The following is a 70,031-nucleotide window of genomic DNA, read 5'->3' on the forward strand; positions in this document are numbered from 1 at the left end:
GTCTGAGTACAATCCTCAGGCAGCGCATTCACACGGAGTCTTGGTAACACAAGTTGGAATGCTAACGAAGCACAGACACTTCTGCCAAAACCCCACCAGGTACAGCCATTCACCCAACAGAAGTATCAAAACCACTGGGTTTTTAAACAAAAATCCTTCACATCCACCTGTGTTCAAAAATAATAACTTATGATATGATGAGCTTCCTTAAACAAGCAATTACCACAAAAGAGTTAAATGGCAGTGTGGAAGACCCATTTTCCTATAAATGTAGTTCTTAGCAAGGGACAGAGACATAACATACATGAAAAATAAAGCCGTGATGTTTTGTGCTTTTAGCTGAAAGCTAAAGCTACCCCCTCAAAAACAGGTTCTAAACAAGTACTAAGCATTTCAGCTCACTTAGACCTGAGTGCAACAAACTCAGTAAAGACACGTCAAGTTTCTCCCCATTTAAGGAGCACATCTGGCCCCACGGTGAATAATGACGGCGATCGTGCTGGGCCGCTCAGGTCTGTGCGGGGCGTATCGCCCAGATGGGCTGGCCAAGTCGCCATTTCCGCTCCTAAGCAGAAAGAAAACCAGTAACTGGCGATGGAGCACATGGGGCAGACGTGGCCAGAGCCAGCCACACATCTACTTGCTTGACCATGTAACTTGTGAGGGGAGACGCTGCACGGGTCAGTTGAGTAGAACAGAACATCGGAGTCCCAGGGCAGTTGTGGATCAGGGGACGGGCCTTTCGGCCTCCAAGTGAGCCAAACCACGCCTCCCAAGCACGAGGCACGCACGAGCATACTCAAGCCAAGACTTGCTTTGCACAAAAATCGAGCACTAACATTTTTTTTTTCATTCTAGTATCATTAACACCTTGGAGAAAACAGAATCAATAATAGAAGCGTATCAAAGAGAATTACAATAGAAATTGCTAAAACTGCTCCGCCAGTAGTTCCATCACGGCCCACCGCGGGGGCTTCAGGCCGGTGACTTCATGGACGCACCCTGCGGTGCACTGCCGAAGGTCAGTTTCGAGTCTGTCGTGGTGACCCCAGTGTGATGCTGCCCGCCTTCCACTCACCACCTCCTACCCGTGAGATCCAAGGGTGCCTCGGGCGACACAGGCCCAGGACACACAGGTGTCGAAGCCAAAGAAGCTCCCTGAGAACTTCACCTTGGACTTGGGCAGGGAAACACCTCAGTGGGTGGAGTCTTGGCAGCAGCATCCACACTGGGGCTTAACCTCAGCAGCCGGCCTGCAGGATGCTCGCCCCGGAGCGCTTGGTCACCGACAGGGTCGTGAAGATCTGTGGGAGGAGAAAGCACGAGATTCTCAGACACACGGGTGGATGGGTTGCAGGAGTGGCTCAGATCGTGTCACACGTATGAAGGAGCTAGGTGACGACTTAAAATGAAAGAAACAGAGAAGTGATACGACAAAGGATATCCTCAACTTCTCTAGAGAATAAAAGCGAGAAACATTTTAAAACAAAGGCAAAAGAGAAAAATACTTAAGTTTTAATGACATAATTTATTAGCACAAGGCTGATTAAACAAGTTACCGAAGTCGCCTGTCTATTCTCTAAGGAAATGCACGTGAAATATTTAGATGCCATAGAAATATTCAAGGTGCATCGTTACAAACACCCGTGTGCCCGGCCAGCTCAGGGAGCTTTAGGAGTGTGGCTGGAGTCACCTCCTCCCTGCTTCTCCCTCAATCACTGCCGACCCTTCCTACCAATTTCTTCCTGTTTTCTTTTGTAAGTTTTGAAAACTACATGGAAATGACGAGACGGTGTATGTCTGCTACTGCTACCTGCTTTCTGGGCTAAACATGCTTCTGTAACTCACCCATATGGATGAGTCTTCACTGAAGAGTATTCAATTACTACAGTATGTGATACATGCTGCACACTACACATCCAAACCATGCAAGTGGTGCATCTGTTACGATTACACACCCAGGCTCCTTTGGGTGGCCATCCAAGCTATTGCCAACATTTGCAGCATGCTCTGTGGCATGGAGTCTCCTCACACCCAGAGCTGGAAGTACAATAACTGGGATTAAGGGGAGATGCGGTTCTGACTTGACTGGATTTCCAAGGTGTCCGACCAACTCACACTCTTATTTGCAGTGACCGATGAGTTCTCATGTCACATCCTTGCAAACAGGTGGCGCTGGTGGGCTCAGAGCTAATGAACATCTTTAGACAGCTTTAGCTGGCTACTTCACAGGATGGCCTACATGTAAAACAATGCTTCTCCAACTGTAGTGAACACAGCCTGTTTAGACTGATTGAAAGACACAGAAATTACACAGATTTTCATCCGGCAGAGCTAGGGGCGGGCCAGGAACCTCATTTTTAGCAGGAGGGCTAAGTGATTGGCTGTAACGCAGGTTGTCACATAGGAGGATTTCTGTGGAACACCTGTGTCTTTGGAACAAGGTTGCCCCCATAAACTTATTTTATGCTGGATTTTGCAGCATTTTCTTTTTTTTAAATATATTTTATTGAATTTACACAGAGAGGAATTGAGAGGGACAGAGAGTTAGAAACGTCGATGAGAGAGAAACATCGACCAGCTGCCTCTTGCACACCCCCAACTGGGGATGTGCCCACAACCAAGGTACATGCCCTTGACCGGAATCGAACCTGGGACCCTTCAGTCCTCAGGCCGACGCTCTATTCACTGAGCCAAACTGGTCCCAGCTGAATTTTGCAGCATTTTCATTAGAGCTCTTCAATTCAATGCTGAGGAGACTGTAAGTCAGTATGACTCTTTGGAAAAGCAATAAAGTTCCTTCATTTAAAAAATGTGTGACTGTGGAAGAGGGCAGAAAGACAATATTCAGTAATGAAAACAGCTGTTAGAATGACACATCATGGGCAACCGAAAATACCAACAAACACACTCTCTTTCCAATGAAAGAACAATAAAGAGCCAGGGAATGCATTCAAAAAAATTTCAGGCTTATGAATTTGCCAGCTTAAGTTTTCTTTATCAGGAATTTAGAAATAGAGCCTACAGATTTGAAAAGAAAATAAAACCCATCAAACATGCAAGCAGATAAGAAAAAGCTCTTATCTATTTTTTCTTATACAGATAACATACGTTAAAAACATGGGGGAAGCTGACATACTGCCACTGTTGATTAGTAGACATGAAAAAACTGATGGGGTCGATTTTTATTTGCATAGAACTGCTTTAGAAGCTTCATAACATTTCCAAAAATGAGCATGGCGGCTGCCCTTTCATGTTTTTCTAAGAACACTAACACAGGCTCAAACACTGCTTCAGGCTTCACCTCACACTTACATCTGGCCCCAACACCTCCCAGCCTCACAAGAGCCCCTCACTCTAGACTATGATTATGCTGACTATTAAAACAAGACATTTGCCGAAACCGGTTTGGCTCAGTGGTAGAGCGTCGGTCTGTGGACTGAAAGGGCCCAGGTTCGATTCCGGTCAAGGGCATGTACCTTGGTTGCAGGCACATCCCCGGTGGGGGTGTGTGCAAGAGGCAGCTGGTCGATGTTTCTCTCTCATCGACGTTTCTAGCTCTCTATCTCTCTCCCTTCCTCTCTGTAAAAAATCAATAAAATATATTTAAAACAAACACACACACACACACACACACACACACACACACACAAATAAGACGTTTGATGTTGGGCGCTGAAATTCATTTAGAGACATCTCACAGGGGCCTTTCTAATGCTCTTTCCACTTGAGCTAGTACATTTCCCCTACATTTATGCTTGACAAGTTGAAATTATGACTCCAAATGATGTACAACCAGTATCCCATTCAAGCATTGCTGCTCAGATGTCCAGAATAAATTATCACCATGCTATCTTCACACTGAATAATGCTAATATATCCCTGATGCTCCCGGGCTAAGATTCCCTCTCATATTGATACCAACGGGCTTCTGGTTAAAGCAATAGCAATTCCTGCTTTAGCCGGTTTGGCTAAGTGGATAGAGCATCAGCCTGGGTTATGGGCTCAATCCCCAGTAGGGGACATGCAGGAGACAGCCAACATCATTGATGTTTCTCTCTTTTTCTTCCTTGTCCTCTCTGAAATCAATAAAAATAAAAAATAAAATAAAATAAACCACACAAAAAAAAAACAAGAGCAATTCCAGAAGGAAACCTTTATAAGTGATTTTGCTCCAAAGATCAAAGTCTCAACTGAGGAATTTGTCCACTTTTCTAAGTAATTACTCTTCAAAAGCAAAGGTTGCTCAATTGCCTGGTTATTTTGTCCAAACCGTGTAACAGACATCATTTGATGATTCATTCGCCAACCGCCCACAGCTGGCCTGGGAGCCAGGACTAGTTCTGGGCACTTTAAAGCAGTGCTCAGGGGCAGTGTTTAGATTATTATTCCTAAGCCATTCAATGGACGGACGCTTGTGAAATGCAATAAAATGTATTAGGAAAATGAATTTTTAAAAGGCATATTACTTTTATTAAATCCAACACTGTCAAATTACTCTCCAAGTTTCTAAATCTTCATTTCCATCCTTAGCTAAGGACAGTAACCAACACTCTGTGGCCAGCACCCTCTACAGTATATAGCTTGATATGAAAAGCCAGGGAGGGGGTCCAGTAGCAAGTCCATGTCAGACCCCAGGATTTAGCACAGAGAATGGTCCCTAAGATCCCCTCCCAATCAAATTTCACTTTCCCTCAATCAAGTAACTTAAAAAGATTTCCATAGTCAGGGGTTAGAAGCTTTTGATTTTTCAAAATCTGATTTCTAAGCAAATAGTTCATAACCAGGGATTTAAAAAAAAAATCCAGAGGAGCTTTTTCAAAATACATATCCCTCCCCCACCCGCCCACGCCCTTCCCCTTAAAAATACTGTAGTGATGACCATTTAGTCAAGGCACATCTATAATGAAACGCCCTGGGGAAACCCAGCTATCAGATGTATCAAGTCACTGAGTAGCTATCCTATGCCAGGAACTGTCTGAGACACTTCCACTTTGCACATAGATTGCTCACCAACCCTATGAGTTAGATGTTATCTCTAATTTACTTAATGTGGAAACCAAGCCCCTGAAAAGCCAGGTGACATGCCAGGTTCACTGAGAAGAATTCGCTGAGTGAGATCACAACCCAGGTCTGTGTCTTCATTATGCTCATGTTGCCATCAATATCATTTCCATTTTTTAAATTCTATGTTAAATATAAGGTCTGTGGAAATGGACTATCATCTGTACTGCATGGTGCCTCGGGAGCCAGGTGGCTTTGATCTGAATCCCAGTTGTGCCACCTCCAAGCTGGTAACTGTGGGCAAGTTACTCAACCTCTGTTTTTATCTGTCGTGTGGAGACCTCCTGGGCTTCTTCCAAGGGCTGAGTCGATACATACAGAGCAGAGTGCTGGACACACACAGGAACCTCACGAGCATCAGTGCTATCATGGGAGTTCTCCCCTCGAACCTGCTTTCTATCGCTCCCTACTTCAGACACAAATGTGAATCATTCTTTCTTCCCTGTTCACATTTCCAACCAGCTGGCCAGTACCATCAACTCGCCCTTCTAATCCAATGGATCTCAATTTCCACTGCCACCATCCTAGTTCAGGCTGCCACTCTTGCCACTAAACATGTCTCCTCCAGCCCATTTCCCAGTGTAGCAAGAGTGATTTCTCTCAACAACGTATCTGATCATGTGATTCCCTTTTTAAGCGGAATCCCAGTGCCTCAGGATAAAGTAAAAATGCCCGGCACCTTGGTTTACAAAGCCATGACTTTCCACTTACTTCTCCAGTATGTGTGTATGTATGTACAGCCTATATAATAAAAGACCAATCAATGAGCGCTATGACACACACTGACCACCAGGGGGCAGACTATCAATACAGGAGTTGCCCTCTGGTGGTCAGTACACTCAGCCAGAAGCGGGGCTCACGGCTGGCAAGCCCAGCAATGGTGGCAGGAGCCTCTCCCACCTCCATGGCAGTGCTAAGGATGTCCCACTGTGCCCAAGCCGGCTCCCAGACTGCGAGAGGGCGCAGGCTGGGCTGAGGGACAGCTCCCCTCCTCCCCCCTGCACTGAGCCTCTAGTGTAGGGGTGTCGAACTCAATCAGAGAAGGGGCCAAAATCTAAAATCCAGCCTAAATCGCGGGCCGAATGGTTTACTGAACAGTCATAAACTGTCATTGTGATGGAAACGCAGCGGAGTGCAGTGATGACAGCGCGGTGCGGGCCACATTGCAAGGCCTGGCGGGACGGATTTGGCCCGCGGGCCTTGTGTTTGACACATGTGCTCTAGTGTATGTATAAGTGTGTATATACATATATATGGTTTTTTAAACCTATAAGCTCTTCAAGCTACAGCAGTTCTGAGGGTTTTCAGTTCCCTGAGTGAGCCATGCTTGCTCCCACAGAGGCCTTTAATTTGGTGCTCCTTCTGACTGGCTAACACAACACATTCTTCTAGTTTTAGGCAAGACTCCCTCCTCAGCCACCCTGCCCCGTATCCCTATTCCAAACACCACATGATACTATTACTGCGTCCTAGGGTTTGACACTGGACTGTAATTGGCACTTCACTCACCTGCCTCCCTGCTCTTAACTGTCTTACATCCCTGCTGTATCCTCAAGGGCCCAGCTCAGTGCTGTGCACATAGCTGCACAACAAATGTGCTCACAGAGTGACACTGCACCCAATTATTATCTCATAAATCAGCCAACAGCCCGGGGGGAAAAGTTGGGGGGGTGCCCTATCAAAGCAGTGGAATTAATTAGCTTCCGAGCTTCGTTGTCAATAGAGAACCAGGAGATGGAGATGCACAGCGGTAAATGCTTAGAAAGGGCTCTCAAACGCACCAGGCGTACCCGGAAACAGGCCTCTGGCTGGCCTCCCTGTGGGCGGGGCGTCAGGAAGATGCCCTGCCTCTTCACTGCAGCTCTCCGCCCAGCGGGCCGGGCCGCCACGGGACCCTTCAGTCCGCAGGCCGACGCTCTATCTACTGAGCCAAACCGGTTTCAGCCGGAGATTTGCCATTTTAACAATACAGTGTTCTCGTCTATAAATATGGGCTGATTTTTTTCTTTAAGTCTTTAATTTCTTTCAACAATATTTTGTAGTTTTAGTATATACAAACCTGCATAAGATCAACTCCACCACGGGGGCCAAGCCCTCAGCGTCTTCCTTCGAACCAGCCCAGTGAGCTGAATTCACATTAAAATATTAGACACACAGGTGTAAATCGGGAAGTTATCTTTTCACCCACGTTGGAGGTGATTGTGGTAGCTTTTAAGCCTCTTGGACTGGCATTAAGATTTTTAAATATACTCCCTGTTATGAGTTGAATTAAGCCCCTCCCAGAAAGATATGTCCAAGTCTGAGGCCCCAGCACCTGTAAATGTGACCTTATTTGGAAATCGTGTCTTTGCTGATGTAACCAAGTTAAGATGAGGTCACGGTGGATTAGACTGATGCCCCATGATAAAAAGGAAATCTGGACAAAGACATAGGAGATGAGGCCATGTGAAGGCAGCGGCGGACACTGGAGTGATGCACCTGTCAGTAAAGGGACACCAAGGACTGCCAGCAACCCTGGGAAGAGCAAGAGGATTCTTCCCCAGAGCATCTGGAGGGAGTGGGCCCTGCTGACACAGTGATGTCAGACTTCCGGCCTCCAGAGCTCTGAGAGAATACATTTGTTTTAAGCTGCCCCTTTGTGCTAAAATATATTATGTTATAATATAAAATATATTATCACAGCACATTGTTTAAGAGCACTAATCTAGACCAGTGTTTCCCAAAGTGCGGTAGGCGTACCCCCAGGGGTACGGGAAGAGTTTGGTGGGGGTACGCATTGCACCGGAGTTTGGCGGGGATATGCACTGCACCGTGCTTAGCTGCGCCTAATTCTACATTCTCATGAGTACAAGGGGTACTCAGTGTTACGAAAATTATAGAAGGGGTACACATATGTCAAAAGTTTGGGAAACACTGATCTAGACTATTTTCAATTTCTACATTATATTTTTGAAGCTTAGGTTTAGTTCGTAAGACAGCAGTTTTCTATGAAGAATGCCCTAATCTTGGACCATGTTAAACTTTCATGCTACTATCCCAGCCAGATGCATAATAAGTTACAGGAGGGCACTATCCCTAACACAGCAAAGCAAAGGAACAAAAACATTTCCCAGGCCTTGAAGCTGACATTTCCTACTCAGTAAAGAGTTCAATTGTACAAGGGCATGAAGAACAGACACCAGTCAGCAGACTGCTGAACGAAACCTGGCAGGAGTGTCTGTGTGTGTGTGTGCATGTGTGCGTGTGCATGTATGCACAAGCACAAGGTACACTGTGGAAACCACTGACTGGTGACCAGGCAACAGAGGTAATTTCAATTCCATACTTAAGCTAGTATGAGATACCTTCTCCCAATCTTCATCAACTTCTCCAACATAGACACATTTTGGGTTTACCATTTGTAGTTAATAGTAAGCATCACAACATTCAACTCCACAATAATCACTAACAAACGTGAAGAAAACTAACACCCAGAGGCCCAGAATGGTCAATTTCCAATTCTATTAGCATGTGCCTGATCTTTTAAAAACATCATTTTCAATCTCATTCTCTAACATCCAAAGCTAAGGAGGCACCCATTATCATTTATCCTCAAGGTTCATCTGAGGTAATAAGTATTTAAGCTGTATCTGGGTAGGAATGGCATTATTAACTGACTGCCATAAAAATAATTGAGAAGACATGACAAATGGAAGGTTTAAGGCACATCTCTAAAAATCACTCTATGGCCAAAACCGGTTTGGCTCAGTTGTAGAGCGTCGGTCTGCGGACTGAAAGGTCCCAGGTTCGATTCCGGTCAGGGGCATGTACGTTGGTTGTGGGCACATCCCCGGTAGGGGTTGTGCAGGAGGCAGCTGGTCGGTGTTTCTCTCTCATCGACATTTCTAGCTCTCTATCTCCCTCCCTTCCTCTCTGTAAAAAATCAATAAAAATATTTTTTTAAAAATCACTCTATGGCTTTTACCAATTGATAGCATGGCAGTCCTATCCAGTTCACACCAGGAACAAGAACCGTTTGGAAGAGGAAAATGTGGGTTCTAGAGACAAGGCCTCCTTTAGGTATTCTCACTCATCCATGAGCTGCAAGGAGGTACAGAAGCAGCTTGATACAGCAGGAAGAACTCTGACTCCAGACTGCCAGCTGTGCCATTGGTAAGCCAGAGCGTGTGCATTTTAGTAGAGCCATGTGGTGCGGTGACCCACCTCTGCGCAGACGGGGTGGATCCCGATGGTGCTGTCCAGCTGCTGCTTGGTCAGGCCACACTTGAGCGCGGCTGCAAAGCCTTGTGTGACTTCTCCAGCGTTTGGACCCAGTATGTGGAAGCCCACAACTCGTTCCTAAAATATAAAATAAAGTAATACAATTATGCCGATTTCTCACCCCCATGCCCTTAACAGCCTGCAGTATTTTCCCAGTCCATTCTAAAAACCCCTTTCAAAAGTGGCCACAGACATATTAATGCTTGCCGCTAAAAGCTGTTTAGGCTGAAGATAACTCCAACATGGGCCCATACAGAGTGTGGGGTCACATCAAGCAAGAAGGAAGAGAAGAGCACTAGCGATAAATGACGACGAGGGAAACACTGAAAGCAGAACCGTCGGCAACTCCAAAAGCTCAAAATGTTCTGGAAAATGTTTCCGAGGGGCAGCTGTGTCCTCGTCTCCTCCACGGGGCGGCCTCAAGCCCCAGATAACCTCTCTGTGACAGCTGAAACATTTCAGAGCACTCATTCACGTTAAAAACCATTTTAACCCAGGTTTTGGGGATAGATAGCATTTTTTAAAATAATAGAAAAATGTTTGGCAACTCTGAAATAACTGTGTAGGAATTATTTTGGATAGATTCTTTATCCCAAACTCAGGAGAACCTCTGCCAAAAGGAGAGAAATTTGATTCATTCCATTGTTCAGACTTTGAGAGCCAACTCTGACCGAGATAGATTGTCTAGTCCAATCTCATAACCACCGAGGCACCTCAGGCTGTGGGGCGCACATCCTAAGGCTCAGTCACTCTACGGAAAGCAATCAAAAAGTCATTCTCCTGCCAAAGTACTGTAATATATTCCATGATGGACTTACACCACTCATCCTGATAATGAGGGGGTCAGCATATGGATAAACAAAGCACAAAATATACTAGGTCTTAAAATACACTAGGAATAATGTAATAACGTGGATAGACCTCAAAAAGTGAGATTAAAAACAAGTTGCAGGCTCTAATTAGCTAAGGATACCATCAAATCAAACCACAATGTATAATGTTTACGGATACATCAGAAGTGGCAAACATAAAAATATGAACAGGTGAGACCCTCCAACTTCAAGATTGCTGCCTGTGGGGTAGGGAAGAAATGAGGGGTGCAGGATCAAGAAGGACTACAAAAGACTGTACAGGCACGGGATAATAGTTAATAGCATGGAATTGACCGTACCTGTGGCTGAATTCCAGCCCTTCCATTAACTAGTACATGCCCTGGCACAATCACTTAACTTGTATCTAATGCATGCTCACACAAATACCCTTTCCATAAAACGTGTCTGAAAAGAAAAAACTGCACCTAAAATTGTTCTTGACGCCAACTGTGTAGAGCTTGTTATGGTTAGCCTAGAATATTCGCTTATTAAATGTATCTATGATGATGTCTTTTTGCAAGGGATCCAGATTTTCCTAGAACCCTGGATTCTGCAAAAAGCAATCTGTCGAGAGCAGTAACTTCTAAACAAGATATATGGCTTAATTACATTCAATCCCACATAAAAAAATATATGAGTTTATTAGGCTTTTAATATATGGTTTCTTTAGCATCATTTGTGTTTTTTCTTAAAGTAAGGTCCCACCTAAGTTTAAAATATCAGTTCTCATAAGATTTAATTCATAATACTTATACAGTATGTGCACAACATATATGTGTCCTGGGTTATAATATAAAATGGGGGGAGCAGTCAGAAAAGTTTGAAAACCGATGATTTATTCACTAGCTTTGTAAGTATGGAGACAAACTGTGAGGTTAAAAACCTTGCCCATAGGCCTGTACATGTAGCAGCAAGCAATGAAATCTTAAATCAGAATCCAATTAAAAGGTCTTCCCGCCGAAACCGGTTTGGCTCAGTGGATAGAGCGTCAGCCTGAAAGGTCCCGGGTTCGATTCTGGTCAAGGGCGTGTACCTTGGTTGCAGGCACATCCTCAGTGGGGGGGAGGGAGGGGGAAGGGGGAGAATGCAGGAGGCAGCTGATCAATGTTTCTCTCTCATCGATGTTTCTGACTCTCTGCCCCTCTCCCTTCCTCTCTGTAAAAAAATCAATAAAACATTTTTTTTTTTAAAAAGAAAAGAGCTTTCTCACCGTGACAGCTACTTAGGATATAAACCTGCAGTACTCCTGTTCTTTTCTTTTTGCCATTTTTAGGTCACTGATGACTTATTTGGTTTCCTTTCATACACACAAACACAGAGTTCTCAAGGTGTCCCTAGGCTCCCTCACTCAGCAGTGTAGCCGCCTGCCTGCTGTGTGGGGCTCTGTGCCAGGGAAGCTGGGGAGAGCACTGTCACCGTGCTCCTTGCTCTCAGAGGTCTACGCAGCTGGGGACACCGATAGGTAAAATCGGAAAGAAGTGTAGTGTGAAACGTGATCAAAATAGAGCTACACATTAAAAACAAGATGAAATTAGTTGAAAGGATTAAACGAGAATTGCACTTACACTGTCCTTCATATTACAGACTATTTTTGCGTAGCATTTGTTGCTATCTCTTGATGGAACCGTCCATTCCAGTGGCCAAAAGTAGCTATGGTAAACCTAAGAAGATATAAACATAATTAGACTCATCATCTTAAGAAGCATGTTTGTCAAACTCTAGCTCTGGTAAAAGACAATGGAGGCTCGTTAGTATTAAGATTTTCTCTAAGCAACAGAATTCATCCAGACACAGACTCAGAGAACAAACTCATGGTTTCCAGAGGGCAGGGGGGCTAGGGGACTGGGTAAAAACAGAGATTGAGAAATAGATTGGTAGTTAGTTACAAAACAGTCACAGAGATATCAAAGTTCGGCATAGAAAATACAGTCAATAATATTCTAATAACTATGCATGGTGCCAGGTGGGTACTAGACTGATTGGGGGGATCACTTTATAAATCATATCATTATGCTGTACATTTGAAACTAATATAAGATTGAATGTCACCTGCAACTGAAAAATCCAAGTTAAGAAAACACATACAAAACACCCCCAATAAAATTCATGAAATAGAATCTGGTCAGAAAGCAAATGACTTTAAAAGTCCTTTTGCTCTACGCTCATCCCTTAATTATAACTCAGGCTCAACAGTAAACGTTAAATCATCATAACAACAAAGAGCCAGCAAGTGAGAGAAAGAAGCCGTGTCATTACGTGCTGTCTTGCATTAACATATGGATTTTAAAAAAAAACACACACAAAAAAACCTCTATTTTGTTACCTGAAAGGAAGGTCAACTTTGGGCATGAAACAAGTCAAATGCCAGCAACAATTATAGCAATTATCTAATTTTCTTGCTAGACATTCCCGCCGTTGAGTACGGAAGGGAAGCAGAGAAGGCGGAAGGGAAGAGGGCAAATGGAAGGGCACAGACATGCTTACTGATGTTTCATAAACTTAAGTCCTGGATGACTAGAGGGATTTATTTTCTCCTCTAACTACTAGCTTCAATTCAAAACATATATGATTAACTACCTTTTAAAAACATACTGATCTGGTAGACATTATAAGTGTTCTTTTATATTATAAAAATGATGAAAATTTTTCTTAAAATATGGGTTACCAAATTGAATGTATATCATCATAGTATGATAATAATTATATAGGAAAAAGATGATTAAAGAAATTACACCCAATTGCTAATAATTACTGTTAAAAAAAAAAAGAGTAATTGTTTTCTATTTCCTTTACATGTTCCAAAATTTCAACTCAAATGCATTATTCATATAATAAAAAATGCAAATTCTAATAAAACAAAATCCAAAGATGATCTGCCAAGAAATATGGAATGTATATTAAGAAACTTAAAATTTAAATACCTCTTTATAGGAATCTATTCTCAGAAAATAGTCAGAGAAACAGATAATAATGAAGAGGTTCATTATTCTATTAGTAGTGAAAAATTATAAACAGATTTTCACTATAAATAATGGCACAACAAATTACTGTATAGCAACCCTAAAAAAAAATATTATACAAGTCATTTTTAAAATGATGTTTTTAGGGGGAAATGCTCATGGCCTAATATTACTGCAAAGTAGGCCAGAATACTGCATATAACTTAATCACACTTTTAAAAAATTATATGTAGCTATACAAAATTAAACATGCATTCAATATATAGAAACTACAGGTAGTTTCTATATATTGAATATACTTAAATATACATAAATACTTAGAGACTAGAATATTCCAAAATATTAACAGCAGTTACCACTTCATGAATTAAAATTTCCTTTTTTATGTTTTCCAGCTTTCTATAAGGAGGATATACAAAAGCCTAAGCTACTGTTACTATGGAACAACCGGTTGCTATGTCATGCACTAACCACCAAGGGACAGATGCTCAACGCAGGAGCTTCCCCCAGCCCGCAGGCCCCAATCACCTGTTTGGGGCCAGACCCCCAGGCTGAGACGGGAAACCGGGGGTGGGTGGCAGTGGATGTTGAAGCCATGGAAGGAGTGGGGAGGCAGGAAGGTAGGGAACCTGATCAGTCCTGATTGCTGGCCAGGCCTAGGGACCATACCATGCATGAATTCATGCACCAGGCCTCTAGTTGTATTAATATTAAGTTTCTTAAATGTGATAACTACCCTATGATTTTATTAAAAAATGCTCTTATTCATTAAATATATACTGTAGTGTTTAGGAAAAAAGAGGCATTCAACTTACAAGTGGTTCAGGAAAGAAAATACAGACAGATACACAGAAATAGAGGAAGAGAGACTATGGGACATGAAAAGACAAATGGGCAAAATAACAATAATACGTGAATCTGGATAACTGTACAAAAGTTCTTTGTACAATTTTCCTACTTTACTGTGTGCTTGAAATTATTTTTAATTTTGAGAGAGCGCCGAATCCTAACCACTAGACCACCAGGGAGCAGCTATTTTTAATTTAGAAAAGAAAGCAGTAGAGTAGAACTTACCTCAATATTTTCTTCCCCAAATTTTTCCACAGCTTTTTCTTCAGAAAGACCACAAGCACCATATTCCAAAGGAGTAAATACAGTTGTTGGAACATTTTCATAGTCACACTATTTCAAAATGGAGAAGAGTTACAAGAGAAATTTTAAATCAAAAAAAGGGTATGCCTCAAAAGGTTAAAAATTAGGAGAGAAAAGCAGACTAGTAAATTTCTACCAAAAATATGGGAAGTCATAACAATCACAGGTATAAACCTATCACATGAGAACCATGAGCCAATGTGATGAAGTTTTGGCAGAGGTTTAATGTCTGGCAAGACTAGCCATGAGTAAGTGATTCATGGATGTTAACAACAAGGACAGACTTGTTCTACCTTTAATAAAGCAGCCAAAAACAATACAAGTGTACTTAAAGCTGATGGTCTCATTATCAGTGACAGAGAGACTAATAGACTTCTCTGGGAAAATAATTAGGTAATACATAGAGAGTCATAAAAATATTTTATACCTTTTGGCCCAATAAACCCATTCTTTTTTTTTCTTTTTTTATTGATTTTTTACAGAGAGGAAGGGAGAGAGATAGAGAGCTAGAAATGTCAATGAGAGAGAAACATCGACCAGCTGCCTCTTGCACACCTCCCACCGGGGATGTGCCCACAACCAATGTACATGCCCTTGACTGGAATCGAACCCGGGACCTTTCAGTCCGCAGACGGACGCTCTACCGCTGAGCCAAACTGATAAACCCATCCTTAGACATCTATAACAACATATATTATAGAAACAGCTGTGTGCATTAACTGGGCAATGCTGCAGCTCTCTTCAATAGTGGCAATATTGGAGCATCTTTAAAGTGCAAATAAGGAAGTGGTTCTTTGTACATACACCTCCAGTCAACATTATGTAGCAATTAAAGTGAAATGAAAACTACAGAAACAAAAAAAGTTAAGGATTCTATTTCCAAAGCATATTTTATGTTAATAGGCATAGATAACAAGCGAATTCTGAAGTCAAAGAAGTTGTAAAATGCTGTATTAAGCAAATAAAATAAGTTTCTCAATTACCAAATTCCTCAGTCTTTAATATGCTGATGTGAATTGTGAAAACTGTTATAATATAAATGCAAAATGTTTGTAAATGCTATTTGGTGGAAACCTACCCAGTCACATTTACCCAGAGAGGTGAGCCATTCTGTGTTTAAAATATGAGAAACTGAATTCTCACTCAATAAAACAGTAGGGTGAAATCTTTAAAATGTGCCTCCCTATTCTATTTGCAAACAGCAAATAGAATCCCTTTTCTCTAAGAAGAACATAAATCTTTGGAATTCTGATTCAACAGTAAAGGCAGATCTCCACTGACAGCCACAATGGTGTAGCCGGGACCACATCTACCTCCCTGCTTTACACAACTAGAAAACCAGACAAATACGCAGCAACATCTTTTAAGCATCTGCAGCAGCTGCAGGGCAGAGCCTGAAGCCGGTAGAGATGGACAAGAACGCCTGGGATCTGGGCTGCGTACTGATCTATAAACGCCTCAGAGGAAAGACCCGCTGGAAAGCAGGAGGCCTCAAAGTGACCAGAGCTCCAACAGGACCGGAAACAGTTCCCACAGCCAGAGCAGAGGAAACTCATCCTGTGAGAGGAATGGGGTCAACTGGTGCCCAAAGACATCAATTTAAAGATGAAACTAAGTTAGCCCTAGGTGAAAGGTTGCTATAGGTCAGACCCTAAAAAAGCTTAAAAGCAACTTACAAAAGGGATAAAACTAACGCTATGTAACTTAACCAACTGTCAGAACAAAGCCTAACACTGTATAAAAGAACGCAACAAAACCCAGGTCTGAACAATGTAAAATGTATAGTATCTGCATCCACTCAACAGAATCCAGACACGCAAAGGAGCAGGAGCATGTCAACAAAAAAATACCCTGAGAAAAATCAACCAATAGAAACAAACGCTGAAAAAATATGATGCAATTAGAAGGGGACTTTAAAAGAGCTGTTACAAATATGCGGTCTATTCAACCAGGTAAAGGAAAACATCAACCTGCTGAGAAGAAAAACAGAAAATTTATTTTAATAAAACTTGTGGAGATGAAAAAGACTATTTGGAGTGCAAACCACACAGATTGAGGTTAATAGCCCAAGAGAGCGCAGCAGAAAACAATCAGTGAAGTTGAAGACATGGCAATAGGTTTTCTAAGAAAATGGAGCACTGAGATGGGGTCGGGTGGGGAGGAAATAGTAATGATAAAGATAATGTCACTGATAATGATAAAGAGCATTAGAGACCATGGGATAATATTGAGTGAACCAGCATTTATAAATTGGAGTCTAAGGGAAAACAAAAACGGGGGAAGACAGGAAAAACTAACTGAAGCCCTGGCCAGTTGCTCAGTGCTTAAGAGCATTGGCCTGTGGACCCAAGAGTCTGGGGTTCAATTCCAAGTCAAGGGCATATACCCTGGTTGCAGGTTCCCCATCCCCAGTCACCATGTGTAGGAGACAACCAATGGATGGATGTGTCTCTCTCATTTCAATGTTTTTCTCTCTCTCCCCTCCTCCCTCCCTTCTACCCTCTGTAGAAATCAATGGAAAAAATACTCTCCGGTGAGGATTAAAAATAATAATAAAAAAATAACTGAATGGCTGAAATTTTTCCAAATGTGGTTGAAAACTATAAACAGATAAATCCAAGAATCTTGGACACATCACAAGCAGAAAGTTATAAAGAAAAGTATGGCAAGGCATGCAATGTTCAAACTGCTAAAAAAAACAAAAAAAAAACAAAGAAAATCTTAAGAGGAACAAATATAGAAATGATAGTGCATTTCTCTTTAGAATCTCTGCAGCCACAAGAATATGGAAAAATCATTGAAATATTTAAAGAAACACTGTAAATCTAGAACTCTATATACAGTAAAAATATCTTCCAGAAAACGAAGGCAAAATAAAACATTTTCTTTTTTAGCCTTGGGAGACCTCTTTTCCCCACCCCATTCCAAGTTTCTTTCTCACTTGGGTGTTGTTCTCTCTTAGTCCTAGTGTTTCCTTCCTCGCTTTCTTCCTTCCCTCCCTCCCTTACTTTTTTTTAACATTTGAAATAGAATTCTCATACCATAAAATTCACTTTTCCAAGTTTACAATTCAGTGGTTTTCAGTATAGTCACAAAGTATGCAACTAGTACCACAATCTAATCCAGATTTTATCACCAGAAAAAGAAATTTTATACCCATTAGCAGTCACTCTCCATTACCCCCCCTCTCTCCCTGCCCTCCAAGGAAAATCACCATGAGCAGACATAATCCTCACCAATACTGGTCCCATAAAACATACCTAAGAGTTTTCATTTCATTTCATTGATTTTAAAAACCACACTCAGTTATTAATAGGACACGTTCAACATCCTAAGCACAGAAGAGGTATTTTTAGGAGGACAGGGAAATAGAGCCTGCACACTGGTTTAAGCAGCTCTGCTCACTGGCATTATTCCCGAGATCCCCAAATCCTTCCTCATGCCCCAGATAGGCACCGCGACAAGATCCCTTACCTCGATAATAATAACATTGATATTAAATACAACTACTATGTGTATATGGAACATAACAGTGCTGAAACTTGATTAATCAAGCTCATTTTATTCTTAGAGTAATTCCAGGAGTGACAATTTTCTGAATAAAATCACAAAAGTGCAGCATTCTTAACAATGTCATTTGGAATTCAGTAATAAAGCACATCTTGGGATGCCATCATCAAAGTAACTAAATTATTCAAGACCCAGGAAACTTCCCAACTATCCCTACATGGAGAACGGGGCATATCATTAAAAACAGTGTCTCAGCGGGTAAAGTGTCGCTCACCTTGACTGTGGAGCCAGCGTAGAGCCTCTGAGCCAGCAGCCTTCCTGCCTGGATGGCTACAGGGGTGAGCTCCGGCTTCCCCTCCAGAACGTCGCCAATGGCGTAAATGTAAGGCACGTTGGTCTGCTCCTCATCCGTGACAGGTATTTTTCCATTCCTGCAAATTGATCCCGTTAAAAAACATCATTGAGTAGAACAAAATCCCGTTTATCCCACAGAAATCCAACATTATGAGTCCAGCTGAGGACAATGTTCTAATGTATTAACACACAGAACAACTTTATTTATTTCAGAGGAAATAAAAGCTTAGAGACCATTCTCGCTGCTATTCTGAAAAGTAAAGGAATAAGAAAATTGATAGAAAAAACCCTGGGAATGGAAAAAATGGAACACAGCGGCTAAGAATGAGAATTATAAACTGTAATAACCAGGTCTGTTAGTTATTACCTCTGTGATCTTGGGAGAGCTATTTACTATCTCTCAGCCTCATTCCCCCACCTATAAATGGGAATAATGATGATGGGGATAATGGTAGGAAGAAAAAGAATACCATCTCTATCTACCGTAAGGGTCTGTGAGGATTGAACGCGAATGTGAATAAAGCCTTCAGCACCCTAGTCCATGGCTCACAGTAAGTACAGAATAACTATTAACATTATATGAAATCTAAGCCTTAGACCCAATTGGAAACCAGCTAGCAGTTATGGGGAAAAAAAACAAGAAAAAATAATCTTCACAGTAAGATTAGAAATCTCTTCTTCTGAATGGATGTGATTCCTGCAAGGATTAAGAGCTCGCCATTACTCCGAGGGAGCTTCTGTTCACAGCAGGTGCTTTTCTAGTTGGACGTAAGAAAGGCGATATTGGGAAATACCCCATGCTGCTCCTCTGAGCAGACACCAGAGTCTCAATTATCTGGTGCAGGAGTATGGTCCAAAGGACTCTAACTTTTTTTCTTTAAGCCTTGTCAAACAAAGCCACCAAAAATTCTGGTTCCCCCCCACCCCCCCAAAAAAAATTGGGAGAAATGGAAGGACTTTAACTGTTAAAACCCTTGAAGAAATAAGTTTTCATACCTGCAGCTGTCACTAGAAATGTAGAGACCACCCTAGTCCTAGTGACCGTAAAACCTGGTACTTTAAACATAGTTTAAATCCACGTATTGAGTGAAGCTAAAGCATATTCCTACAATGAACTGGAGTCTGGATCTTTTTCTGCACACATATGCATTGAGGAAACAAAAAGCAAACCAATATAGCTCTCAATTAGATTTTGAGAAGAAAAAAGAAACAGAAAATACTATGAGTGGAGCTGAGAGACTTCTTCTGAACTTAAAAAAGGGAACTCTCCAACTATGATAAAAATTAACTTTAAAAATCCAAAACTCCAGCATTAATCAATATTCTAAATACTGAAATAGTATTCAATAAGATATAATAAAGATTTTTTTCTTACTTTTCGTTTATCTTTACACCCACAGTTTCTAAGCCAATATTTCTTGTGCAAGCATCTCTTCCTATTGCCAGCAATACCTGAAGAAAAAAGAAAAAAAAGGTTGACATATATGTAGTGAATATAACAAAAAGGCTCTGCATGAGTTATTTAATCATTATTTTTTCTGCTTATTAAGCTAACCTGACTTATCCAGACCTGGGAAGAAATTTCATTATGAAAATAATGCAAGAGTTAAAACAAATTACAATCTTAAAAAAAAAAAAAAAAAAAAAAAGCCTTCAAACATGATATAGCAGAAATCCTTATTCATTTCTTATTAAGAAAAAAGAAGTTGCCGAAACTGGTTTGGCTCAATGGATAGACTGTAGGGGTGTCGAACTCAATCAGAGAAGGGGCCAAACTCTAAAATCCAGCCTACATCGCGGGCCAAATGGTTTACTGAACAGTCATAAACTGTCATTGTGATGGAAACGCAGCGGAGTGCAGTGATGACAGCGCAGTGCGAGCCACATTGCAAGGCCTGGCGGGACGGATTTGGCCTGCGGGCCTTGTGTTTGACACATGTGGGATAGAGCGTCGGCTTGGGGACTGAAAGGTCCCGGGTTTGATTCCGGTCAAGGGCATGTACCTTGGTTGCGGGCATATCCCCAGTAGGGGGTGTGCAAGAGGCAGCTGATTGATGACTCTCTCTCATCGATGTTTCTAACTCTCTATCTCTCTCCCTTCCTCTCTGTACAAAATCAATAAAATATATTAAAAAAAAAAAAGTTAACAATCACTCAATTAATCTAGACAAGATTAAAGACAAAGACAGCATAGCCTATGACTGAATTCAGTTATTATAAACATTAAAAGCGGTGGGCTAGATCAACCAAAGGACTTGTATGCATGCATCTAAGCCTAACCTATGGACACCAGGGGGGTGAGGGCATGAGTGGGCTGGGGTGGGGGGAGAAATAGGGGGATGAGGACACATATGTAATACCTTAATCAATAAAGAAAAATAACATGGTTGACTGGGGAGTTGAAAGGGAAGAACATGGGACAGAGAAATTCTAGCTCATTTAAAAATGCTGATGCTCTTTTACAGCCACTTAGCAAATAGTATTTTATTAGTAAGTTACAGTGGAGAAATCTGAAATCTAAAATGGATTCATTCCTTACCGTATTGTACTCTCCTTCGATGGTTTGGTCACTATTGGTGGACTGAGCTACCACCTTGAGTAGGCCTGGTGTCCCAGCTTCAATTTGTTCAATCTATAAAAGTGATAAGGTTTTACTCAACAATAAAGACATGTATCAAGTAATTACTTTCTCCCTTTCTGTCTGGTTCACCCGACGTTGACACAAAATCTGGTTTGAAAGGTCTTTCGTGTCCCATCTCCCTCACCCTAACATCATGAGGATAATGTGATTCTCTTATTAATCCCTTTTCTTGCTGCTCAATGTTTGCTAGAGGGGTTTTCTGTCAAACAGTTCTTCTGCAGAATTCAGAGAGAAAAGAGAAAGGGAAAGCCCGAGAAAGCAGACCACAATCCCTAAAATCGAACCAATGACTAACTGTCTTGTAAGTCACCTAGAACCGCTAATCCCCTGGAAAGCCACTGCTGCGATATTCAGAGGTTCTTCTTTTGACTACAGATGCTCAGCTCTAACAAAGAATAGACATGAGTAAGCTGATCATGATACAGATAACCATGGTGGGCAAGGAGGTGTGTCTGTCTGTCATCACTAGGGGCTGCCTCCAGTGAAGGGTATAACAGGGAATGAGCAGTCCTAGTTCTTGTGCTATGATGAGATGGAACATACTAGCCTACTACACACAGATGTCAATGGCAACTTGGTGACAATGACTAAGAAACCCTACTCTCTGGAGACTTCTGCGAGTATGCAGTGAATTCTGTTGTCTCTGAATGACACCCAAATCTGTGAAATACTTACTGGGAGAAATCCATAAAAGTAAACTGCAAAGTCTACCCTCCCTCTAAAATGCAACTGCTCTGTGTGGGAAAACTGTCACGACTGGTTTTATTTTCAACATCTAGTAGGCAGTCAGGATTTCCTTCTTGAACTCCCTGCTTTCTTATACAGGTAAGAAATGTCTTTCCCATTTAACTTACGGTTTAATGTTCTAACCTTTGGAGAAAAGCTGAACTGGTCCACGGCTTAGATTTGCTTACAAATGATAAGGGCCTCAATCCACCTCTAATTCCTTCCTGCCTCACTCACTGTTCTGTTCCAGTCATGTGTTTTCTGTTTCTAGAACAATTTCTTTTTTTTTACAGAGAGGAGGATAGAGGGATAGAGAGCTAGAAATGTCGATGAGAGAGAAACATCAACAAGCTGCCTCTTGCACACCCCCTACTGGAGATGTGCCCGCAACCAATGTACATGCCCTAGACTGGAATCGAACCTGGGACCTTTCAGTCCGCAGACCGATGCTCTACCACTGAGCCAAACCGGTTTCGGCTAGAACAATTTCTGTATCTAGGACAATTTTATTCCCAATAGCATTTTTGCTCATACTTTGTTCTTTGCCCAAAATGCACTCTATCCCTCCTCTCTGCAGAGACTTCTTCCACTCAGTCGCTTTATAATGTAGCAAGCGGCACACTAGCCTCTGGGGAACCGGACACCTGGTAACCTCAGCAAGATGCTATGTATACAGACACAGGTTTATTTCACCAGGTAGGTCCTCAAAGGGGCCCACAACTCCCCAGATGTTAAGATGTTATTTAAAAAAAAACAAACAAACAAAAAAAACAAAGATGTTGCTTTCCTTATCAGTATGGCATTACTGATAGCTGTTGTTTTCTAATCATATACCTCCACTCCCTAAAAAACAGCTACAGCAATAAGTACTGAAAACCTTCAGGACATTTGTTACTTAATCCTCACTACAATATTATGAGATAAATTCATCTTAGACGTACTCTGAGCCAGAACTGTCTATCTAACTGTAAGCTAATGCGATCTTCACAAGAACTGAGATAGGTGCCATTATCATCCCAATTTTATAAAAAAAACTGAAGCTCTGAGAGGTTAATTAATTCCCCCAAAGTCATAAGGCAAGAAACGGGCAGAACGGTATCTAATCCACGCCATTCTGGCCTCAGTGCTCCGTGTGCCATCAGCACCATGAGATTCCTGGTCACACAATGAACCTATGGTAACCCACGAAGCAATTTTAAAAATAACAAATAAAACTCCTTAACTTTAACAAAACAGTTCCATCCTCACCTGCACTAAAGGAAACTATTAATCTGAGATACACAAAGTATGATCTGCCACTCTTACATATCAAGCATCTGTGGTAATGTTAACAAGCCCCAATAACTTGTCATATTGTTCAGCCTTTTTAAGAGAAGATGCAATGAGCAAAAAAGGCCACCCACTTAACCAAAATAGGTGATTGTATGCAGGAAAGCCAGAATAATACAGCACATCTATTGACTCCACTGTACATCTAGAAGAAATGTCTTAAAGGAAATTTTTTTTTAATCAGCCTAGTCTTGAACTCTTATTTAATCACGGGTATGTATGAAGGAACAAAGTATAACAGACCAAAGATGATAAAGTATTAAATAGAAGAGAACCAAAGATAAGAAAGCAGAGAAGGAAATGAAATTATTATTCTGCAAATAAGAACAAACCTATTTAGGTGGTAGGTAGGTACAAGTTTACAAACCACTACCACATAATTGAGGAATAGTGTCCATAATGGTTTATAATTCTGAAAGGATGCTTTTATCACCTATAGAAATCTATTTCCTAACTTTTAATATGTGTACAGAACCAACAAACTTACAGGCAACTCCACTTACCTTTATTGGTACAAACTGTTTTATAAACTTGACACCATGTTCCTCCATGTGTTCACCAATTTTGTTGGCCATGTCCTGGTCAAATCCTCTCAGGAGAATGGATCGTACCATAACAGTGACATCTAAACCAATGCCAGCAAGAAACCCAGCACATTCCAAAGCGACATAGGATGCTCCGACCACCAGGGTCTTCCCCGGGCAATAAGATAAGGAGAAAATATCATCACTGAAATGAGATTTGTAAAAAGAAAGGCAAAAATAAAAAAATGTTCATGGGAATAATGACTAAATCAAAGCAAATATTTTTACTTTCTTATGAGCGAGACACCTTTAAGATGTAAACATTTAGCCCTGACTGGTTTGGCTCAGTGGCTAGAGCATTGACCTGCAGTCTGAAGGGTCCCAGGTTTGATTCTGGTCAAGGGCATGTCCCTTGGTTGCGGGCACATCCCCAGTGGAGGGGTGTGCAGGAGACAGCTGATCAGTGTTTCTAACTATCTATCCCTCTCTCTTCCTCTCTGTATAAAATCAATTTAAAAAATGTGAACATTTAATTAGCTATATATATATAATATGAGAAGTTTTTATAAGGTCTTAGACTCTCCCTTTGTTGCCCTAGTGGCTTGGGGAGTAGCTCAATCTACCCTGGGGCCAAGCACAGCAAATTATGTAACTTCTGACCATAGTCCAACTCACGGTCAACAAACTGATTCTGAATTGCCTGGAACAATTCTTCACTACTGTGTTTCATATCCTACATTTGAAAATCTAAACCCTCATCCCACCACCCCACTCTCTCTGAGGTAGAAAGTCTGGTCCTTCTTATCTGGAATACCAATTATCAAGAGTGGGGAAAAACTCAACATACAGTTTTTATATATAAAAGCCAATTACAAAAAGTAAAATCTGCCGAAACCGGTTTGGCTCAGCGGTAGAGCAGCGGTCTGCGGACTGAAAGGTCCCAGGTTCGATTCCGGTCAAGGGCATGTACGTTGGTTGCGGGCACATCCCCAGTAGGGGGTGTGCAAGAGGCAGCTGGTCAATGTTTCTCTCTCATCGACATTTCTAGCTCTCTATCTCTCTCCCTTCCTCTCTGTGAAAAATCAATAAAATATATTTTTTTAAAAAAAGTAAAATCTTCTTGCTGAATGAAGAATATAGAATATATAAGTGAAATCACATAAGCATTAGAAAATGAATTTTTTAAATTTTGAGAAGAGAGCCTGTTTAAAACAACAAAGACAACAGGTGCCATCTGAGCTGCCCCTCTATGCAGCACAGAGGAAATGAATCATTACCCCCTCCCCACCAAAAAAAAAAAAAAGCCCTGCAAAATAGTAATCTATAACACAATAAGATACTCTGGAAAAAAGCAACCAAGAGGACATATTTATCAACCATCTATCTTAATGTCTTCATAATTTATAATAAAACATCTGAAAAACAATGTCACCAGTATTATCACTTGATAGACCAAAATAAATCACTTAGCAAAACCTCTTGCTTGACTCACTTATTTCGGAAGGTCCATCTACACTGACACTGCAAACATTTGAACAACAGAAACTAGGGACCAGGCTTTGATAAACCAAATGGTCTGCCATCCTCTCATTCTTTTCTTTTCTTTTTTTTTTAATATATTTTATTTTTTTTATACATATATATATATATATATATATATTTTTTTTTTTTATTTTTTTTTAATATATTTTATTGAGAGGAAGGGAGAGGGATAGAGAGTCAGAAACATCGATGAGAGAGAATCATCGATCAGCTGCCTCTTGCACACCCCCTACTGGGGATATGCGTGCAACCAAGGTACATGCCTTTGACCGGAATCGAACCTGGGATCCTTCAGTCTGCAGGCCGACGCTCTATCCACTGAGCCAAACCGGTTTCGGCTATCCTCTCATTCTTTCAGTGTCACATTGCAAGTGTTAAAGGGCAAGGTTAACAGATGATCCTATAAATATGCATATGTTATCATTTCACAAAATGTTTGTGACTGTCCATCTGGTTTTATAAAATACATTCATAAAATATATTCGCACATATATAAATTTCAATATAAGCATACATCTATGTGTTAGTGATGTAAACTCTGGGTGGTAAGATGACCAATGTTTATAGTTTTTAATTTTTTAAATATTTTCATATCTAAAATAATTTTCTTTTTCTCTTTTTCCCCAAACCCCTGCCTGCCTCTTTGGGCAAAAATATGGTAAAAAAAAAAAAAAAAAAAATCCGGTAAGTTCCAGGAAATGGACAAAATGGGTTTTAAGACAAAAGCATAAATCACAATGGGCTTTCTTTTCTCCCTGCGGATTTTCCTTACCTGCTGATGCAGTATTCTCTGTCACCAGGGATGCCCAAGTAACGTGGCCTTTCACCGGTAGCAATGAGAAATCTCTCTGCTGAGTAAATTTTCTCTTTGCCTTTGTTATTCGTTGCCTACAAAGGAACCAAAATGTCCGCTTTTAATAGTTCTCAGGACATAGAACTATCACTTCACCACATTGTCCAACTTGACCCTCATATAAATCTGGTAATATCTGAGTAATTAAAGGTCACAACGCCAATAAACAGCAGAGCCAGGACTCAAACCCAGATGGTGTGGCCCTGAATCTAGTTCTCTTACTCTACACACCACAGAAGAAAGCCCTAAAGGAGAGGTGACGGCAAAATCACCACACAGGACGCTCTGGGCCACAGTGGCCGTCACTTCCGTTACGATGATCCCCTTCTCCTTGCCTCCCATACCTCCAACCAAAGCTTCACACAAACCAAAAGAAGCTCCGAGGCTGTCACGCGGTTACCTTAATCCTATGAGGACCCACAAACCGCCCGTAGGCGTTCTCATAGGTGACCTTCTTCTCCCGCAGGGCCACGCGGTAGCCCCAGTTCAGAGAGCCGATGTGGTTCTGCACGGCTTCGGTCATCTTCCCCCAGTCGTGTCCCACTGCACAGGAAATAAGACAGACACTCAGCCTTCCGCCTGCCTGGCGGAGGTCGTTTCTCAGAAACTGTTCACATGGAATACAAAGAGCAGGGTTTTTAGTTGAAAAGGGCCAGTCCTTCATTTCGAGCCATAAGCCACCTTTTAGTCTTCAAATATTCTTTCCTTTTTAGAAAAGCTATCAGGATACTAAATAATGCAAGGCTTCCTGGCAATTCGTAAGACTAAAATAACTATTCTCAACATTTTTCTTCTTTATCTAGAAATGAATGGGAATCTTTTTTAAAAATATATATATATATATTTATAGATTTTAAAGAGGAAAGTAGAGAGAGAACAAGAGACAGAGAGATAGAAACATCAATGATGAGAGAGAATCATTGGTAGATAAGCTGCCCCTTGCAGGCCCTCTACTAGGACCAAGCCCACAAATCCAGGTATGTGCCCTGACTGCACCAAGATCTTCTGGTTCACCAGTCCATGCTCAACAACTGAGCAGCACTGGCCAGGCTACTTCTCTTTAAAAAATAAAATAAAATAAACAAAAAATAGAATATTTAAGCAAACCCCAGACACCATTTTATTGGTGGTGATTTTGGCTTAGTTATAGTGACTCAGGGATGCCCAAGGGCCAGTAATGCTAAATATCCTTCACTACAGTTCCTTACTGGCCCAATGTGCCAGTGTCATTAACACCCCCGAGAAGAAAAACTGGCCTAGATTAAAGGGAAGATTCACTTTGAAATTTTATAGTTGTAGAACTACTAAGTGAACTATAGTCTGCTAATCCTATAGGAGATACCACATTCTAAAAGAAGACATAGTTGAGATTAAATAACAGCACCAACAAGTTCAGTTATTTCAATGACAGAAATCCAAATTCAATTATTAGGCCTGACCCAATCTCAGTCAGCCTTCCTTTGTTGCCGTCAGATCCCCCGATTCCCAAACTCCTCAAACTCCCTTTTCTACCGAGTTCCTTCACCCTCTGACAAGGGGCTAGCCAACCATCATCCATCCCCAATCTCTATAGCGTGATTTCAATCAGGCAGAAGGATTTTAAAAGTTCCGCCCACCAGTTGGGATTCAGCATCAAGGCACTCTAGCTGCTCCTATGTCCTGACCTTGCATTCCAGTCTGGGAACTGAGTTTCTGGTCTTGTAAAACCCAAATTCCTACTCTACAAGCTGGTGGTGGTCACTGGATCCTTGTTGGACCATTGGTTATAACATTCCTTGAACCCCGGTTCTCCAGGGCTGTCCTGTCTTCTGATAATGCCTCAATCCACCACCTTCAATGGATAAAAATTTCTAAATGGTGTAATAAGGAACTAATGAATGCACTGCCTTCCCAAATATTACTTGGATACGCCACAACCCCACACTCACCCATCTGCTGGCATAGGCCAGCATTTCTCCAATTCCACTGGCCTGCTCTACCAGCTGTAACCCAATGAAGGACGAATGGCCTGCCCAAGGCCACACACTAACCCAGTGGCAAACGCAGACACAGTGTATGTGCAAAGACAGGTGTGTGGTAGGAGAATCTATCCCAAACTGCAAGCCCCGGATTGCAAACCAGAGCTTGCTTTCTTTGTATTGACAATGGGACTCTAAAGCTTCCCAAATATTTAATATTTTACAGATACACTTAATTCTTAAACGTAAGAGGATTCAAAGAGAGAAATCTTTAAAAATAGAAAGCCTATAAATCTTCCAGAAAGGACCAATTCATCGAATTTACATAACTGATTTCAAGTAATTTTTTTAAGGCCTTGGACGCTTTGTGCACAGTCTCCATTTGGAGCTTCAGGGAAACGGCAGATCACAGGCTGCGTCCTGCAGGTGTCACTCCCCTGTCACCAGGCAGATTCAGCTGTGCTGCCTGGCCAAGGTCCCTGTCCGTCACCACACTGGGAGCCATTTGCAGTGACAACAAAGGCCCTTCCCAGAAAACTGAGCCCTGTTCTTTGTTCAAGGACATGCGATTAGATGTGTTTCTATTCGAAAAAGGCAAAATGAGTCTTCTCGGTATCTGTTGGGAACATGACTCAGCAGTCTCTAGGGGATTCTCATCTGAAATGACACCTCCAAATTTCCTTCTTCCGCTAAGACCTAACGACATAAACATTTGTCTAAATCCACTAATTCTTCACAATCATTTTGAACACAAAAAGGAGGGGAGTAATTACTGCTCCCTCAGAGGAGGATCCTGACAGGCCACTGGGACAAAGCCCGTGCGCCTCTGGCTCTCACAGCGAGGCCTCAGCCAGCTTCAGAAGGGCCCAGGCTTAATGAGAAAAGCTGAAGATAACAATAAGCAACCTCCACACTTCCATTTAGAAACAGTGAAGGGATTTAACGACAAAGACGGGGATTGCTTTTGTGGCTGACAATACAAGCGGTAAATAGAAAACTGTACATTTCTACTTTAAAATATGGAAAGGGAGAAGAAACACAAAAGAGGTAAAACTTAAATTGGTTGGATAATTTTTGTAAGGATGACAAATAAGATAACCTTGAATTAAATTTTAACACCCCCCCCCATGAAATTCAGGGAGCTTTTGCTGTTCAGATGTGGGCTATGCTCGTGGTGGCTCTTACTTCCCCTGATGTAGAGCATTTATTAGTTCCTTATTATATCATTTAGAAATAAATTCAACATAAAAAAATAGCCAGTGCTTATTATTATAACAGAACGGTCACAGAGACATTCTTTTGCTGGAAAGAAGATTTATCAAATTTACCAGTTATATTTTCCCACCCACCTGATTAATGAATCTATTAAAATAATATTCAGTTGGCCCTATTAATAAAATTTACATTCAGCAGAGGCTGATACTTATCTCTTATCTTTTTAAGATCCCAAAGACCCAGGAAGCAGTCGCCTAAGAGTCTGAGGAAAGAGAGATGACCCCAGGAAAACTTTTAAAGTAACTGGTTTTCTAAGATTCCAGACTTGGAAAAAAAGCTGATTTTAAATGAAAAAGAAAAGCATCAATAAAGGAAGCATGACTAGTTTGAGTGGAAGCAAACATTTTCAAAGCATGCATGTAGGCTTTTTCAAAAAAAATAATCAACTATTAATTAAAACTAAAAAAAAAAAAAAAAAAAGCCACAGAATAATTTACCCTAGCTATTGGATGAAAGATTCCCTTCAAATGTCTCATAACCCATAGGTCTCAGAGCTACCGTGTTTCCCTGAAAATAAGACATCCTCCAAAAATAAGACCTAGCGCATGGAAAGATAAGACATCCCCTGAAAATAAGACCTAGCGCAACTTAGGGAGAAAAAATTAATAAAAGACACTGTCTTATTTTCGGAGAAACGGTAAAATCAGATAGGGGCTGGAGTTCACTCTCCACGGACACAGTGATATAGGTCATTAATTGCCATGAACTATGCCTGGCCTCATATTATTCTCCTACCAGATAAAGTCAACAAATTCCTCTTCAACTTTTCTAGGGTACTCTAAATACTTTTTTAAAAATAGGCTTTTACTGATTTTTAGAAACAAAGTGAGAGGCATAAAGAGATACAAACATCTATGAGAGAAACATCATCAATTGGCTGCCTCCTGCATGGCCCCTATTGGGGATCAGGCCAGCAACCCGGGCATGTGCCCTGACCAGGAATCAACCCAGTGACCTGACCTATTAGTTTATGGGTCAATGCTCAACCACTACGCCACACCAACCAGCTCCAAATACTTACAATCTGACAAAGACCAATCATCCTCTGCTCAACAAACAAGCCATCTCTCCATGCCCAAAATATCACCTCATGAAACAGACTTCTTTGAACCGAGAAAAATGTAACAGCTTCAAAGGCAAGTAAATGTAATTCGTACTCCTCTATGAAACTCTCTATCAGGATTTCTTTAAAAGAATTCTGGTTTTCTAGTAAAGAAATAAACTCCAAGTGCAACAGCTGTTCTTACCGTAATAGCTATGTCGCCACCTGACACAGGATAACAGCAGGAATTTTAAACATTAAAAATGTAAACAACAAAAACTTACAGGTTATTGCTAGTCTCATAAAAATGATGTTCTGCAAGATCACAGCTCAAACCCCCCAGAGCACTAAGGGAGCAACAGCTTTTCCCCCATACCGGTCTCCTCCACATTCCAGCCATAGTTCCGAGAGTCCCGCACGGCCTGTCCTAGCAAAGCTGCCTGGTGCATCAGCTTCTTCGGTATGCAGCCCACATTCACACATGTTCCTCCGAGACCTGCAACAACAGGGAGAGATCAGTTCACGACCTGCTTTACAATCCTTCAAAGAAAAAGATCCACAATTATTGCCAGTCTATGAACCACAATTTATTTGCTTAATGTAGCCAATACTGTGTATACAAATTTATTCCTCAGTCTTGTGACATTTCTAAGTTCAGGTAGCCTTATATACCAAACACAGACACATCAGAAAACGCAAAAATGAGCAAATATCCACAGGCTTCAAAGATTCAAAATTAATTGCCTACTAATAAAGATGTCAGAAATTGAAATTTTACTTTGTGTACAACCCACACTTGCCACGGAATCTATGAGCAGAACTACCTGATAAAGGGGTTGTGAAACTGAGCATAATTGAACTGAAGTGGTCTGGAACTACATAAAAAATTTGGTGTATATGAGCATTTTATAAACTGCATTTTTATTACTATTTTATCATTAAGGAATCCACCTCTATGACTATCACGAAGCCCATACTGGGTTAACAGCGACATGTTCCAGAGGTAACTATCCCCTACTTTGGACTTGCTAGTTATAACCACTATCTTCTTTCTCTATCTCAAACGAAAGCCCAGATTCCTGAGGCCTCAGTCCTTGCCCTCCTATTCCCGAAAACGCCAAAGCCGACTGTGAGAGGCTTTTTCAAAGGAGACCACTCAGTCCTCCCAGAAGACAAATCCTCTACTTTACTTTATGAGGCAGATAGCAACTCCAAACCACGGTCAGGTTGGGACCTGCGCAGGCCTCAATATTTGAGCAAGTTTTAAAGAAGATGGCGTGGTCTTTAGCTTTTGCTGATTCTCACAAAAGAATTCATTAAGTCCTGGCTGGTTTGGCTCAGTGGATAGAGCGTCGGCCTGAGGACTGAGGGTCCCAGGTTTGATTCCAGCCAAGGTCACATGCTGGGTTGCAGGCTCGATCCCCAGTAAGGGGCATGCAGGAGGCAGTCGATCAATGATTCTCTCTCATCTTTGATGTTTTTCTATCTACCTCTCCTTCTCTCTTCCTCTCTGAAATCAATAAAAATATATAAAAAAAAGAATTCATTAAAAAATATATATACATTAGCATGCTTGAGTTTAAAACATGGTGAAGGCTATTTGATGCATCAGCTATCTCCATGAGAGTAATATGTAGGTGGGTGGTGAGGTGAACAAAATGGTATGAGTTAGCTTTGAATCATCACACAAGCTGTGGACAAGGTTTTGTATAATCTTGACTTCCAAGGAATCTAAATTTTCAACATTTAACTGGAACCCATTTTAACACAGCATAAGTAAAAGGTATATGTTTTGGGGTTTGTATTTTTAATTGATTTGAGAGAAAGGAAGAGAGAGAGAAAAATATCGATGTGAAAGAAAAATATGGATTGGTTGCTCTCCACACACCCCGACCAGGGACTGAACCCACAATCTGAGTATGTGTCCTGACCAGGAATTGAACACTCCACCTTATGGTGTACAGAATAGATGATGCTCCAGCCAACTGAGCCACACTAGCCAGGGCTGGGTGTTTGTTTAATTTTTAATTTATAATTGGGTTTTAGGAGCCATTTAAACCAATACCAAGGAAAAACCTGCTCCTACAAATATTCATTTCTAAAATATTTTATATACTTACCCCATTTAGTTCCAAGAGGAGTTGGAGTGACAAAATCTAAGACCATCACCTTCTTGTTATATTTAGCTGCCTCCTAGAAAATAAAATTATTATAATGAGTTGGAAAAGTTAACATGATAGACTAGAAATGGGATGTTAAAAAATCCATCTATTTTTATTACACTGCAATGTCTAAAGCATAACCAGTTATTAATACCTTAGAATTTCATACTAGTATACCAAAATTAGTGCTACCTCAAGAAAAAAACTAAGCAATACTGCCAAAACCGGTTTGGCTCAGTGGTAGAGCGTCGGTCTGCGGACTGAAAGGTCCCAGGTTCGATTCCGGTCAGAGGCATGTACGTTGGTTGCGGGCACATCCCCAGTGGGGGGTGTGCAAGAGGCAGCTTGTCGATGTTTCTCTCTCATCGACATTTCTAGCTCTCTATCCTTCTCCCTTCCTCTATGTAAAAAATCAATAAAATATAAACAAACAAACCAACATATAAACAACAACAACTAAGCAATACTTAGATAATCCTAAGGGTGGCTTTAAGAACACACAAATTACAGTTATAAAATTGTCCATCAATTGGAAATCTTAGCATCCTCTTATATAATTCCACACAAACAATAACAAATTAAGGGATAATCTGAAAAACATATGACCATTTCAAAGCTATGTTGCCAATAAAACAGATTTACTGATAGTTTACAACTCTTGAACCAGTTTATATCCTATAAAAAATATATACTTTTAAAAATCTTTTTAAGTTTTACTTGTTTCTAGGCAGAATGTTGGAGAAGTTTTTCTTTTAAATTTGTCAGATTTACTTATGTGAGGACCAATGAATAAGGTGATCTATAAGACTTCCAAATCTATTTTAGGGGAGTGACAATTGTCAAAAGTTCATCTTGAAGAGCATCCTTTATCTCTGTCACAGAATAAGCTTTGTGTATTGGCAACTAGACATCCAAGGTTATTTGAAAGTACTGAGTCTATGTGTCCTCCAAAACTAACATCACTTCAGTAAAATACATATACACAATACTAGGTCTTAGTCATTTATAGCAAAGCACTGCTTAATACCAGATATTGGCCTATTCAAACATTGGACAGCTTCCTTTGAATCTACTTTTACTGATTCACCACAAGCTACAAGAAGTATAAGCACCCCATCTTTTAAAAGAACCTCTTCAGCAAGAATGATAGTTCCAAGGGCCCCTTCACACATGGCGAATGAATCTCAATTCAGGACTAGCGATCTCACACCAACCTCTCTTATTTGTAATCCTCTACCTACCACCCCCAGGCCAGTGTTAGTGGTTACTCTCTTAGCTCACAGTATATACACAAGAGGCAAATCATTTTTACTGAGTTTAAGAAATCTAACCACTCTCTCCATCTTTTTATAGTGGAAGAGGAGATGTGAATAGGAACATCAAAGTGAAAAAAAATTAATATTTATTAAGAATAAGAAATATATTTAATTTCAAACCATTTCCATACAACACCCTTATTATCTTTGAAAAAAATCAACCAAACTTAAAACGAATAAAAATGCATCCCAACAATACTAGGCCCAGTACTTTCATGTAAAGAACATATAGTTCAGCCCGGACCGCGTGGCTCAGTGGTTGAGCATCGGCCTATGAACCAGGAGGTCAAATCTAATTCCTGGTCAGCCCACATGCCAGTGTTGCGGGCTTGATGCCCAGTGTGGGGAGTGCAGGAAGCAGCCCATGAATGATTCTCTCTCATCATTGCCCCCACCCCCCTCTGAAATCAATACAAATATCTTTTTTTCTTTTTTTTTAAATAAAGAACATCTAGTTCAAGCTGGAAAAATGATTTACAAAGTTTCCCCTTAACAAGTTCTACCAAGTTAATGTGCAAAATGTTACAAAAGTGGCTCAAACCAATTCCACAGCGACTCTGGAGAACTGCAGTAACCCACATCACGCACACCAAGACTTGCCTTAGCAGCGGCCAGTCCTCCGGAGCCCCCTCCAATGATGATGAGATCATAGTCGTAGGACTCCGCAGGGTCCTTAGAGCCGTTCATGTTTAGTAGCTTTTGAAGTCTGCCCTCTTGATAAGCCTAAAGAACAAAAACAATGAAAGGGAAAATAGTTTAACTTACAGGCAGCAATGTCTGAAGGGTTTTTTGAAATTCCTTTCTTTAAAGAAAAGAAAAAGGAATTTTTCAAAGAAAAAATGTTGTTTGATTTATATCACAGCACACAAATGAAACTTTCAATCTTCTCGCATCACAGAGAGCTACTCAGAAGTGTCACGTAAGTAAGGTGCTGATGGCCCAACAAAATCGATTTAGACCTAAATTAAATTTGATCCGTCCTTTTGTCCTAGTTTTTTTTTTTTTTTTTTTTTTTTTTTTTTTTTTTTAATATTGAAGAAGCATCTTAGGATTGTTCTTTATATATTTTTTTTAATTATTTTAATTTTTTTATTTTATTGATTTCAGAGAGGGAAAGGGAGAGGCAGAAACAACAATGAGAATCATTGATTGGCTGCCTCCTGCATGTCCCCCAATGGAGATCCAGCCCACAACCTGGGTATGTGAAATTGACCAGAATCGAACCTGGGACCCTTCAGTCTGCAGGCTGATGCTCTACCCACTAAGCCAAACCAGCTAGGCCTAGGGCATATCCTAGAATTTTTAAACTAGGTTTTAAATTAGGTTTTGAAACATTTGTGCTGTATGTTTTTAATAGGGTCATCAATACAATTTGTCAATCATCTTTATTTTCAAGTCAAAGGTAGAATAGTGTGTGGGCTAGGGTTTCAGGTGAAGATAGGGGCCTGGTGATGAGCCATTGAAACAGATTAGCCAAATACTTAAGACTTTTCTATATTGTTTAGGTAAGGCATAAAATCTAGAAATTCAGAACTAAATCATCAGTTGGACAAATGGAAAAGTCCCTACTTCTGCTGGGCATTTTAAATAAAAAAAGGAGGAGGGGAATAAAAATACACAACTCTATAAAGCTCATTTCTTTAATCTACCTATACATGGAGCCCCCTGTACTGTATTCAGTATTTACATTCCATATACTTGGCACATAACAGGCTTTATAATATAACTGTCAGACTTTTAATATAAAAATATATTTCATTCCCCTGGTTTTTATACACATTATTTATCATTTCACATTAGCTTTGAATACAGTTTTGGTGATATACTTAATATTATCTTTCATTAAAATAAAAATCTGTGCTAATATGGGATAATAACTGGAAAAGTTAATAAGCATAAAAAAAGTTTTTTAAAAAACAAGTTTTAACCTTAATACAAAAAAAAGCCCCCAAACTTACCAGCCTAGACTTTACATTTTTCTCCTGCCTACCTCAGATGTTGGGGGTGAAAGGCTGAGCTTGGGGTCAGAAGAACAGGATGCTTGGGATGTGGAAGGGGGTGCAATAGAGGAAGATGGTGGTGGTGATGGTGGTGGTGGTGGTGGTGGTGGTGGTGGAGGAAGAGGAGGAGGAAGAAGAAGAGGTGGAAGAGGAGGCACGGCACTGGGGCTGCCCCATGGCAGCATGGCAGGCACACAGGATGGCCCAGGGACGCAAGGCAGAACACCTGGAACCCAGCACCAGTGGGGACAAGTCTGCGTGACCCTGATGGTCTGCACAAAAGGTCTAACATGAGAGGCTGGCAGACACAGCCAGTATTCCTCAACCGGCATTATGGCAGAGGCTCCTCCTTCAGCACAAGGCACTGTGGGGGGAAAACAATTTGGTAACAATAGCCACTCAGATCAAAGGATCCATATAATCTTCAGATAGCAAGCATTACTCTCGTTGGTATCAAAGAGCATAAAGCTAGAAAAAAATTTTTTAAAAAGAACATAAAGCTGACTTGCTGGTCTGAAAGAATTTGTAAATGCATTTAGATGTTCTTCTGGAAAATAATCATTTTTAATCTCAGCCCCATTTTATCTGCATCTACTCTACACAAAAATGCCAGATCACAATCACTGGCTGTCTAAAAGAAAACCACCCATTCTTGCAACCACCTTTCCCAACATAGCTATTAGAGCAAGGGAGGGGGAGGGGGAGAGAAGCAGCATTATCATGCCACATACTTCCTCCAACAATGTTTATAATCTGGTCTGTGCTGAAATTTTGTATCAGACCTGGGTTCTTATGGTCCAAGGTTAAAGTCAAATTATATCAGCCAGTGCACAGACTTTACAAAGCAAGCTCTGAGAGAGCCTGAACATTTTCAACTGTGTGAAATTAGAAAGACGGGCAACTGAAGCACTCAGCTACCCCAGAACTAAACATGATGTCTTCAAATTTTAATCTAGATTAAAAGCAACACTGCTGTCATTCAGCTCCAGGTAAGTGGTTCCCTCTCTGAAATATAAACAGAGAAGACAGCTCCGCCAGGCAATGTAAGAAAGGAGCATACAGACTGGGTAAGCAGACTAGAGAAAAATGCTCTCCCCTTTCACCTTAAATTACAACTGCTAGAAATAGTGGCTGCTAATCACAGCAGCTGATACAGAAGAGTTCTCCAACTTTTTAGTCTCAGAATCCCTTTACAATTTAAAATTTTTAGAACCCCAAAGAGCTTTGGTCAATGGGGTTTATTTATAATATTTATCAATATTAAAATTAAGAAAATATTTAAAATATTATAAGTTATTAAATATCTTAAATGTTAAACATAACTTATTTAAAACATTTTTAGTTGGCAACAGTGGCATTGTTTTCTATCTTGCTAATTTTCTTTAATGTCTGTCTTAATAAAAGGCAGCCCATATCTTTTCTGTGTCCACTCTATTGTCATGCATGTAGCCTCTGGAAAACTTTATGATAGTAGACTTGAAAGAAAATTAGAGTGAAAAGGACAAACAGTATCTTAGTATTACGAAGATATTTTTGACCTCAAGGACTTCCTGAGAGAGCCTCAGAGGCCCCTGAAGGAATCCAGACCTCACTGAGAGCCATGCTATCCTATAGCATAAAAGCCTAATATGCAAATTGTCCCCTCGGGAGTTCAACCGCTCACTATGACGTACACTGACCACCAGGGGGGTATCGGCCAGGCAGTGGACAGCAGTGGAGGCGCTGCCAACCCCGATGTGCCCCAACAAGAGCAGGACCATGGTGGGATGCTGGAGTAGCTGAGCGGGCAGTGCCAGGCCAAGGTGGGTTCGAGTGGAGGCAGCAGTGGGCGGGGCCACCACCCAGCTCCCAGGTGCTGAGGGAGCCAGGTGGGGGACCTGGCCCAAATCGATCGTCCCACAGGTGGAATGGTGGAGCAGATAAGGGGGTGGCACCAGGCCAAGGTGGGGTGCCAGGCAGGGCTGCAAGCACAAACTGGGGCCCGATCCCCGCAGGCTATCCAAAGACCCCACCTGTGCACGAATTCGAGCACTGGGCCTCTAGTAGGATATTAAGTGTAAATATGCAACACCCCACCTGCAGGTGTTTGCCAGGCTTACATATGTATTAGCTATTCTTTCCTCTCTTCCATCTGCCTCTCAGTAATGTTTTTCCCCCTCCCAGTATAACACTGCTCCAGATTCCCCTTAAAAAGGCCAAAAGCAATTCAAGTGTGCAAAAATAATACCGAAAGCAATTCAAGTGTGTAGAAACAATATTTTAGCCCAGAGAAACTTATTTTGGACTTCCAAACTCCAGAACTGTAAAAGATAATTGGTTTTAAACCACTAAATGGTAATCTGTTATAGAAGCAACTGGAAACTAATACACCCAGTAAAATACAAATTCCATGAGAGTTGGGTCATATTCTGTCCACCACTTTTCCCCTAGTGCCTAGAGCAGTGCTGGCACAGCGGGCACTCAAGTAGTTGCTACGTAAATCAACAAAGCCCCAATTCCAATCGCTTGGTAATGGATTTTCTAGAACAAAGGAAGACCTGTCTAAACTTTGAAAAGTGACTAAACCATGGCAGAGATGGTCCCCATGAGAGGAGGTGGCAGCATGGACTTTCTAACCCTGGTCTGGAGAATGAGGCACCAAGAGGAGTGCTCACGGTGAGCGATACGGTGCTGCAGGGGATGGGGTGGGGTCGGGGTGTGTGTGTGTGTGTGTGTGTGTGTGTGTGTATATAAACGTGCACACTTGTGCGTACGTGTATTCCAATTTAATTCTCACAACAGTCTTCCAAGAAGATGTCTTTCCCATTTAAGAAATGACAATATAGAAGCACTAGAGATTAAGATCCTTGACCATGAACTAAGAATGGAATTCAAGTCTGTATGATTACAAATCTCTTGCTTTTCTCACTATATACCCAGTTGTTCATATTTTAAAGTACCGGTCACATACATTTTCTAATTTTATCCTTACTGTAAACTTGAGATAGGTATTATTTTCACTTAGTAGTAAAAAACAAACCAAAACAACAACAACAACAAAAACAACTAAGGTTTACAGGTTCAATAATTTGCCCAAAGTCTCTCTAGAATGTTAGAGGATCAGGATCTAATCCCAGGTTATTCTATCAGAAAGTGGTTGTTACATAACAAAGTTCTAGTAAAAAAAAAAAAAATTGCCATAAGACCCCAAACCTTCACATTCTCTATTATTGCTTTTAGTCATCACTAAGTCTCAAATACTTCTAGTAAAGACACTAGGCATTTAACAGAGCAATCTGGTGGCAAGTAAAGAGCGCGCGCGTGCGCGCGCACACACACTTTTTTTTTTTTTTTTTGCTGTCATTTTAAGAGTATCTTTTCATCAAACAGCCAATCTCTGGAAACTAAGGCTCAACTGGTAGAAACAGGCTAAGGTGATGATAAGTGAAACCAAAAGATGCTTTCCTGACCTCTAAGTAAAAAGGTGGTAGACGACCAGGAAGGGTCAGCATTCCTTCAAAATTCTGTGTGAGAACTAATCTGTCTATATTATGAACTTGTGGGGAGATCATGACATGCAGAACCTCCATACAAACTAACTAGGAAATCTAACATTCATTTGTTAGGAAAATAATTGGACAAGTTTCATAAGAAATTTCTATTTCTGATAAAAAAAAGAAAAAAATCTTCACTATTATTTAAAAAAAACACAAAAACCTTACCCACACATATAAAAACCTCTCCTCTCAATCTTGATGTCATTCATTTAGTCTTTGGATTTTCCCTCTCCATACCACACTAGACTTAATAGAAAAATTTATCACTATTGCTATGCAAAATACGTATCCACCTGCCAAATAATGATTAATGGCAAAACCCACCAGTACCAAAGATTAAATTCCTACAGGGTTCAAGAAAAGAAGCTTACAGGCATGCTCACTGCACCTTCAAAACTATTTTCTTACAAACCCAAATTTTCAGAAATTACCTCCAAATAAGGCATTGATTTATATTTGAAAAAGAAAAAAGAGCATTTATGGCTTTATGAATAAATTAATCAATTATTTCAGTTGAAACAGGGGCAGTTCCAGGAATTGAAAGCCCTATTAAAAAATGCACAAAATGAACTGAGAACAGATATTCAAGGCTGTTACATAATAACACCTCACTGATTTCTGAAGGACACACAGTGTACCAGCAGAAATTACAAAGAGAAACTAGGAGCCGAAGAAGAAATTAACCAAGCAGATAAAGACTAGAACTAGATGTTGAAAGATTTTGTTTGAAATAATCTAACAAAAATACCTTCTACCTCTGAGAATACTAACAGAAAAGGTGATTCATTTTTGCCCAGCTTAACATTCAACTGGAATAGTTTTCAAAAAGATATTACGGCTCTCGAATGCCATACACCTCTCACAATTCCCTATATTTGGCCTCCATGTCAAGTATACCGTTCCTATCTGTGACCAATCCTATTCAACCTTTCACCACTTAGTTGATACCTCATCTACTACAGTAGATACTGTATTTCTTTTGATCTAATCATGGGAGAATTATTTAGAATGTGGGTACCCACTAAGTAATCTTACTGATTCTTCCTGGCAATGAAGCAAGGCACCTGTGTTTTTGTTTGTTTTTACAATGATAGCATTGCACATTCATTGCCCTTAGGCGGTGTTTCTTTAATTCAGCATTTTTTAACCCACTTTCCCCCCAACCTGATTAGGAGTCCCATATGGGATTCTCTTGGTTCCCTGGAACAGAGGGATACAATATCACACAGCATAACTGATGTTTTTTTTGCAAATTATAAAATACCTCTTAATTTGTGGAACTTGGAGCTGAATTTTATTAGTAAAGTCTTAAAGGACATTCAAAACAATTTCCATGAACATGCCAGTGATTGTTTTTAAATAACAGAAAAGATCATGACAACTTTATAATCGACCAAGAAAAATACACTGCACAGTAAGACAAATTCTGATCTTGAAAATATTTTCTCACTTTATAAGATACAATATGGGCTTCTATTTAGGTTTTACACTCTGAGATGATGCTTTAGAAAAGCCACAAAATGCATCCTATACTAAGACAAAAACATTCAGTAAGAGCTTGTGATCATAGCCTCTGAAATTTCAAAAGTCGCCACAATATTCTTCCAGTCCTGGAGACTCAAAGATATAACTCCTTGTTTCCTGCCATGGTAACTGGGGTCATTTTCCTCACCCGCTTGGTTAACATTAATTGGCTCTAATATCGGCAGCCTGTCTTGATCAAGCCTTATTCTCGCAAAGCCATCCCTTATAATGAAAGAGACGTAGAATATATTCTCCACGGTGCGAGAAAAAGAGTTTGGATCAATCACAAACTCAAAATAGGACACAGGAGTGTCAGGGTACTTTCGGAAATACGTCTGCAACAGCCCCAAGATTCTTTCCACTTCCTTTTCTGTCCCTTCTTGATTGCTGCTCAGGTCCAGCCTCCTGAGCTTGGTGGGCATATCCACATTTTCTTCCACCCTGAGGGCCTTTTTATGGGGCCCAGGTCGTCGCTTCGGGGCAGAAGACTCGGAGTTGAAAGAACCAAAGAGAAAGTGGAAGGTTTCGGCGCGCGATGTCCAGGCGGTGGCTTCCCGGTGCACCGTCTCCCAGAAGGAGAGGACTATGTTGTCATCACAGCCATTCAGCGCTTCGCGGTCGTCGTCTTCCATCCAGTTCAGACCCACAAAGATAAACAGAAAATCACAGAATGCTACCTGATTAAAGAAGCTCATATCCGAGTTGAGCTGCTTGGCCTTCTCTTTGCCCAGATCGGAGGCCAGGACGAGAAACTGGGCGTCGAGCGCCGCCTCCCTGGTGCGGCTCACGCCATCGAACAGGACGTTGGCCTCCTCCAGCGCCTCGGTCAGGGAGTCGCTGGACGTGTTCACGATGTCCTCCCGGTTCTGCTGGACGTTGTAGATGAGCTGCCGGTACTGCCTGCGGATGTTGCGGCATTTCTCCTCGTCGGCCACGAGCAGCAGGAGGTTGGGGTCGATGTGGGCGGCCGCGCAGCTCAGGTGGTCGGAGCAGTCCTCGGAGCAGCAGTCCGAGAAGCCCTCGGCCGCCAGCGCCGCCTCCAGCTTCAGGGGGTCCAGCTCCCCGGCCCGCGCCAGCGAGAACGCGCTCCTGGGGAGGAGGGCACACGCCACCGGCTCCTCTCCTTTCTCCTCATCCCCCCTCGGGGAATCCTGCTCATCAGACATGTCGGTGGCAGCGGAGCTCGGGCTGCGCTCGGCTAGCGGCCTGCGTGACGTTTCGCACAGACAACGGCGGCGGCAGCAGCAGTCAAAGGCCGGCGGCAGGCAGAGCGGAGACAGAGCAGAGGCGTCCGCCTCTGCGCAGGGGCGGCGGCGTCGCAGGAGGCCCCGCCCTCGCCCCTCGCCGGCCCCGCCCCTCGCCGGCCCCGCCCCGCAGAGCCAGGCGCAGGGCCTGCAGAAAGCCCACCTCGCGCAGTACCGCGCCGCGCACAGAACGCACACACGCAACAATGGGTCCCAACCGCGCACGGAAAGAACACCCGTTTGGGCGATGGGAATTGTGGTAGCGTTTACGGACAGTGTCAGCTAGCTTTCAAAGAAACACCTGGGTGATCTTTGATAAAACTGGGGGGGAACTCACGGTCCTGCGTTTTTAGATTGTTGTCACATGTTGCAGTTAGGTCGACCTCGGTTTTTCATGGTTACTATGGTTATTCTTTTATTTTTTTGAGAACTAAATCTGCCTGGATTATAAACTGCCCACGCCCCTAAGGAGCAAGAATGCAAAAACCCTATTACAAGCAGGCCTAACTCCCAGGGCACATTTGCATGATGGCTGTTTGTAACTCAATTATTTATTATACAAATGCAAATTGCGTCAATTACTGTGGTGGGCCCTCTTAAGCCCTCCAAAGACCAACCGCCTCCAACCTACCTCGGGATAGGGACAGGGGGCGGGGAGCAGTCACCTGTGTTCGAATTTCAGTGCTAGAGCAAGCTGGAAGATGGGGAGAGGGGTACTACTCAAGTGATCCTCAGTTCTCCACAACCCACGGGTGGAAGAATAAAGTGAGGGCAGTCTCTGCAAGAGCTGTTTATTTGAGAGCTTGCCAAAGGCTAAAGGCCACAGACCGAATGGATAGTAATCTGAACTCTAAAAGGGGAGCAAAGCTATGAAGATTTTAAACCCAGTCTGTTATAAGGATATGCAAGTGAATGCTGTAAATTGGGTGACTAATCTAAACTGGAAAGTTCACACTAGTTCACTGGAAATTCTGGTAGTTGGAGAAAGGGCTCAGCTCAGCAGTCACGTGACTGCAAATTATACAGAACACTGGAAAGGAGTAATTTTGTTTTTAAAGATAACATGCGCTCAGCCCACAAGATAAAAAGCGTTTTATCACTGCAACAGTATTCCTTTTAAAGGAGTACACACCACACTCCATCTACCAGCTCTGGTTTCAAGGCAACCAGGAAGTAAATTAGCCCTACCTTCCATCCTTTGCCCCTAGGCTGGTTCATTTGTCTTTTTCTTTCTTTCTTTTTTTCATTGAAAAGTTAACTTTATTGTTTGGGAAATGGGAGCTTTTAACACGATTGGGAAGTGGAAGATTATATGACTATCTGTTCAGAATCCCAAACTGGGATACATGTTTTAATGGTTCATTTTTCTTTGACATTAGCAGGAAGTTTCTTGCAAACCCATGAACAGCAAAACTTAGTAAGTTATTCCAAAATATAATACTACTACTCATTTTTTTTAGTAAAGGTCATTGAGGAAGAAGCATGCATTTTTAAAAAACACCATGTATTATGATTACTTGTGCATATATATTGTTCTGCCCTATCAGACCGTTAGCTTCTCTAAAGAAAAAATGTGTTAAGTCTTCTGAGCAAAGCTGTTTTCATATGGATGCATTTTAATATATAAATGGATAATAGATGAAAAACTTTCTTCCACGACCTATTGCAAGTTACTTAGCAGCAAGAGATTTAATTTCAAATAGGAAATGAAAGTTGATGCTTTTTAAAAAGTCAGGCTTGTCCCTTCTCTGAAATAAAGCAAGAGCAAGAGAAAAACAGTTGGGACCCCCGAGCAACAAAGGGCTATATTTTGCCTCCAAGTCAGCCAATTACTAACTAATATTTAAACTTGTTTTAAATCTTCAAAGAAAACACATAGCTAATTCCAAGTCCCAAGTCCCAGACCCAAAAATGTTTGCTCTTACAGTTAACCATACTCTTGGGAGCTCCTGATATTCACTTGCAAGTCAATAAAAATAAGACAACCTTCCCACTCTAGGGTGCCTATTTTCTCTGGACTCAGAAAAAATAGCTGACACCAATTTCTTCATACAGAGCCTTTCATCTAAGAATTTCAAAATGCTTTAGAAAAGCAAATCATTTCCCCTCACCTACTTATAAAGTATTACTAATACATTTCACAGGGATTTCTCAGGAGATAACAGCCCACACAATCTGCTTGAAGCAACAGAACACAATAAGACAAAGCACCATATTATTAAGTTGTGATTTCCAGTACTAAATCCACTCTATGATAGGTCCCTGTCCCTAAGAAACCCTAGTAATACATAACTTAAATCAGCCTCAGAAAGAAGACATACTTGCATTATATTCTGCCTTCTTCAATCTGCCTTTGGAGCACAAGGTTCAGATGTCACCTCAAAGTAAAAGTTCCTTGTCTAATGACTTTCCCTAATAATTTATAGAATGGGAATTTTTACACTTGTGAATCCTTAAATCACTAAACAGCAACTTTCTAACCTAAGGTCAAGTTATTGGTAATCCTATATAATACAAGCCTAATATGCAAATTGCCCCCTAAGGCAGTACTAGTTCCAATGGGAGTTCGACTGCTCGCTATGAAGTGTGCCAACCACCAAGGGGTGGTCTGGAACATGGCGGGTGTCCGTGATGCGGTGTTGGCAGCAGGTGGCAGTGGAGGCGCTGCCAGCCGCGATGAGAGCAGGACCACGGTAGGATGGTGGAGCAGGTGGCACTAGGCCAAGGCAGATGTGAACAGAGACCAGATCGCCTGGCGGACAGTGACCAGCCATGTGTGGGGGGGAGGAGGTGGGAAGGAGGCCACCACCTGGCTCCCAGGCCTTGAAGGAGCCAGGCGAGGGCCTGGCCCCAATCGATCACCCTGTAAGCCGGATGGTGGACCAAGTGAGGGGGCGGTGCCAGGCCAAGGCCGGGGGCAAGAGCTGGGGCCCGATCTCCGCAGGCCATCCCGAGGGACCCCACCCATGCATGAATTTGTGCACTGGGCCTCTAGTAATTATATAAATGACAGCAATACACAATTGCAGTTATACTGGTAAACTTCTTTATGACTTGTAAAAGAAAGCAAAAATTCATCAATATTAGTCCAGGCAACCAACCAATGACACAACTTGGCCTCCAAGATAAGTGAGCTCCTCTTCTCCCCTTTTTCTTCTTTCAGGAGTGGCTGCTGAGGGCTCAATACGGCCCTCCATTTTCTTTCTTCGGTTTTCCTTCCTGCGTTCTTTTTCAGTCCCTTTGCTAATAGTTCAGATTCACTCTTCCCAAGCATTCTTGAGGTCTGTCCCAAACCCCCAGCGCTCAACACCAACATGATGGGATGTATGTCACAGATCACAGGCCTCTTTCTGGCCAAATAGAAAAAGAACTCAGAGTGTCCACTACCCTTTCCAGTGGGATTTTATTTCAGGATTAATCTATAACAAATAGATGTTTAAGAGTCTGAGTCTTACACTCCATGAAATAATTTGTAGAGACCACGCCCCAAGATGTTCGGGAGAGAGTTTAGGGAGCATATAAAGCAGTTCAGGGTTTTAAAGACTGTGTGACAGCAGTGTTGTCCACCAGTCAGCACTGCTCAGCAGTCTATGCAGGTGTGTCCAGCTCAGTTGAGAAGAAACTCACATTATGTCTGTTTCACTGATTGAGCACCTGTGCTTTCATGGTTTAGCTACGTATACTCTATTACTTCTAACACAGGTTTGTAGGGCAGAGAAAATAATAAAATGATATTTTCAAATTATTCTGCCTCTAGCTACCTCCCTAATAATTGTTTCTTCTCCCACCAAAGCTTTTCTCTCCTCGTCCTGCCAGGGTATCTATTTGTGGTGAAGAGACGTGGTAAAAGTCCTACTTGACTTGGAGTAGCAGGATGCTAGGATACTAGGTATAGTTTCTTTTTCTTTTTAATTTCCTTTAAGGTTATGTTTCTGAGTGTATGTTTTTGCTTTGTTTGGTTCTTGAGTACTGAAGGTAAACTGTGCTATGATCAAGGCAGTTACGTGCTTTTCCAATGGGTTTCTGAAAAGACCATGAACAGTGGAAGAAGGCAAACCTGGGTTCCAAACTTGACCTACTGGCTGTTACTGTTATCTGAGGCAGGTTGCTTAACACATTAGGCGCCCTGTCAGTCACCTGCCTACATTCTTTTTTAGTCCCTTTGCTAATACTGTTTCCCCAAAAATAAGACAGTGTCTTATATTAATTTTTGCTCCCAAGGATGTGCTAGGTCTTATTTTCAGGGGATGTCTTATTTTTCCATGAAGAAGAATACGGTACACATTTATTGTTAAATGAAAAATAAAGAAAATTTATTACCTGTATACAGTACGGTAGTACGGTAGTTGTCAACACAAACCAGACAAACTGGATCCTACAGTATCAAGAATTTACTCATTTATTCAACAACAATCATGTCATCATCTATCTGGAACATCATCATAACAATCTAATTCCTGAATTTCCTGGTGAATTTCTTGTGACTCCATTTCTTTCAGAATCAGTGGACCAAATCTCTCATGTTTAGCCTAGGGGGGGGGCTTATTTTCGGGGGGATGCCTTATTTTTCACTCAGAAGGAAACCTGTAAGTAGGTCTTATTTTCGGAGGATGTCTTATTTTCGGGGAAACACAGTAGTTCAGATTCATTCTTTCCAAGCATTCTTGAGGTCTGTCCCACAACCCCCAGCGCTCAACACCAACATGATGGGATGTCACAGGCCTCTTTCTGGCCAAATAGAAAAAGAACTCACACGGCGCCCACTATCCTTTCTAGTGGAATTTTATACTTTCCAGTGGGATGGAAGGTATGATTGACACTATATTTTCCGTCCGGAAGACAAAACCAGCTGGGCGCTTAACGTGTTAACCTCTCGGGCTCCAGTTTCCTAATTTGGAAGATGGGAATACTACTTCTTACATCATAAAGTTACTATATGTATTGAGAATTATGGGACAGATTTGACAGTATTTTCAACTGTTAAGTATGTAATAAATCTTAAATTATCCCAAGGCAACATATGTTTAATAAACATTAGTTACCAAATAGAAAAAAAATACATACAAATCAATAGCTTCACTCCTTGATGTTGATTTAGGAAAAGAAAAATGTTTTACAGGTTAAATTCATAAGGAGGAATACAAAAATATATCCCATTATAACGAACATCACTGAAAAGAAATTTGACATAATAAAATTTTAAAATGTAAGGCTTCAATTAATGTGTGTTTAGTACTCTGAAAGGTAATCCTATCTATTAAATATTCTGACGCAGGTCCACAAAAAGTCTGAGACGATATGCAAAATTATGTGTGTGTTTTTCCCATGAATGGCCCATTCCTTTAGAAACACAATATCCAAAATAGGTATTGAATAATTATTCTATATTCAAATCATACTGTTTTATTGTTAATGAAATAAAAGATAAAATGACAGTTGAGTCCCCACAAAATAATTTGGAGCCATTCCCTGAAATATTTCACTGTGTATAAAACCTCCACCTTACTCTGTGGTAGAAGTCATACACTTCACTAACACTTAGGAAAACCCAGTGGCAACTGAATTGCCACTCCAGATGTAATGTAAACAAGGGTGTGACAGAGGAGAATACATCCTTTCAGGTTATAAGAGCAATTACCAGGTCTCTTGGGACACCTCAGGAGTTAGCAATGACCAGGAGCATAGCTTTCACAGACCAGAGCAGCAAAGCACTGGGTATGTGGCTTCCAGAGGAAGCGACCTAGAAGGAACTCTGCCCCAGAGGCCTGGGTTCAAGTCAAAACTAGTGCTTTGTTAGTTTCCACTTATTTTCTTCAGTTTCCTCCTCTGCCGTAGGGAGTGGTTGTGACTGTATGTAAAAAGTCATATACAAATATTAGTTGACAAATGAATTTTAAAGTACACACTCTGCCCTACAAACTTGTGTTAGAGGTAACAGAGTATACCTAGCTAAACCATGAAAGCACAGGTGCTCAATCAGTGAAATAGACATAATGTGAATTTCCTCTCAGTTGACCTGGACACACCTGCATAGACTGCGAGCAGTGTTGACTGGTGGAAAACACTGCTGTCACACAGCTCTTTAAAATCCTGAACTGCGCCGAAACCGGTTTGGCTCAGTAGTAGAGCGTCGGTCTGAGGACTGAAAGGTCCCAGGTTCGATTCCGGTCAGGGACATGTACGTTGATTGCGGGCACATCCCCGGTAGGAGATGTGCAAGAGGCAGCTGGTCGATTCTCTCTCATCGACGTTTCTGGCTCTCTATCTCTCTCCCCTCCTCTCTGTGAAAAATCAATAGAATATTAAAAAACAAACTAACAAACAAAAAAACCCTGAACTGCTTTATATGCTCCCTAGACCCTCTCCCTGACATCTTGGGGCGTGGTCTCTACAAAGACAGCCCAGCTTCACAAAATCAGACGCCTTGTCGCTAACACCTCGCTTACATGAGTCTCCCCGTACGTGATGAAGTGAGCCCTAACATCATCCATTCATTCACTCAACAAATATTAACTGAATGCACACTAGGTATAAAAACACAGAGCAAATACAACAATAAATCATTTTCACCCTAAAGGAAGCTACAATTTAGTAGGCACAGAGGAATGCGGTTCCACTCGGCAAGCATCTAATGAACGAATTCCAATCTGCCCGAGCTATGCTAGGAATACCAGGATCTGCATGGGCTCAGCCTTGAATCATGGCTGAGCAGGGAGACCAGGCGTGCATCCCGATAGCAGTAACACGCAGCCAAGTGCCAGAAGCGTGAGTACACCCCAGTGGACGTCACAGACAGGCTTGGGTTCCGTTCCTGGCTCTGCCACTTTAACCAGCTGTGTAATCTGGACATGCCCCTTACATTCTCAGGGCCTCCATCTTCCCGTCTGTAAAACTGGATGATAAACCATCTCCTTCCTAAGACTAATGGAAGTGGGTTTGAGCAGAAAGTCAGGAATTGAACCAAAGAACAAAACAAAACAAAAAAGGGACCTTTGGACACTACGGCTGTAACACTATTCCAGGAGCTTTCTGTAGGTGAGGGAGCAGAGCAGAAAATAACCAGGAAAACAGGTGGGACCCAGGGCCCTGAGGACACAGAATACCAAACTAAGGATTGTGCATATTATCACCGGTACAGACCTTGGGGCAGCAAAGAAGCAATCAGAAAGATGACTGAACACAGATGGACTGGACTGAGAGGGAGACGATCAGGAGTGGAAGGCAAGTTAGAGGCTGATGAGATGCTTTGGGCAAGAGGAAGTAAGTAGCTGAAATAGCCTGGGCAGAGTTCAGACAGACTGCAGGCACATAAATAGGAAGCAGGCAGGCCCTGGTAGGTGAACAGACAGGATAGGCCAGAGGAAACCTGAACCCTGGACCACCAGAAGAGTGAAATGTAGCAAAAAAAAAAAAAAAAAAAAAAAATTTGTGTTGTCACTGAGTCTCAACATGGATTTACAACTAGTAAAAGTTGTACTATATAACCACCACCAGATAAATTTCATTTGCAGTCCTAGTAATCTATCCTCCTTTAAAATCCTGTTCGTCCTTACCCTTTTCCTTATTCTTAAATCAGAGCCCGTTCACATTCCTCATCTTCAAAGTGGTCCTTCAATTCTCCTCAGGCCTCAACCCTTAACTAGACTAAAAGCAGGCTCCCTGCTCATCTCCCCGGATGGAACTGTCTCAGAGGAAAGAATAAAAAGAAATGTTTTCTGCCGGTTTGGATAGAATATTAGGAGAGAAAGGTAATGGTTGGAGAGTAACTAAATTACCCCTCATCTCCTGGTGTCTATCCAGTCAGGAGTCTGATTTCTGGTGACTGTGGAAATGAGGCTTGAAAGAAGACCTGCCTTTGTCTGTGTCTACCCGCCTCCACGGCTGGAACACGGGCTACGGAGCCTGACCACTGCCCGACCACATCTGAGCTCCTCTCACGGTTCACCTGGACTGTTAATCATGCACTGGTTTGTGTTTGTCACCTTTCTATTATTGCTTTGAAGAAATTACACTCCCATGCTGCCAGTGTAAGTTTTAGCTCCCAAAACTACTATTTCAAACTACTAGGACTACTAAAGTCTTAACTATGTCCAGCACTTAGTATTCCAATGAGCACTTTTTCATTCACTTTGCTGTTCCTCTCAATACCAACACAAGGCATTTATACAAGTGGTTTCAATGCTCTGGAATCCTAGAGACACTGATTTACATACCAAGTTCCCTATAAAGAATCCCTGCATTATGCCTTTAAGAACTCCAATGTTGCCGAAACCAGTTTGGCTCAGTGGATAGAGCGTCGGCCTGCGGACTGCACAGGCACATCCCCAGTAGGGGGCGTGCACGAGGCAGCTGATCGATGACTCTCATCGATGTTTCTAACTCCCTTCCTCTCTGTAAAAAATCAGTAAAATATATTTTAAAAAAAAGAACTCCAATGTTCATGAAAGCCAGATGACTTTGAGCAATAGGAACTCTATTTATAGTTCTCAGAATTTAGTAGCTCCCCATTCTAATGGACACATCTAAAGTCCTAGCCACAGACAGCATATTTCCCTATTTTTCTATTCACATATAAATTGTTACTCACCTGTTGAGTTACCATTACCTATCTTCTAACTAGTATATTTTGGGTATTAAAGAATAGTTCTTTGTTTCCTCACTTCTACTTATTTAGCAACCCATCCTGACTAAACTACCTTAACATTAAAGTTCCAAACTTGGCATTAATAATAATTACCTGAGGGGGACTTGTTTTAAAAAAAATAATAATAAAGGCAGATCCTGGGCCCTTCCAGAGGGCTTATTTAGCAAGACTCAGGCAAAGCCAGGAGTGCATGTTTAATAAGCTCTCCAGAGAATTCTGGGTAGGTGTTCCGTAGACTACAGTTTTTGAACCGCTTCTTTAAAACCTTCTTCTAGGTTAGGGGTGTCGAACTCAATCAGAGAAGGGGCCAAAATCTAAAATCCAGCCTAAATCGCGGGCCGAATGGTTTACTGAACAGTCATAAACTGTCATTGTGATGGAAACGCAGCGGAGTGCAGTGATGACAGCGCGGTGCGGGCCACATTGCAAGGCCTGGCCTGGCGGGACGGATTTGGCCCGCGGGCCTTGTGTTTGACACATGTGTTCTAGGTAGTCAGTCAACTGAGCTTATCAGTTTCTTGAAATGGGAATCTCGCTCCCTTTTCTTCTATAGTGCAATGAGAGCAAGGGGAGTTCTGCCGTGGCCACTGTTACTTACTGAGGAGGAAAGGAGGCAACGGCAAAAACTATTAAGCGAAGGGAGGAGCCGACATTTGTAAAAACCCCCTCTCCATTATTTATATTGCCATCAGAGTACGAAATCTTAACCTTTCTTTAAGGTGTGGACTTTAGGATTTTAACACTAATCCTACAAGCTCTCAATTCTCCACTAAATAAATGCCTTTCTTTACTCAAACCCAATGTTCCTTAAAGATTTTCAAAACCCACCGGTTAGCCCCAAATGTGGGCAACAATCGGGTGGAAATTCACAAACGTTTCAAACCAGTGGTCCTGATTTTGTGTCTCTTCCTCCACTCCCTAGTACTCATTAAAAACCCAAAACAAACCCAATGATACAGAGCTGAGTGGTAAGTTTACTTAAAAGAGATGTGCTCAATTATTTCATTGTGAGTTGGTAGTGTGCCTTTCATTCATGTTGCTACACTTCCCTAAATGTCTGAAATGACCTATGACCATATGGAATTGAAAACATCAGATTATATCAATAAAATGGGTCCAAAACGTATAAACACAGTGATTCTCTTTCCTCCCGTGGATGTTAAAAAACAAGGATCATCTGTGGAATTTATAGAAAGCGCAAACGCCCATATAACTTTTTAAGTGCAATTTTATGAACCAGGTGGAACAAAGAGGACAATCAGACACGAATATTAATAGACCTTTGTCTCATTTCCCCTGCAAACTCAAGGTCTGAGTAACACAATTTAGTTTAAATGAAGCCAAGAGCCTTTTTATCTCTTTATTGTCCATTAACTTGCTATTTGTCTTTGAAGTCCATCTGCATTTCCTATACCCGTTTTCCAAAAACGTAAATAAAATGTTTAGAAAAATAATAAAGATATAAATTAATTGCTAATACCTTCCTAAAGGCACACATAGCTAAGTAGATTTTACATTTATCTGTGCCACAGGTTTACTTTCTCGGGAGGCACCGTGTTCAAATATGAGTTCCGTTTCTTAAAAATCACATAGAGATAAACAGACAAGGACAAAGGGATAATTAGCAGAAATGTGTCAAGGTGGTGGGATTATAGGCCTTCTAACCTGGTAACCAACCCGATGTAGATCATCAATGCTACCCATGCCCCAGGCCAGCCTCCCAGCACTTTGCCAGTGCCATGGGGCATGACCTGTCCCTCCCTCAATGGACCTATGGTAGAGTGCCACCACGCTCGCCACCGGCCAGAGGGCAGACTTCTCTTTTCCTCCCTTACCAATGCTAACCCTGGGCTAGAAAAGAGCCACCTGAAGAAAACTCAAACCACGCGATGAGCTCCCGGTCGCTCTGCCCTGCACCGGACCGGGCTCTCTGGGGTCCCCTCCGAGAATTAACCCGGAGGATGGAGCCAAAAACGATATGCATTTCCTGGTCCCCTTTTCTCAGCAGTTCCCTGAACAAGCAAGTGTGCACTTCTCCTAGAAGGCCTTAAGTTATTCAGGTTTTCTGGGAAAGAGGAAGGGACAAAAGGAGGGAAGGGACACGTTAAAAAAAAAAAAAAAATGCAGTTTTAGCCCAAACCGGTTTGGCTCAGTGGATAGAGCGTTGGCCTGCGGACAGAAGGGTCTCGGGTTCGATTCCGGTCAAGGACATGTACCTTGGTTGCGGGCACATCCCCGGTGGGGGCTGTGCAGGGGGCAGCTGATCGATGTTTCTAACTCTCTCCCTTCCTCTCTGTAAAAAAAATCAGTAAAATATATATTGTTTAAATGCATGTTTAAAGGTGAGATGAGTTACATCTGCCCTTGGCCAGTTCGCTTTACACAGCGTCTCATCAACCTGGAATGACACGCGGGCCGGCCCGGCGGCGGCTTTGTCATTGCCCAGGACCCGCTCCTCGGCGTCGGCGCACGGCCCGGGGCCCCGGCTGCGGGCGGCGGCGGCGGCGGCGGCGGGCAACCACGCGGGGCCCGCGCCGGCGCGGCGGGCGGAAGGAACGTTAGCGCCGCTCACCTACCTTCAGGGTCGGACCATGGCCGCCTAGCTCTCTGCGCGTCACAAACACAACGGGAAGGTCGGGCTCCGCGGTCAGCTCGGCCAGCGCTCCCTCGAGGCGCGGCCCGTCCTCTGCGGCACAGAAGCGGAGAGGGCGCGGGTGAGGCGGGCGCCCGGGCCGCGGCGGGAAGTGCGCGCCGGGGGCGGGGCTTCCGCGAGCCCACGTGCGCGCCCCCGGGCGACCCGCGCCGCCGCCCGCGCAATAGCGCCACCTGCCGGCGACCTCGGCCCGCGCCCGCGCCCGCGCTCGGGCTGGGATCCCGGACCCAGGACCTCAGACCCCGGGCCCCCGAAGCTGGCAATGGCCTCGAGGCCAGCTACGAGCGCCAGCGCTCCGCTCAGACTCAACCAAGTCTCCCTAAACATCCTCGTGCTGCCTCCCCGGTGCATCCGGAATGCAGGAAAGCCTCCACAAGGAAGCTTGAGGCATGGAGAGGTCTGTAAAACACCTTCCAACTTATTAATCTTCCCTTTAAACTCTGCATCTCTATCGGACGCCAAACCCCAACTTCCAACGTTTCTGTGAAATGTGAATCCATTGGGCAGGTTAACGAACACTTTCCAGTGAGGGCGATTTATCCGCCCTGAGCAATGCAGCGACACCCTCCATGGCACACGGACCTAGTGGTCCAGCTTTACAGATGAACTCAGAGAGTGAGTCAGTGGCAGAATTAAAAAGACTCCAGTTACACTGATATCAGGCCCAATGCATGAGACAAAGACCACACCAACGCTTAGAAGTGTAGTTGTTTGGTAATGACAATAACAGCTTAACACACTTCTGTGCATATAGAACCACAATCTTCACAACCTTTTCGAAGTGAGACCCACCAGGTCCATTTCACAGAGAGGGATGAGGCACAGAACAGCTAACTTGCCCAAGGTCACAAAGCTGGTCAACAGCAGATCGAGGGCCCACCCCCGGGCAGTGTGGTGTGTGCTTTCATACACTATCATGTAATCGCCTGAAAAAAAGTCAGATCACAGCACTGGCTCCACGCGCAGCTGTCCCTGATTAATTGCCCTAGGGCGAGCCAAACAGCTCTGAGCCTTAAATATGTCAATACATATATAATTTGCCAACCTCTCCGGATTTCTGGGGACTCAATGGTGTGAACACCCTGGGAAAGCGTCCTTCAATCATTGCACCCTCTCAATGCTGTCGAGGGTCTATCAAGATCGTGCACTGAGCCCAAACCGGTTTGGCCTGCGGACTGAAAGGTCCCAGCCCAGGTTCGATTCCGGTCAAGGGCATGTACCTTGGTTGCGGGCACATCCCCCAGTGGGGAGTGTGCAGGAGGCAGCTGGTCGATGATTCTCTCTCATCGATGTTTCTAACTCTCTATCCCTCTCTCTTCCTCTATTTAAAAAAAAAAAAAATCAATGAAACATATATATTTTTTAAAAAAGATCGTGCATTGAGAAACGATACAAAAACCCATTTTCTCGGATATTGTGCAAGCCAGCTGTCTCCACCCAGAGGAGCAAGAGAAAGGGAACCACCAGGGGGCCGGTACCACAGGCTAAGCTTTCACTACCCGGGACTAAGCCGAGAACGCCCGCCGAGCAGCTCGCGGCCCCGAGAAAAGCCTCTCCCTCGCGCAGACACGCCCGCAGCACCCGCTCCCCTCCCCGCGTTCCCAGGCACCCCGCAGGGCAGGCGGGGTTCGGTCCCCGGGTCCCCGGTGCTCGGGCCGCTCGCTCGGAGCGGGGTGGCTGCCGGCGAACCCCAGGCTTACATGAACAGCGCTCCAAGGCCCCGGCCTCTCCGGTGCACTGCGATGCGGGACCGCAGCGATCAGTGAGTGGGGCCGGCGGCCGGGCCCGGCGGCTCCGGGAAGCCACGCCCTGCCCCGCCGCGGGTGGGCCGGCAGCCAGAGTCAGGATGACACAGCAGAAATCCGCCGCCCGTGCAGCCCCGCCACCTACGTGCAGCCCTGGCTCAGCTAGCGAGGATCCCCCATTGGGGTGACGCCACATCCTCTTCTTGCCGATAGCGCCCCCAACCCAGGAAAAGGACAGAAACAGTTTAAGGACTGTTTGGAACCAGATTTCTAAGTAAGAGTGGGTTTTAAATGAAGAAAAACTGGACTATGCCCTAAGGCGGTGAGTCCAGAACTTTGCTGCCCAGTGTTATCGCGGGAGGATCTTATAAAAAACAAATGCTGGCACCTGGTTTCCAGCCTCGGGTTGGCATGGGGATGGGGTGCCACCTGGGCATGAGGTTTTGTTTTGTTTTGTTTTGTTTTGTTTTGTTTTAACTCCTGGGTATTCTATAGAGTGTACAGCAAAGTGAGGGACCCATTGCCCTCAGGTAATGGATTAGTCAGCCTGGCAATTCCCTAAAGGAAGTTACTAGTTGAGTCTACCCTGACTAATCCTCAGAGAAGTGACAAATTCCACCAGCACACAACTTCCCCTTATAGTTCTTCTTCCTTGTCCCACTCAGGTTTAGACTTGTCATGGATGTTTTAAGAAAACTAAAGAGTACACAACTCCAGCCATGCCAAGCCACCTGTAGCCACCCAAGTGGCCATGCTCTCTCATCCATCCATACTGTCATATGTTTACACTTGCACTAGTAGCCAGCTAGGTATGGTTGCTGAATAAATAAATAAGTGAATGTCTTCCCACCTCTTTGTCTGGATACCGCCAGACTGAAGCAGCTTAGGTGAGAGGGCTGCTGGTTTCTTAAGGCTGTGAGAAACCACATTTACCACCTGGCAGACAAATACAACCCACATTTTTTTTTTTTTTACAATCCACATTTTTGAGCCCCTTCCAATTCTCTCAGCTTCTGAACGCGCACACATACACACACACACACACACACACGCGCGCGTGTGTATACTAACCTGACACTTTTCCTACATAATAACCATTATGAGTTTCCCCCAGAGCATGCCTCACCTGATTCTGGGGTCCTGAGAACAGACGATGGTCAGAGTACAATGTTTTAAAAAGCAAAGAATGAAAATTGTGTCAGAGAGAAAGCTGGGACTAAAGGGAAAACAGACTCTGTACTGACCATTTTATAGGCCTTGGCTCATTTAATCTCCACAATAACAGCCATGAATCAGGGTCATAAACTCCTTCTTAAAAACATATAGAAACTACACCTTATTCAAAAGTCTTAGGAGAGGGACTTTAAAATCATTTAACTTGAAATAAAGTACTAAAAGCAAGTGATAAAGACTGATTTCTAAGAACCCTGTATGACAGACAGGTCAGTGTTACCATAGTTAATATTTTCTTTTTTCTTTTTTAATATATTTTATTGATTTTTCACAGAGAGGAAGGGAGAGAGATAGAGAGCTAGAAATGTCGATGAGAGAGAAACATCGACCAGCTGCCTCTTGCACACCCCCTACCGGGGATGAGCCCGCAACCAATGTACATGCCCTTGACCGGAATCGAACCTGGGACCCTTCAGTCCGCAGACCGACGCTCTACCACTGAGCCAAACCGGCTTCGGCCATAGTTAATATTTTCTAATGGCATACCAGAAAAGGCTAGTAAAGCATCTTAAGTTCACATTATTCCTAAATGAGCAAATTATAGTACAAATATCTATAATACTGCAGGTAGTGTTGTTTTTTAAGTTAAAAAAAAATCACCATTTTTAAAAACCTTCACTTTCTTTAAGCCTTTTTTGCTACTGTTAGGGAGCAGATGCCTTACCCTTGTCACAAAATAGAGAATCCCTCAGTGCTGGTTAATGGAAGAAGTGCCCCGTCTCACATTTTCCATGATGCAGCATTTGTTCTAGTTATACATTTTATGTTATTCCCTTTGCCTGACTTCTTTTCCCTCCCTAAGGGCCTACTCTCTCAAAGCTCATCTGAAATGTCACTTCCTCTGGGAGGGCTTCCCTGATTCTAACCCAGTGTTTACCGATCCTCCCCTTTTCAGTGTCCCCAAATAACTAAAAACAATCACAAGTCATCTAAATCCAAGAGAGCTTTGGGAAGGCAAACCCCTGTTTGATTTATCTTGTCACCCCAGAACCTACTACATATAGTAAGTACTCAAAAAATTCTTGAGAAGGCCTTATATGTTCCTGAGCTAACATCTGAGCCCTCTACAAACAGATCTCTGCAGGTTTTGATGAAGGGTCTTATTGCATTGAACCACTATTCCTCCTACAAATAAGCCTCTCTCATCCCACTGAGCTAGAACACCTTTCTGATCGATTCTAGTCAGAAATCAATAAAAATATATATTTTTTAAAAAGACTTTATATGGTGTAGGAGCACAGCTGCTCCTCCAACCTGCACACCCTCCTGACCCTGCTCCACTACGCTAACTGTTGGGTCCGAGTCCCTCTGCCAGGGACTGGACCGCCTTGGATGCTGGGTCTTTAAGAGTTTGCTCTATCCCAGAGGGTAGATGGCATAATAAATGAGAACACACTGGGTGGTCTGAGTGAACTAACAATTGTAATATGCCTGTGACGTCATGGCCCACCAACTGCACAGACGGGAAGCAAATAACAGTATGGGAAAACTGGGGAAGGCCTTAAAAAAGCAAGTGATATCTATAAGGGAACCATATCTTGAGGAACAATGGGAGTAGAAGTAACCGCTAAGAATCTTTCACTACTTATGTGCCAGGGGTCTCTACATGACTCATTTAATCCTCACAACGATCCAATGAGTGAGATACTATTATTTTTCCCCATTTTACGGCTAAAAAAAAAACACCACTGAAGGATAGTGAGGATAATTATCTTGCCCATGATCACTGAGCTAATAATTGACAGAGCTGAGACTGCCACCCAGCTCTTAGCTCTTACCACAGTACTGTTCCACCTCTTGAACAGATTTTCTTCTGGGGAACAGCAGTAGGAAAGATACTGTGTGTTATTGCATGGTATACGGAAGCATAAGGGAAGACGAGACTATAAATATGTTAGATTCATCTTGGGGTTCACAAAGCAGCTAGGGACTTAGCTCTTTTCCCTACACCCTCAAAACCATCCATGCAGTACACCCATACTACAACATCACAAACCGAAGTGCCAGGAAATGAAGACTCTTGCCAAAGGTCACAAAGCAGGTGTGTTAGATTCGCCATGTAAATCCAGGGGTGTCTATCGTTAAATCCACTGTTTGTCTTTCGATTCAAAAGTGTATTCAGAGGTACAGACTTAAAAAGGAGTAAAAGCAACATGACTTAAGGACAAAAAGAAGCATTAACTTTCTGACAATGACCAGGGAAGACTTCATGCGTGAAACAGCCACCCTGAAAACTGCTTGGGGGACCGTGATTTCTGTGACGCCTCTGAGCAAACATAGGACTAGTCGTCCTCTGATTTCTTACAGCAGCGATGCGGTCTGTGTACACGCCTGCCAGCCTCAGTGCTGCCACTCACGGAGTGCCGAGTGCCAGGAGCTTCACATGTCCTCATGAATCACCTCAACGAGCCTTTGGGATATGTATTACCATCTCCACTTGCCGATGAGTAAACTCAAGGTCTGACAGCTAGCCCGGGATTCACGCCCTCGTTCTCTTCTCTCTCCACCACACTATTTTTCACGTGAAGGGCTGCTGTTTGAATCCCTAGTAGCTGGCACAGTGCCTTTCCAATAGTAGGCAACCACTCAAGATTTCGGTTATAAAGGAAAGAAAGCGTTTTTAATGTAGAAAACCTCTGGCCAGCACAACTTCAGACGGTACAGGCTCTATTGCTGTAAGCTTTTAGATATCTCATCTTATAAAACAAAATCGGCCACCCTCACCACCAACCAAGAAGGTGTGTATTCATTAATAGTGGTAAGCAGATGAAAGAAGTCACACAGCTTATTATTAACCTCTAAATTCTTAAACCCTATTTGAGTTGATATTGAGAGGAACATCCCCTCTCATTTCTCTTATTGATTCCCACAACTTCAAACCTCATCTATAGAGTAAGCCTCCCCACTCATCCAGACCTGTGTACCCACTAGTCTATAGATCCACACTGGACAAGCATGTGTCCAAAACCAGGTTCATGACCTTCCTAGTCTAAATCCTGTGTCCTCTCTAAATGATGATTCCACCATCATCTTTCTTCACGGCAGAAATCAATGCCCCGTGCTTGACTCTTCCTCTGCTTCATCCTGCACGCGACTGTGATCCTCTATCTCTGCATTAAAAGTTCCCTTAGCCCAGGTCAGTTTTCTCAGTGGTTAGAGCGTTGGCCCTAGGACTGAAGGGTTATGGATTCGATTCCCAGTCAAGGACATGCACCTCAGTTGCAGGTTTGATCCCCCTGCCCCAGTCAGGGGCACGTGCAGGAGGCAACCAATCTCTCTCTCTCTCTCTCTCTCTCTCTCTCTCTCTCTCTCTCTCTCTCTCTCTCTCTCTCTCTTTCTCTCTCTCTCTCTCTCTCCCTACCTCTTTCTCTCTCTCTCTCCCCCCCCTGGCCCCCATTCTTTCTCCCTCTCTTCCACTTTCTCTAATGGAAAAAATATCTTTAGGTGAGGATTAAAAAAAAACAACTTCCTCCTAAAGAAGAACCACATCTTATTCACCTGTGTTACCTCAGAACCTATTGCACTGGCAAGACAGATGCACAGATATTTGAGTGATTATTCATTTTTATGTATTTCTTTCCAATCCTTACTTTTGCTTTTTTAAAGCAAGATGTGACTATTCTACAAAAACTATTTTATGCTTTGTTTTTATACATAATTTTTGAAATATTGCTTTTATTTTTATTTGATAAGCTCTTTGTTTTTTAATTAAAATTTATTATAGAAATTTTCTATTGCTATTAAAAATTCTATGTGAATCATTTTTAATGGTAGCTAATAGCACATGAGTTAGTAGCTACTACTGAGCAATGACTATGTTCCAGGAACAGCACCAGGCACTTTTTTAGTACATTGGGAAGAGGACATTAATTAAACACTATGGTAGATGCATTGCAAACATTATCTTATTTAATCCTAACAACTCAAACAGAGAAGTAACACTATCTTACCTGGTATTGATTTGAACCCAGGTCTGCATGGTACAAAACCATATTTTTTACCTTTTATAAAAATGTGTGAGCTATTTTCTTTTTGTTGTTGTTAATCCTCACTGAAAGATTTTTTTCCCCATTAATTTTTAGAGAGAATGGGAGGGAGGGAGATGGAGAAAGAGAGAGAGAGAAACATTGATGTGAGAGACACCCATCGGCTACCTCCTGCAGGTGCCCAAATAGGACCGGTATCAAACCTGCAAACCAGGTACATGCCCTTGGCCAGGGATTGAACCCAGATCCTAAGGACCTTGGGCCAAAACCCCAACCACTTAGCAACACAAGCCAAGGCTGTAAGTTTTTTTCTTAAATGGATAAACAACTTCCTTATCCTCCTGGCATTCATTCCAAACAGACATTTACTTGAACAGTGGTATATACCCTGTTTCCCCAAAAATAAGACAGTGTCTTATATTAATTTTTGCTCCCAAAGATGCGCTAGGTCTTATTTTCAGGGGATAATTCCATGAAGAAGAATACGGTACACATTTATTGTTAAATGAAAATAAAGGAAATTCATTACCTGTATATGGTACAGTAGTACGGTAGTTGTCAACACAAACCAGACAAACTGTGAATCCTACAGTATCAAGAATTTACTCATTTATTCAATGACAATCATGTCATCATCTTCTGGGACATCATCATAACAATCCAATTCCTGAATTTCCTGGTGAATTTCTTGTGACTCCCATTTCTTTCAGAATCAGTGGACCAAATCTCTCATGTTGAGCCTGGGGGGGGGGGTGCGCTTATTTTTTGGGGGGATGCCTTATATTTCACTCAGAAGGAAACCTATAAGTAGGTCTTATTTTTGGAGGATGTCTTATTTTCGGGGAAACACGGTATGCATGGATCCTTAGGTGATTGCTACATAACTACTGGTCTCCATCCTCTCAACTCATTTACATAAGAGCAAAGCACATAGAATGGGTCCAATCAGTCCAGGCCTTATTTCCATAAGCAGCACTGATACAGGTATAAAAAGCAGCCTGGTGGGGTGTGTCTGTTTCTGTGTCTAGGACGTGGAGGGGAGCACCATAAGCAACGAGGTGCTAAGTACAGGTTAGGTCAGAGAACAAGTCAGCACGGAGAGCCTGGCCTTTGGAGCCAGATGCCCTAGTTTCTAGCTCCAGCCCTGTCAGTTACAGGTTGTACAACGTTGAGCAAGTTATCTAACCTCTTTATGCCTCATTTCCTCATCTGCGAACCTAATCTCCCAGAACATGATTAAGTTGGTTAGCACGTGCAGTGCTTAGGGCAGTGGCTCACAGCAATCGCCATATCAGGGCTTCCTGTCATTATTATTCTTCCATGAGGAACATGAACAGACAATTCAGATAATGAATTACAATAAATAAGATACAATTCAGATAATGTAATACAACATATAGAAAAAATTTGCCTCATTAATAATCAAAGAAATACAAATTAAAATACAGACTCTTTTACCTCTCAAATTGACAAACAATAACTTTTGAAAACCGATTATTATTTAACATTTCATTGAGCTTGTGGGGTTATCAATAAGTATACATCACTTAAAAGGCTCTAGAACTTGAGAAGTGTTCATACTGTAACCCAGAAATTCATTCCAGTAATCTATTCTAAGGAAAAATTCTAAATACAGCAAAAACTTTATGTACAAAGAAAAATACTTCTAACCTCTATTCTATAATAGCAAAAAGATTATTTGTCCAATTATAGTGAAGTAGCCAAGTAAATATATGGAATATTTCATAATAACTGGGTAAATTATTAAGAACTGTAAGCCCTAGCTGGTTTCTCAGTGGTGAGCATCGATCTGCAGACTGAAAGACCTGGTTCAATTCTGGTCAAGGGCACATGCCTGGGTTGTAGGCTTGATCCCCAGTGTGGGGCATGCCGGAGACAGCCAATCAATTCTCTCCCATCATTGATGTTTCCATTTCTCTCCCCCTCTCCCTTCTTCTCAGAAGTCAATAAAAATATTTTTAAAAGAACTTTAATAAAATGCAAAATATTTATTAAATAAATCAGAATATTATTTATAGAATATTCTGACATTATGTAGAATATTAATAGTGGTTATCTATGAATGTAACTATGTGTGATTTTTAAATTTGATTGTATTGCAGTCTCCAAATTTTCTAAAATGAACATTTTTACAGATAAAACTAAAATGTTTAATATTTTAAGCCTTATTCTATATAATAAAGAGGTAATATGCGAATTGGACATCACACCCTCGTACAAGATGATCACCCCATGTGGTCACAAGATGGCCACCACAAGATAACTGGCAGGGGAAGGCAGTTGTGAGCAATCAGGCCAGCAGGGGAGGACAGTTGGGGGAAATTGGGCCGGCAGGGGAGCAGTTAGTGTCAATCAGGCTGGCAGCAGAGTGGTTGGGGGTGATCAGGCTGACAGGCAGAAGCAGTTAGGGGGAATCAGGCAGGCAGGCAAATGAGCGGTTGGGAGCCAGCAGTCCCGGATTATGAGAGGGATGTCCAACTGCTGGTTTAGGCCTCATCCCCCTAGGGGTCCCACATTAGAGAGGGTGCAGGCTGGGCTGAGGGACAGCCTCCCCTTGCAGTGCATGAATTTCATGCACTGGGCCTCTAGTTCATAAAATAAATAGAATGATATCCCATGGATCCCTATTTCCTACAGGAAAAGACTCTCCTTGTCCACTTTTATCTCTCATTATCTCTCTGCCACACACTCTTTACTAGGTTCACTCTAAGTGAACAAGCCATGATGTTTTCTTATTTGTTTTTGTTTACAGCCATGAATTCCTTGTTTTTTTACACCAAGAAAACAACTACCCAATATCCTGTCACAGCTAATCTGTAATCTGACAGCCTTTCTAGACACCTGATTACATAGATGCAAATAAGTAGAGTGCCCTTAAAGAATGAGACTGTGCCTTATTCCTCTTTTCTCTCCGGCCAGGGCTTGGTAAATAAATAGGTGTCCAAAACACATCTGTTGAATGAATAAGCATCAATATCAAAGCGGTGAAATCTGAGCCAGCCTGGGATACCTCTGCATGCAAGGGGCTTTTATTTGTTTAAGGAAAGGGCACTGAGAACCAGACAGGCCTGGGCTTGACACAGCCACACTGAGCAAGTTACTAAAATGTGGAGCATTTGCTTGTAAAACAGAATTAAATCCAGCAACTCACAAGATTATTGTGAGGATTAAGAGAGACAGAAGTGTCAGGCTTTTAGAGCACCAGTCATATTGTAAAAAGGGGAGGGGGGGGAGAGAGAGAGATGGAATACTGGCATAAAAACAGAAATTCAAATGTTAGATTCCCTCCCTCTTGCTTACGTCATTAAAGCCATGCTATGTATAAGCAGCCAAGGAACAAAGATGATACACATCAGAATCCCCAAATTAGTGACATATGGCATCCAGATATACAATTCTGGCAAACTGTCACATAAATCCTCTCAAACCTTACACTGCTTTCCAGATTGACCGCTGAAGAATGGCAGCAGCTGCCAGCCAAAATTAAGATGACTGCACTGATGTTGTCTGTTACTCAGATCAAAGCCACTGGGCAGATACCTGAGGCCAAGCTACAAGGCTTCATCTATCAAGGAGCTCAGTGAGTGGCAGCTCGCCCACGGGGATAGGCACGGTGCAGCTGGCATGGTGGCAGGGCACACCACCTCTGGTGACCACAGCCGCCGTCACATCCAGGAACACCTACCATAGCATCCATACCATGCACATCACACATAAGGCAGGTGGGGTGAGGCATGAAAAGGTTCTGAGGAGGGAAGTGGGAGGAAGCACAGGGAGGGACTGGGAATTACCGATGGGTTTACTAGCAAGCCAGCTATCCTCCATGTTAATACTTTTCTGTAGTTTGTTTCCTCATCATAAGAAGGTGATATCACTACCCACCTCACTGATGTTCTTTGAAGACTGAGGAGGAGAACATGCCCTTCGGTGCACACAGCATTTATGACTATCACCACGGCCCACACATGCACGCTAATCCCTTGTCTTCCTGTGCTAAGCTCCGCCCTCCAATACCAAACTCAATAGGCCTGAGTTGATCTCTCTGGTTGTTCTCAAGTAATAACTTCAATGTATAGAGACTGGTCCAAAACACAGCCCAAAAGAGGAAAATGTCAGGGTGGTGGGGAAGGGTCCCTGGTAGCACAGTTTTCCATCTTGATTTTCTTTAAGAGGTGATACTATTGCAAATGCAGGAGTCACTGCAGAGTCACTCCATTAGCAATTCAGTGAGATGCTACACTGCCCTGGTTGCCACAGGCCCCCAACTCCAAGGGAAAATAAAGGGGGTTTCCTCGGGGGGAAAAAACTAACTCCATAAGAGTAGGAAGCACGTCTGCCTAGCTCCTGACTCTCCATATAACAGGCACTCAGTAAACATGCTGGATGAATAAATGCATCCACCAGATTCTATACCAGATACCTCTACCAACTGACTGTCTGGCTCTTTGAGAATCTACTGTGATCTAGGCACTAGAGAGATTAGGTAGCCAAGGCCAGTGTGAAAACCAAATCATGGAGCCAAGCAGAAACAGAAGAGAAGCTGTTTTTTCATGAAATCAGAACTTAGAGAACACATCAGCAATTCCAGTTCCAAAATTAAAACCTTCTAGGAAACATGAACCAGATCATACATCTCTCCTGTGTAAGGCCCTACACATGTTTGTCAGTGTTCCTCCTATAATGGGGCAAGAAAATTTTCCAGAATCCAAAGTGCTGGGATTAATAAAACACTTCTTACTTGCCCTAGAACATGAGATATCAAACTTTTATACTAGTACCCCTTTATACTCTTAAATAATTATTGAGGGCCCCAAAGAACTTTCATTGATAGGGGTCACAGTTATTAATATCATATTAGAAATTAAAACTACAAAATTTAATCGTATTTATTCTCTTTAAATTAACAACATAGTTTAATTTAAATAACTATATTTTCAAAAATATATAGTGAGAAGGTTGGCATTATTTTTACAAGATTTTTAGTGTCTGGTTTAATAAAAGATAGCAAGATTCTCATATTTGCTTCTTCATTCAATTTATTGTGATATATATTGTTTTGGTACAAATACATGCCAAAAACCCTGAGTCACAAAGACAATGGTCGGAAAAGGAGAAATATTTAATAGATTTTTCAGATGCTGTGGATATTCTCCATTGATATGACACCAAAATTCAATCAGTAGTAGCTGATTAAAGGTTAGCTGCAATGTGGATTCTGAAACCATGTGGATGAGTTTTTTTACACTCAATCACATTAAAATCCACTGCTCTGCCTTACACTTTGAATGGCTCTCTTACCCATGAATGACTTTGTAAGATCATACATTGGTCATTCAGAAAATACCCATTCACTACAAATAATGTCGGTGGTTTCCTTTGAAGCGATAGATTCACTTTATACCTTTTGGGGGAAATGTGTGCCAAATACCCAAGTCTGAATAACCGGAGTTTGACTCTCATCCCTTCAAGTATATATGGTGTCCATGAAAAAAGCAGTTTGTTCAGTTGGCAACTCAGACTACTAATCGCACAAGTGCCTTTCCTTGAAATACCATCATACTTCATACGCTTTTCATCACACAGATACTAAAAATATGTACACTCAGAGGGTTGAGATTTAGTAAAGTTAATAATTTGTGCTACATTAATGAGAATAGTCGTAAGGGAAGTTGACATTTTCTTTTACTGTGATTGTGCGGTAGTGAAGACTATAATATAAACTAGTATAGTTGGATGCCCCCACTTAGATTCATGCTAAGACACCAGCAGTTTCACCCACCCTTGCTTTTGCACTATCGATGAAGGGGTCAATAGAGTAAAGTGGTAAATAACATCTTAACATTATCATAAAACAGTTTTGACGTTGAGAGCCCCTGAGAGGTCTTAGGCACTGCAGGAGTCTGCAGACCACCTTTTTGAGAATGGCTGCCTTACTCTGTAAATCCTGATCTGTCCCTGCAAGCCGCCCACGTCCCAGACTGTAAGTGAGCGTGAGAAGGATGATAGCTTCTTATGTGCAGTGAAGCAACCAGTGAGGACACAGAGGGCCATCAGCTCCTCACCTAGCCAGAGACTCCCATCCTTCAACTACAGAGATGGTCTAATCCAGTGGTCGGCAAACTCGTTAGTCAACAGAGCCAAATATCAACAGTACAACAATTGAAATTTCTTATGAGAGCCAAATTTTTTTTAATATATATTTTTTATTTTTTTTAGAGAGAGGAAGGAAGAGGGATAGAGAGCTAGAAACATCGATGAGAGAGAAACATCAACAGGCTGCCTCCTGCACACAACAGGGACGTGCCCACAACCAATGTACACGACCTTGGCAGGAATCGAACCTGGGACCCTTCAATCTGCAGACTGACGCTCTATCCACTGAACCAAAAACGGTTTTGGTGAGAGAGAGCCAAATTTTTTAAACTTAGACTTCTTCTAACGCCACTTCTTCAAAATAGACTCGCCCAGGCCGTGGCATTTTGTGAAAGAGCCACACTCAAGGGGCCAAAGAACCGCACGTGGCTCGTGGGCCACAGTTTGTAGACCACGGGTCTAATCAATCATATCCCAAGGGCTGAGTGGGAGCTTCCGGTTGTGATCTATAGAACAAAGCCACTTCTTTGCTTCCTGTCTGATTAGAGTTGCCAGAATTAAACTTTCAAAAGTAGTTGACACTTGCCTTTACTGACCTCCATCCACCTTTCGGCACCTTTGCCAACCCCCTTGCCTAAGGACTCATGCTCTGGAAGCGCTTGGTACCTCCGCCCTTCCCATCCTCTTCTAATGTTACCTCCCTTACGCTTCTCATCCTTTATGGACGTGTTCATTTGCTTTACCTTATTCGTTTGATCATCTTGTTGTGGCTTTTTTCTAACTCATACCAAATTGCAAGCAAAAGGCTACTTCTTGGCCCGGCTGAGATTTTAATTACTGGGATTTTTCTTCCATATGCTACGGAGTGTTTAGGAGTAAGAGCCTTCCATGATGGAAGAGTAGAAAGGTCATGCTAGCCCAGCCGGTGTGGCTCAGTGGTCGAGTGTCCACCCATGCGCCAGGAGTCACAGTTGGATTCCCAGTCAGGGCACATGCCCGGTTACGGGATCAGTCTCCCACAGTGGGGTTTGCAGGAGGCACCATTTAATGATTCTTGTGTCAGTGATGTTTCTATCACTCTCCCCCCTCTCTTCCTCTCTCTGAAATCAATACAAACATAATAAATAGACAGGCTTGTGTCCAAATGGCAGACCCACAACTTGTGTGATTTCAGGGAAGTTCTTTTACTTCTCTGGGACTCAGTTTCCTCATCTATAAAATATGGATAATGTTTTCCTTGCAGAGTTCTTGTGAGGATTAATAACATTGTGTATAAACCCAGCACAGTCCCTATGAAATAGTAGGCATTTAATTATAATATTATCGGATTCTCTCTGGGTTAGAGACTCTGTCATTAGAAGCATCAAATAAATAATAGTTTCCGGCCCCACACGTACCACCTTCCTCCTGACCCTAGAAATGAGCTATCCATCCCAACTATCATGACTCTTTCTAGCTGAGTCTCTTCCCTATTGTTTTATTCCTATGGATTCTGAGCTGAGACTATAAATGCCCAGGACTCTGCTTCCCCAAGCTCCAGACAGAAAATCACCTATGCTTACTAATGGGGGACCTACTTTTCCTGTAGAAACAACGATCCAGGCACTTGATCCGATTGCTAATAATGTCTGACTGATGATGAGTCTTTGAGATTTTCTGACTCATGATCAAAACACACGAGAACCTTGTTCTGGGAGGACACTCTCTTTCACTCCATCAACCTTTATTTCCTGGAGATTTCCAGCCCCATACTACTATCTCCCAATGACTCCTCTTGTGGATCTTTATCCCTACATGTCTTTGTATGTCCTCGCCACCATTTCTGACTACATCTCAATTTATATTTAACTCAAATACTACTTGGTATTTGCCAGGAAGGAGACAAATTTACAAAAATAACAAAGTTACCATAAAACCAGCAAATACTGTACCTGTGAACTAGACTCAAAGTGAACAGAAAGAACAATTTCAACAACAGGAAACTCAGAGTTGAATCAAGGCTATACACTAGGTAAAGACTAAAGCAAAATGTGATTTGTCCCAGGGCAATGCCCCATCTAAATAGTAACAAAAAGAAATCAAGTGGTATGAGTTCACTAAATAATAAAATCCTCAAGGAAGAAAAATTAAAGCCAGAAAGAATAAGTTACATAAAGTGCACAGTCAGCAGATACAATATAATTAACATATTAAGCAGAATCTTACCTGCCTGATCAAGTTCCAGCAAAAAATAAGGAACACACATTGATTTAAATAACTTCTTTACCTGCAAGAAGTTGAAAAACAAGGGAAGAATGTCATATTTTAAAAAAGTAAAAATCAACAACAGAGTCTCTTATCCAGCTTTGTTATTTTCCTCCTCAGTCTTTGCCTTTGGAAACTTTCCAGTTTGTTTTTACATAACTCACAGGAATCTTCCTGTGAGAGTAATGCTGTTTAAAGGGGTATTTGAAGTCTCTTGATTTTATTCTATTTTCCTTTTTAAAAAAAGATTTTTATTGATTTCAGAGAGGAAGGGAGAAGGAGATAGAGATAGAAACATCAATGATGAGAGAGAATCATTGATCGGCTGCCTCCTGAATGCCCTACTGGGATCGAGTCTGCAACCTGAGCATGTGCCCTTGACTTGCATTGAACCTGGGACCCTCCAGTCCTCAGGCCAAGGCTCTATCCACTGAGCCAAACCAGTTAGGGCTATATTCTATTTTCAATAATAAATCACCTGTATGACTTCATAAAATGTGTTTTACATGTTAATTGACTCAGTCAGTCAACTCCACTATAAAAATGGGTTAAACATTAACCATGTTTAACAAGCTACTGGAATACTTAATGTTTCCAAAACATTATGTTGCAATCCTGAGAGAAAAAAACATATCCCACAATAGTCAAATTAGCTTTCCCTGGCAGCGTACACTTTAAAAAGTAGGAATCCTTCTGAAGAGTGATGGGGTAAGTAAAGAGGTACTTTCACGACAGGGCAGGAAAGCTATAGTTGGGAGACCACCTGGATAAAAGACAATTCATATTACAATGATCATTTTCTAAGACTGAAAATAAGTTCATACACATATAAAATCATGGACTTAATAGATTTCTTAGCCACTCAGGTTTAGAAATAAACCATTTGCAGTTTGTTACAAAAAACACCAAGTTTTCCAGATTCAGAGAGTAAGCCCTAAAAAGTAATCCTCAAAGTTTGATAATATGTGAATATAGAAAATACACTCATTAGATTCCAGAGAAAACATGACCCCACTTCACAAAGCTATTTTATGGGTTATTTGAGCACTGCCTGATCTTAAGCACGATTCCACCGTCCAAGATTCACTGTGTCTTGAATATCAAAAGAGCCAGCTTCTAGAGTGTTCTTATTGAGAAGAGTAGAAGAAGAATACTATGCCTGTAAAATAGGCTCTTTATTGAGAAGTACAAGTGGATCTGCATATCAAACAATGAATAAACTGCAACAAGATATCATCTGCTGATTCCAACTACAAACCCTACTTCCCACAGAAATATCTGTGAGAAACAGATACCATATTTTCCTGCAAGGGAAGGGAGAATTTATCTTTGCAGTAAGATGCATTCAAAGCATACATGGTAATGTGTTAGGCAACAAGCGAGAAACTAACCTGATACAGAAATTAATTTCTTTGTGGGCATTTCCCAACTTGAATTAATGCAAATTATATTACTGACCCCAGAGAGAAATGTAAATTAATCAGAGCAATTATAAATTTAGTTGCTCTATTCTCATTTACTCACATCATGATTGTTAAATGAGATGATAAAATCAAAACAGAAGGAAA

The 70,031-nt window shown here is 42.1% G+C and overlaps 2 protein-coding genes across 2 annotated transcripts; both read right to left on the minus strand.

Moving 5' to 3' along the window:
* Positions 1-330: 330 nt before the first annotated feature.
* Positions 331-53,196, minus strand: TXNRD1 (thioredoxin reductase 1). Its single transcript, XM_045587575.1, is given in 16 exon segments — positions 331-1,304; positions 9,268-9,402; positions 11,762-11,857; positions 14,231-14,338; positions 18,093-18,249; positions 19,548-19,624; positions 20,712-20,804; positions 23,372-23,597; positions 25,707-25,822; positions 26,188-26,330; positions 30,439-30,558; positions 32,183-32,255; positions 34,141-34,263; positions 35,499-35,533; positions 35,536-35,904; positions 53,065-53,196. Coding segments are annotated over 15 exon segments (1,902 nt in total). The 5' UTR covers positions 35,873-35,904; positions 53,065-53,196; the 3' UTR covers positions 331-1,241.
* On the minus strand, positions 40,144-41,859 carry EID3 (EP300 interacting inhibitor of differentiation 3). The gene has a single exon (XM_036454737.2). It carries the CDS (start codon positions 41,764-41,766, stop codon positions 40,624-40,626), a length of 1,143 nt encoding a protein of 380 aa, XP_036310630.1. The 5' UTR covers positions 41,767-41,859; the 3' UTR covers positions 40,144-40,623.
* Positions 53,197-70,031: the final 16,835 nt, after the last annotated feature.

The sequence above is a fragment of the Pipistrellus kuhlii genome, unplaced genomic scaffold (genome assembly GCF_014108245.1).
Source record: "Pipistrellus kuhlii isolate mPipKuh1 unplaced genomic scaffold, mPipKuh1.p scaffold_m20_p_3, whole genome shotgun sequence".
Taxonomy (NCBI): Eukaryota; Metazoa; Chordata; class Mammalia; order Chiroptera; family Vespertilionidae; genus Pipistrellus; species Pipistrellus kuhlii.

Bases quoted from the DNA above. Each gene is read 5' to 3' on its own strand.
- EID3 (XM_036454737.2), bottom strand. From the start codon at position 41,766: ATGTCTGATGAGCAGGATTCCCCGAGGGGGGATGAGGAGAAAGGAGAG.